General features: G+C 36.6%; 1 long non-coding RNA gene across 1 annotated transcript; it reads left to right on the top strand.

Moving 5' to 3' along the window:
* Nucleotides 1–36,735: 36,735 nt before the first annotated feature.
* Nucleotides 36,736–62,741, top strand: LOC146892189 (uncharacterized). The gene is made up of 4 exons (XR_015734646.1): nt 36,736–36,823; nt 53,165–53,222; nt 55,212–55,277; nt 62,295–62,741. It is a non-coding gene; the product is annotated as an uncharacterized LOC146892189 (long non-coding RNA).
* Nucleotides 62,742–72,089: the final 9,348 nt, after the last annotated feature.

Raw genomic sequence — 72,089 nt, 5'->3', positions numbered from 1 at the left:
ATGCCTTTAAATGCAGGAGGTCTAGTTCAGCTTCTAACGCCCGTGCCTGGTAGGTCACAACCAACTGTCTGTAGTAACTTCAGCTCTAGGACTTTCGGTGCTCTCTTTTGTCTTCAATAGGTGCTTTCACGTTAGATTGAACACCTCTCCCCCTACACACACACACAAACACACACACAATTAAAATTAAAATAAAGGGTAAAATCTAAGAAAAAAAAAAAGAACTGTAGATGAGGAGGAATCAGAAAAAACATGATAAACCAGACAACATGGCCCAGTGCTTTCTCCATTCCTCCCTCAACCAGCTGTCTCTAGGCTGAGCTGGCTCCTTACAGATGTCCTATGCTGGACCAGGAGGCTTCCCTTCCACTAGAGAAGGATAAGGTATCTGTTACACTGGAGTGGGATAAAAAGTACAGTCCCAAATAAGTCTGTGAATACTGGAACCGGTAGTCGTGAGTAAATCAGTCACTATTATTTTTCTTTTCAATGCAAGATTTAATGACCTAATTTCTTTATCCCCTTTTCAGAATTGTCTAACTTAATATGCCGTAAATCTATTTATTGAATTAAGCATGAAGGAGGAAAACAAGGATAGAAAGAGCACAAATAAACCAAAAGGGCCTTTGAAATTATTTTATGTTGACAAAACGTCCCAAAAGTCTTGACATTAAGAGAAAAATATTGGAATTAAACTGCTATATTGAAAAATATCATTCATGTCTTTACAAACCCTCATTGCAATTGGGATTTAAAGACTTAAATATGGTGTCATTCTATCTTAGTGCAATTGTTATACCCCCAGAGAGTCTTTTGATTGTGAATACTTGCACTGATCTCTATGCCCCAAGATAAAAACAAAAAACCAACTCAGTGTGGCTCTGGGATTTCTAGCATGGCTGTCACAGAACTGGTGTTAAGAGCCTTGTCTTTCACCTTATGTATTACAGTTCTATGCTGAGAGCTTTAACACCTCACCTCAGGCAAGTCCCAAGTAGCTGTGAATTGACATCACAAACACACCTCCAAATTTAACAAGGGGAAAAGAAAAATGAATTAAAATTAGGGGAAATGCTCTGAGAACCCTTTTGCATTAAAAGTAAAGGAAAAGTTTAACAAATCATTTTCAAATGTCATTAAGGAAAGAAAGGAAACATGTGTCTTAAATGAAGACCGAGTCTCCAGTACAGAGCCCTATAGTGTCCAGATAAAGTGCTACCATCTTTTACCTTAATGAACTCTTCACTGACAGGTCTTTTATGACAAATTTTGTGCTCTGGTAGCAACTTCAAATCTATATGAGATTTGGCGCTCCATTTCAGGTCGTATCTAGCCTTGTCATGCGTGTTTGGTGAGTTCTCCCAGTCCTCATCTGGGTCACTAAGTGGAGATCCCAGGATAGAGGAAACTGACATTCCATCCATCTTGTTTTGCACGGGCGCATCTCTGTCAGTGGAACTACATAACAATGCTGGTTTTATAGACTCACAAGAAATGTAGTCATGAATTGGCTTTGATGGCCCAAACAGCAGCAGTCCATCTGTGAACATCAATTTAGAAGAGACTCAGAACCCTTAACTAAGAAAAAAATGTCCAGCCAATTCTTCCAACTCTATACATGCAATTCATCACAGCCTTTATATACTTCTTATTTTGAAAAGAAAGATTGATTGCTCTACCTTGTTGGAAACAATGAGGAGAGATATTGTGTAAAATTTTTTTTCAAGAATAGACAATAAAGACAGTCCATTGTGTAGTAAATTAAATTTTATAGACATTCTTTTCAATTATTTGCTTGGAGAAACAGAACTGTGCCAGCATTTTAAATGGAAACACACACACACACACACACACACACACACCTATATACACATGTATCTTTTCGATTTGTGATAGTTTCATGTGCAATAATGTATTCTTTGTAATTGGTTCTGTTCGGAATATTTCCTAACACAAGCTCTCTGCTGACGCAAATTCCCAATCAAGCCAAATCAAAACAAGCCAAATTAAGAAATATCCAGGTTTAATGAGATCTTGGCACTCTCAGGTGGCCCCTAAACAGGAACTGGAAGGCCACAAATGTGACCGACCACCAAGGAAAGAAAAGGGACAGTGTGTTCCTCTTTTGGGAGTTCATTTAAATATTCTGTGGGAGTGGTCCTAACCCCCACTCCAGAGAGGGGTCAGGACCTGGCCTGCTGGGATTTGGAGTCCAGACCAATATAACCCTCAGGCCTGGGGCCTAGGATAGATGTGAGGGGCTGGGGCCTATGTTCCCAACTTAACAGGTTCTATCTTATTTGTTATTAGTACCAAGAATGAAGAAGAAGAAGAAGAAGAAGAAGAAGAAGAAGAAGAAGAAGAAGAAGAAGAAGAAGAAGAAGAAGAAGAAGAAGAAGAAGAGGAAGAAGAAGAAGAAGAAGAAGAAGAAGAAGAAGAAGAAGAAGAAGAAGAAGAAGAAGAAGAAGAAGAAGAAGAAGAAGAAGAAGCACAAATCTATAACCTTTAACTCACAGTTAGTGGCAAAACTGCGGTCCTAGGATTTTACAGTAAATTTTTCACTTTTTAATAAAAGTTAACCTAAGTAATTCCTAGATATTATAGAAGTCAAATTAAAGGTGTATTTGACAAGAGTGAGTAGTGAGCAAAATTAAAAAAAAAAAAAGTAAAAGCATCCCAAGGTCTCTCTGTGTCGCCCTATGTTAATAGTGCATAAGGGAAGCCTTTAGAAAACTGCACAGATCCTTCTGGGGCTGCGAAGTAATCAAGTCCAGTCTGCTCAGCAGTAAATGCTTATTAAAGATGAGCTCAGAATGCTTTGTAAAGTTACTGGTCACAAACAGCAATAAAAAGAACAATAACTGGGAAGGATAGAATGACAAACTACAATTGACTACTGCCAAATGCAGAGAGCAGTCTAAAGCACGTACTCAAATATAGGGCAGTAGGCAGTGTGCCTGGCTTCAAAATGCCAGGTAGGAGTCAGACCCTTTCTCTGAAGGTTGTTGCCAATGTACCTTTCATTATAATTCTTCCTGACCTCTTGTTCACAGAAAAGCTAGTGTCTGTGTAGGAAATTTCATAGAAAGTACCCCTTAAAATGAAAGAACAACTTACATCTGCCCTTTACTGATGTAAACTATATTGGAAACAATTTATGTGGCTCGGTAACATTTAATATACCCAAATAAAACTCCACCCTTCACCTAGCCCTTAAAAGCAACAAAATTGAATTCCTAACATGGCTTCTATTTAGTTTAGATTAAATGTAGGTTAAAGTGTAATCTTTCCAAAATCTAATCATAGATTCCTACAAAAAAAAGGATAGCTAAGGCCAGGACATGAAACAGAAAATTCCAAATTGTTTTAAAGATGTTCATTTCTACATTGTGAGGCTGAGTCCCTGGTGGCTCCTGGTGCCAGCCTTGCATCTTCCAAAAGCTATGGTATCTGAATGAACTCTCTTTGAACTCTACTGTTCAAAGTAATGGTAAAATAATAACATCATGTAAACAAAGTAAAACAAGAAACTGAATTGCTGCTGTTCTTAGCATCATTAAAAATTAAATATTTTTTGATTTAGAGCAAATATTTAGTGCTGACAAATCTATTCATTCCTATAAAGTTCTTGTAAGATGTAGTGTTGTTTTTGCAATAGTGTTAAGGTATTTTAGATAAGACATAGTAGGCTTTTTGTTTTTTACTATGGGTAAGTTTTGATCTGATCTAGTAGACTGTGTTTCCTATGAGATATATTATCCTTGCTAATAATAACATAACCGTGTATAAGCAGTCATGCAATACATAAAGGGCATTTCATATTCTCTCTCTAATTCATAAAATTTAATTTCTACCTAAAGATAATGCCTCCTTATCCACCATATGGTAGTAGATGATATTCTTGTGTTACAAAGTAATATCTATAACCTTATCTATTTCAGTTCCAAGTTTGTGCTGCCTCCCATATTCCAGAATAACACATCTTACCCCTGTGTCACATTCATCACATGATGTCATGTAAGAATCTACACTCTATTATTCATTTTTGGCTTAATCTCCACATGCATCATTTTCATTGGCAGGTTCTGAACTTCCTGAGTACGGGTCAATAAGGCCTAGCCTGTCTAAATACATCACTTCTTCTTTGTGTTACCTTCTCCAATTGTGGGTAACTATGTGACTCCCCACTGATTCCATTCATATTTGTTTTATTTATCTGCATATCTCACAGTTGGCTTCATATGAACTTCCTCCTTGCAATACTTTACATTGCCTTGACAGTGGCAATTAGATTCTTGTGTTTGTTTGAAATAGTATGGCCCCCATAGGCTCCAACATTTGAATGCTCAGTAACCACAGAGTGGAACTGTTAGAGAAAAATTAGAAGGATTAGGAGTCATGGTCTTGCTGGGGTGGGTATGAATTTGTGGGATTAAGTGAGTCTCTGGAGTTCCAATGAGTACTTAAATCTTTGCTTAAGATACCCCTGAACCAAAAAGGAAAGAGTAAGATAAAAGACTGCATTAACAGGATACAAAGAAGTGAATAGACCAGTTGAAGGTTTCTGGCTACATTCTTAGTTAAACATTCTGTTGCTAGAACAAGACAAGTAATGCTCATACCCTAGACCAAAACATTGCTTAGGCAAACCACTCCCTAAGGAGTGATATCACATTGTTATCTCCCTAAGGGTGTAGAAACTTAGTAAGATCCTTAGACTTTTGTTTGAGGTAGAAACATATCTATTTCTCTATGCGTGCAATACAAGGTATGGATATTAGTAACACTATTCATTGTTTTACCACACAGAAGAAAAGACAGCAAATAATAACTTTTCTAGATTTTCACTGTTACAAAATAGAGAAGTAACTACGCAAACATCAAGTAACAAGACCTCAGGATCACCTTCTCAACTGGATGGCGATAATGCCAGACCCTAATTACTTTACTCCTAAATATAGTACTAATCATTTCATTTGGTTCAAAGATTAATATTTCCTTGTTATTATGTAGGTGAAATATTAGTCTGGTGTTCAAATTTACTTTTAGGTCTACCTCCTCTTTTAGTTTCATCACTCCCTGATTGCATCCATTCATATTTATTTCAAGTGTTAAATATTCAACTAATATTCTCATTCCGAGAGCCTATATCTGAATATATTTCTCACTTTCACCACGTATGTACTCCTCTATCATTAAGTATCCTTGCCTCAAAGAAACAGTAAAGAAGAAATAAGCAAACCTAAAATTCTCTGTATTCTTATTCTAAGACACTCTTGTGGCATGTGCACCTGTACTGAAGTACAGTCTCCATGCAGTCAAGTAATGCACTTGAAAGTTGTTTGCTAGGTGGTCCCATCTCTCCACTCCTAACTCCTATCACCGCCTACTTTTATTTTTTGAGACGGGGTCTCATTTTGTTCCTGGAAATTGTCTTGTAGAACAAATTGGGCTCAAACTCACAAAATCCACCTTTCTGTGCCTCCTAAATGCTTGGAGTAAATGCATGCACCACCATACCCAGATCACCTATGTTTTACCTCTTACACTGAGGGTCTTCTAGTTCAATTGATATGAACCAATTCACAAATGATAGCAATATCATTGTTACAAGTGTGGAAAATACATATTGAGCAGGAGATGAGAATCACTTTGTTCTGGATTTTCTATCTATTTGGGAAAGGGATTTTCACTAGCTACAACAAACAGTATGGAACTAAAATAGAATTGCATCTTCATTCTAATGAGCTTCCCTTCAGAAGGAGCAGAAGGGAATTTAGGGATGACACACTCTATTTTAGCATGTTACTCTTCGCATTTTTTTTTACACCGTTCATAGATGTTCCTTATTTCTACACTGGGAAACGTACTGGCCCTATATAAAACTCATGTTTGTAGTAACAACCATCACCATCAATTGAATTTTTTCTTCTTCAAAATGGCAACAGAAAACTCCAAAGACAGAATCCTGACTGTGGGATCCTGTCCAGGTGTCCATTGTCTTTTCTGTCATATTATAAATGAAACATAAGGACAGCACTGACAGTTGTCTGCAGATATGACTGCAAGAGAGTAAATAAAACGTTGAAGCGTACGTCTTCTTCAAGTGCAGTGTCCCTATATTTCACAGAGACGTATTAATTAAAACAGAGTGATTCCATGTACACTGCTATGAGCTCAGAACAGCCATCATCTGTTTAATTCAGTTATTCTGTAATCAGACCAAGAAAAAAATTTACAAAAGCATGACACCACAAGGTGGTCAGAAGCTCATTACAAAATTTTCATGGGTTTATTTCAGTCTAATAGCCCCTTTGCAGTGGGCACTAGAACAAGATGTAGTCAAAGTGTAGGTTTCTAGACTTGACAACTGACAATAATAGAATATTGATTAGAATAGTGATTGAACTGTTTGGAGTCATTTTCTTGTTAATTAATATCTCTAGTGTTTATTTCAATTAATTTATAAAATGAAGATTATATTAAACATTATATATATATACTTCCAAAATGCATATATACATATATGTATGTAGAAATATGTATCCAATATATTATACATATATAATATACATTATTATACAATATATTATACATTATTATACATATATGTATGTAGAAATATGTATCCAATATATTATATTGGATTATAAAATTTGGTATATTAATATATACATGTTAATCATTTTGTCAGAAAAAGAAGTTTTTTAAAATGATGGTTAATTTTGTTAATATTATCCCTGCAATATGTAAAATATAAACAAGAATTATGGAAAAAGACACAGACTTTATGAAGAACATCATTAACAATGAGATATAGATATTTGTATATAGCTAGATGTTTTCAGGAGAATACACACACATATGGCTATATATTCTTAAAGATTTGTGAATGTACAGGACAAAATTAATCTTTTTGTCAACTATTTCACTCACAGAGTTTTAACTATCAATGATTTTGTTAGACATTTTCAGCCCATATTCCAGTGTTTTAGGTTTTAGTTTACTTTGTTCTTAATGTAGGACATTCTACTCATCCTGTTAACTTGATTTTATTCTATTGTATTATGGGTATTGTAGTTTATAGTTGTAGGCATTCAGGCTTCATGCTAGCCCACCCTTGGGTCCTCAATTGCAGTCACTAAGACTACTCTCAGAGTGTAGGTACTTGTTAGTATCCAGGCACTTGCACTGGCCTGCATTCCCTGTGCTCCTGTGCTACATCTGTCATGACAGTCAAGACACGATCATCCGCCCCTTTTCTCCCACCATGTCCGACTCCAGAGGCTGACCTCTATGTTTCCACTCCCATGTGAGTGCTGTTGTAAGGTGTAGCTTTCCTTCCTGCTGCTGACACCAGCTAAAAAACAATAGTGGTACTTAATGTCAATTCCATCCAATCAGATTTGTAATAGACCCTGGTTTTGTATCACCAATGAATTCAATAAACATTTTTTTCTGAATATGTAATTAAAAATAAATATAGTAAATTAAAGACAGACATAGATTCCTGTAGCAATCTACTAGATGTGACAGTTGCTTGAGAATGGTAAATGCTTGAGAATGGTAAGTTGAGAGTTAATTTCATTTTCTTTGATGGCACCCAATTTACATTCTACAAGTCAATAAGCAAGGAGTCAGGAATGCATCTATAATCCCTTTTAAAACTGAAATATATCAAAATTGTAGTATGCCTGGTAATCTTCTCCTTTTTAATTAATTGTCTAGTTGCCTCTCTGTCTATTTCTCTTTTATGTACCTACAATATCATAAATCTTTGGATTCTATTAGAGTCGTTGATTTTCACATCTGACCCAGCATTGGTGCTTAACATTTGCTGTTTTAGTGGTAAACAATGTTGTGTTAACTCCGTGGAAAGGGATTCTAACAACAAAAGACATAAGTGTGTTGTCCCTGAATGATTTTTGGAAACAAGAAAGGTTTTAGCTAACAAGATTCAGTATACTAAGATCATTGGATGGCTGTAAATCGTGCAGATGACAGGGATTGCCTCTCACATTTGAAGTTGGAGAAATAGGAATTACTAAAAATTATGACTGCTCCAGGGTCTATGACAAGGCAATTTAAAATAGGACTCACACATCCTACTTTACAGAAATGTTCCACTCAATTCAGGGACACATCTGTCAAATCATAGTCGCTGCTTAGGGGTATGTCAGATTTTGCCAATGCTAATTAATCTAATAGTTTGGAGTTAATGTTTTTTTTCAAGTGGTTTCTTTGTTACTTTTAACAATGTCTGAAAATATTTCTATTGTTAACTAGTAGCCATGTATCTGCTACGTGAACAATAACATTGTTTGGACTCTGGGAGACACATTGAGCTTATGATATACAGATATATAGATTACTTATCCATATGCTTACTACCAATTGGAAAACATTCATGGGAAAATAAAATAGTTAAATAAACGCAATTAAGATTTACAAGTAATTTTGTAATGTAATTTTAATATATTTGTCCTGATTAAGTCTTCAGCATAGTCACCAAATGGCTGCAGAGTACTGATTGCAAAATTTTCTGCTTTAGTAAGCAGTTATTTATTGTTCTCTACTTTATTAAGTTGCATCCCAGTAGTTAAAACTAAAGTCTGGAGATGAGAGACTTGACTTCAATTTGCGGAAAAGAAAATTCATGAAAAAATTGAACGCAAATGCTGCATCTTAAAAATAGAATGTCACACAATAGAAGGAAACTCAATTCTGAGTAAAGGACAAAGAGACTAATTTTTAGGAAATTTTTCTCCTCTTTTTTGTTGAATTCTTCTTATATATGAGAAAAAAATAAGTAAAGATTTTAATCAGAAAAGATCAAAGTTTGCATCAGGAAGACGGAGACAAAAATCATGCCTTGATTAGATGACTTGTAACATTCTTTGGAAGCAGTAAAATATTCATTGCTCTATTACACGAAGAATTTATTTTAGGTTTAAAACCCGAAGACCTCATTTATATCCTATACATCTAAATGTCAGACCTGGTGTGAAGGCTGAAATAAAACACAACTCAGAGAAAGGAAATGTACACACCACAAGCTTCCAGGTTACCTAGAAAAGGCCACTGCGGTGCATTTTCAATGCTGCCTGTCATTCAATTTGCAAATTCCAGGTCTTCCCCTGAACATTGATGATCCATCACTGCCATGACAACAAAAGCACTACCTTAGTGACACTGGCTGCTGGTGAGAGCTGACAAGTTGCTTATAAATACTGTAGTTGGGAGGTTAGTGTAAATATCGAGCAAAGAAACATAATGAATCATGCTTTGGAAATGCAATTGAACCATGGCAATTTCTTTGTGTTAAGACGAACCCCAAGTTTATGTGTACTCAAATTTACCTTAATAGTTAGAAGCTATAAGAAATCTCTCAATATTCATATGTTAACTTTAACTTTCATATATTAAGTCCATGGTACATTACTTCTCATTTTTTTATTTAGAATTGATTAAACTAACTATAAAGTAGAGAATTATTTTTTAAAGTAAATATGCTTTGAATAAGTTTTTAATAAATATCAATCTCCCACTGACTTTGGTTTCCAGAACATGGAGGCAAGACCTTATTTCTAAAGACACTTCACACTTCAGAAAAACACAGACCTTTGAGGAACTGAACTGAATCTGACCTTGAATCTTTGTCCCTGAAGACTAGCTCTTATGGTATTGGAAGGTATTATATAAACTAATAGCTAAAAGTAATTACCAGTCTGCCCCTCTAAAGCCTGAGGACCAAAATGATGCCCAACTTACAAGATACACCCAAGAGTAAAACTGGTGATTATATTCTGAGGATAACCAAAAGCCGTCTAATGGGACATAAGGCCATACCAATTCTAGGGAATCCATACATAGTCTGTAAACTTACGCATTGGCCCAGGAATCTTGAGGATATTACCATTGGAGGAGAATCTACTAAACCTATGGCTGCAACTTTTCTAAATCAGTATAACTTTCAATTGTGTTCTAAATACATAAATTTAACAAATAAGAGTAGCTCTTACTCCTATGTCTAGGAAACTCATTTATAACAGAAAGGACTGAAATAGATACATGGTCAAAATGTAGAGAAAACTAACCTAACTGTGGGATGCCCAATAACTAATGAACTAAATACAACACGACTACACCTCAGGCTAAGAAAATTTCAGGAATGAGATGACAGAAAGATGGGTCTGATGACACTCCCTCCAAAAACCAGAGACCACCTAACAAAGCCCATAACCAGAAATGAAATGTCTTTTTTTTGAGTTGCTGAATAAGACTGTCTAAGAGACTTTCCAAACATACAGTCAATTACCCTTGTTCTTACTCATCTCTCAAAGATGAAATGTAAGTCCCAACTGCTGAAAACATTATACGCTTAAAAAACACAACCCAATGGCCTATGTACGGTAACTGATCTGAATTCTCCCTCCTTGAAGACTAGTGTTCAAGGGGGCACCATGCAAGACTCCAAAGAAGGAGGCCACCAACAGCTATTATACTTGTGAGTTATAAATGTACAGGTGCAATAGCTGTTTACATTTATTGGTGTTAACCAACTGCTCCCTAATTGTACTTAAGACCACTGAACATGGATACCATGCCTAGTACTGAGAACTTAGCTAACTAATTAAAGGCAATGAAATCATGGTTATTGAAGGAGAATCTACAGCCACTAATTTATTAAATCAGCATAATTCCTAATTTAAATACATTTGTCCATATACTCAAAGATAAGTATAGTCTTCACCCCTTATCAAGAAAACGTCATTTCCAAAAGACAGAGAGCACTACTCAGAACTGTACCCCATCAGTATGCAGAGCTGTGAATCCCTGAACTATAAAACACTCCCACACCCAAGGCTCCGGGAAAATTGCAGAAAGGAGGAAAATTATAATAACACAGACTTAGCAACTTTGCTGTCAGATTGAACTTCCTGATAATTTCAAAAGCTTGACCCTTAAGGTATTATCAACATAACCACCCAGATGTGATTGGAAAAAGGAGGACACCAACTAAGTCATTAAACTGCATGGAGAAAAATCTGTGAGGCCTCAACCCCAAAGAAAGAGTTACAGGCAACTTTGTAAAGCTGGAGCATGAGAGATGGTCCTCCCTAGGGTAGAACCAGCAATTGATTGTCCAAGCCAAATGGTCAGCGCTGAAAACATGCATATTGGTAACATAATACAGACTTAACAGTTTATATTTAGGAATATATATGTATGTATATATATATGTGCGCATATATATAAATATATATGAATGCAATAAAATTGACAGCAAAAAGAGATTATGATTATGAGGAAGATCAGGGAATATTATTTGGGAGGATTTAGAGGGATGAATGGGAAGTAACAAATGTAATTGAAATAAACTTCAAAAATAAACAAAACAAAGCAAAAAAACATTTTTCATTTAAGTCCTACAGTCTTGAGCACAATTAGAAAAAACATGAAATTATATTCGAATTCCCAGAATTTCATAGTTTGGAGTTGAGAGGGACTTATATAATACAAATGAAACCTCCTGTAATAGAAAAATAGAGAGACTTCTAAAATTAAGGCAACTAATAAAATTTATAAAGCTCAGGAAGCTAAAATTTACAAGCATTGTAAGGTCTTTCCCCAGGGTTTAAACAGGTATAAAACAATATCACTGTGGAGAAGAAATACTTTATATTGTTATCCATTTAGGATGCCAATTTTATTTTTATGAAGAAATTTAAAGAATTATCTCTTTTATTGAAACAGTGAAAACATTTATTTTGGAAAAGTCAGAAAAATAAATCCTTTAAATAAATAAGGTATGGTTTTGTCCTCCTATTCCTGGACAATTTGGGAGTGGGTGTCAACTCCACAGGTATCTGGAACATAGTCCAAAGACATAGTAGATATCTTTTCAATAGGTTTTGGAGTGAAACTTTGTTGAGGTGAGGTGATTCACCTATGTTTAAATGACTGCTTATGGATAAGAAGTAGGAGTATCAATAGTAAGTGATAAGACATGGGATCTCTGACTTAATTCACTTTGATTCTTGGACTCCTCCTGCTTCTGATTTCCTCACACTTCCTTGGCTTCCTGGTCAGTGTCCTTTGACAATATGTTTTCTGTTCCTTACTTCTGAAGCTTGGGAATCTCTGGGCATGGTTCTCAGCCCTTTTATCTTTAGATATCTCTTTGAGCCTGATAGTTAAATCCTTTTTCTTAATTGGTTTTTTTTTGAGTTCTACATTTTTCTCTGCTCCCCTCCCTGCCTCTCTCCTCTTCCCTTCCACCTTCCCCCATGGTCCCCATACTCCCAGTTTACTCAGGAGATCTTGTCTTTATCTACTTCCCATGCAGATTACATCTATGTAAGTCTCACTTAGTGTCCTCATTGATGTTTAAGTTCTCTGGGATTGTGATATGTAGTTTGCTTTCCTTACTTTATATTTAAAAATCACTTATGAGTGAGTACATATGATAGTTATCTTTCTGTGTCTGGGTTACCACACTCAAAATAATGTTTTCTAGCCAATCATTTTCCTGCAAAATTCAAGATGTCATTATTTTTTTCTGCTGTGCAGTACTCCATTGTGTAAATGTACCACATTTAAGGAATTATCTTTATCTTCGTTCACTGCCTGCTATTGCAGTTTAAGCCTGATGAGCACAGCACATGTAATGAGTGAAAATTAAAGAAGACAATACAACTCTTGCTAGTTCTTCCCTTATGGATTATATATTCAAAATAGAGCATTCAGTCTTGGTCCAACATGAGATTCATTGATTTCTTACTTTTCTGGAACCAATCTTCCATTCTGTTCATTTATCATGTATTCTTCTCCAAATCATCAATACAAACTGTAGTTTTATACTAGAATTCATGACTTCATACACTCTTGGCTATCTTTGCTTTATGTTTAAAAATCACCTATGAGTGAGTACATGTGATACTTGTCTTTCTGTGTCTGGGTTACCTCACTCAAACAATGTTTTCTAGTTCCATCCATTTTCCTGCAAAATTCAAACTATTGTTATTTTTTTCTGCTGTTTATACTCCATTGTGTAAATGTACCACATTTTCCTTATCCATTCTTCAGTCAAGGGGCATTTAGGTTGTTTCCAGGTTCTGGCTATGACAAACAATGCTGCTATGAACATAGTTGAGCACCTGTCCTTGTGACATGATTGAGCCTCATTTGGATATATACCCAAAAATGGTATTACTGAATCTTTAGGAAGGTTGTTTCATAATTTTCTGAGAAATCACCACACTGACATCCAAAAGGGTTATACCAGCTTGCATTCTCACCAGCAACACAGAAGTGTTTCCTTTTCCCCACAACCTCTCCAGCATAAGTTGCCATCAGTGTTTTTGATCTTGGCCATTCTTACAGCAGTAAGATAGAATCTCAGAGTTGTTTTGATTTGCATTTCTCTGATGACTAAGGATGTTAAACATTTCCTTAAGTGTCTTTCAGCCATTTTAGATTCCTCTGTTCAGAGTTCTCTGTTTCAGTATGTACTCCATTTTTTAATTGGGTTATTTGTTTTTGATTTTGTTTTTTGGTTGTTTTTTTATTTTTGATGAACAATTTCTTGAGTTCTTTGTATATTTTGGAGATCAGGCTTCTGTCTAATGTGGGGTTAGTGAAGATCTTTTCCCATTCTGCAGACTGTAGTTTTGTCTTGTTGACCACGTCCTTTGCTTTACAGAATTCAACGTAATGCCCTTCAAAATCCCAGCAAAATTCTTCAAAGACTTTGAAAGAACAGTACTCAACTTCATATGGAAAAGCAAAACACCCAGGATAGCAAAAACAAGCCTGTACAATAAAAGAACTTCTGGAGGTATCACAATCCCTGACTTCAAACTCTACTACAGAGCTACAGTACTGAATACAGCCTGGTATTGGTATAAGAACAGACAGGAGGACCAATGGAGCCAAATAGAAGAGTCAATATCAATCCACACATCTTCGAACACCTGATCTTTGATAAAGAAGCAAAAAATATCAAATGGAAAAAAGAGTGCATATTGAACAAATAGTGCTGGCATAACTGGATATCAACATGAAGAAGAATGGAAATAGAACCATATCTATCACCATGCATACAACTCAAGTCCAGATCGATCAAAGACCTCTACATAATGCCAGCCACACTGAAACTTATAGAAGAGAAAATGGGAAGTACACATGAACGTATTGGCACAGGGAACCACTTCCTAAATATAACCCCAGCAACACAGACACTGAGAGAAACAATTAAAAATGGGACCTACTGAAACTGAAAATTTCTGACTTTTAATTACTAAACCTGACAGTCACTGAAATGATGTCTAAACTTTCACAGGCAATGAGAGCTTGAGACCAAAATGTGGTGTTCTAAGTTCTAAGTGATGTCCCATGAGAGCAGAAAAAGTGAAGACCTTCTGGGGGTGCATTTGTGGGGAAAATTTCCCATGGTAATGTGTCTACAATGAAGAATGAAATGTTAAAAAATAAAACTCAATGGTTAAGAGATTTTAAAACACACTATCTTAGTGGGTGAACCAACCCCTAGTGGTCCTGACTTTCTTACTCATATTCTCTCTCCTTCTGTTCTTCAACTGGATCTTGGGAGCTCAGTCCAGGGCTCCAATGTGGGTCTCTGTCTCTATCTCCATCTGTCGCTGGACGAAGGTTCTATGGTGATATTCAAGATAGTTATCATTCTGACTAGGGCACAAGGCCAGTTCAAGCATCCTCTCCTTCACTGCCCTGGTTCCTATCTGAGGTCATCCCCATGGACTCCTGGGAACCCCTCCAGAGCCAAGCCTTTTGCCAACCCCAAAATGGCTCCCTCAAGTAAGATATCTCCTTCTCTGCTCCCATATTTGTCCTTCCTTCATCTCAACCATGTCACTCTACCAAGCTCTCCCCTACCCTGCCTCTTTCCCTTCTTTCTCCCCTCTCACCCTTTCTACTTTCCTCTACTCCTTCCCTGCCCCCATGCTCCCAACTTTTGCCTGGCGATCTTGTCTGCTTCCAATTTCCAGGAGAGTCTATATATGTTTTTTGGGGGGTTCACCTTATTACTTAGCTTCTGTAGGATCACAAACTATAGGCTTAATGTCCTTTGTTTATGGCTAGAGTCCACTAATGAGTGAATACATGCCATATTCATATTTTTGGGTCTGGGTTATCTCACTTAGGATAGTGTTTTCTATTTCTATTCATTGCATGCAAAATTCTAGATGTCATTGTTTTTTACTGCTGAGTAATGGGAGCTCACCAACTCCAGCTAGACTGAGAATCAACGAATATGGGATCAAACTGGACCCTCTGAATGTAGCTGACAATTTGGGCAGACTGAGGGGCCAATGATACTGGCACTGGGATTTGTCTCTACTGCATGTTCTGACTTTTAGGGATCCTATTCTCTTTGGATGCATATCTTGCTCAGCCTGGATGTAGTAGAAAGGGTCTTGGACTTCCCTCAGGGCAGGGTGCCTTGCCCCCTCTTCGAACTGGAGCAGGTGAGGTGAGGGTGTGTGGGGGAGAGGGAGGGAAGTGGGAATTTTGATTGGTATTATTTATAAAGCAATAAAAAAGAGGAAAAAAAGATGTTAAGAAACACTCTGGACTACATTCTTGATATAAGTTTTGTCTGTTTAAAGCTAGTCTATGTCAAGTAGTTGTTTAAATGCAATTTATAGCATACTAATTGTAATATTATTTTTCTTTGTAGAATCAGAGCATTACAATTGTATATTTATTATAGTACAAAGTACCTAGTTTATTACTTTGAAAAGATATACAGAAAGAGAAAGGCGTGGACACCAGTGCTGACAAACCATTGACTTTGAGTGTGAAGCAAGCATGTGCTGGAAAGAATTTGACATTTTTTTCTCTGGGCATGTGACTTGGGCTTCAGAGAACCTTCTGGATATTGTTCCAAACTGTCTCAGTTCTTTATATGATTCTGAACATAAGCAAACCCAGAAATGAGCCTGGAGCTGCTTCAAATTCTGGTGGTCACCAAGTTGTTCATCAAGATGAGCGTCTTCTATGGAGCCAGTTCAGGCAAAAGACCAGTAAATGTTGCAATGAGCTTCTAGCTGGTCTACCAAATATCATTTGGTGGGGGGAGAGGGAAGAATAAAGGGATGGAGAAACAGAGAGCAACTCATGCTTCTACCATCTTTTGCTAAAAATACTGTAGAATTTGTTTGTTTTAACCTTTCTTATAGAAAAATAATGAGCCTTGGGAACTCTAGACATAATTGCTTTTGACTTTATTTAAGATTAAATCCTTGTTCTTTTTCTATAAACACGGGAAAGCTTAAACACAGCAATATATGTAAATGTGTTTAAATGATTTTCATCAAGTGATTTGTTAGATAATTTTTTCCTATTTCTACATACTTAGAGCTCATTTATCATAAAATATTGATGAGACTTGGCCACCCACCATTCTTTATATCATCAAAATATGTTACTTATAAGGAAAAAACATGATTACATTGTGGGATGTCAGGACCATTAGTCCCTGCTTGAGGAAATCCAAAAGTTTAAACAACAACAAGTTGACAGGCTCATTACATTGGGTGATCGTTTTTGACTTATAGATGTTGAGTACAAAATCAGATATAAATGCAAACAATGAAACCTTCATAGACCTTTCTTGAATTGTCTACCTCATACAAACTGGAAGAGAAGCTTCACAGTATTTGTTTCCATTAGTTAAAATTTTACATCAAAATCTTAATTTCCAAATATCATTATATTATTTAGATAAATTTTAAATATAGTTCATAAAAACCAAAATAAAAGCATTTCACTACTTTCTTTGACACTGTGCTATTTAAAAAACCTTAAATAGTCACAAAATTACTCTCTTTTATAGGATTTAACTCCAAACTGCAAGACAAAAACAACCTCAGAACCCCAAATTGGAAAGTTAGTCACTACAGTATTTAAGTACTGAAGTAAATATTTAATACTCTGAAAAGATCCATAACACATATAAATATCTGCATACACATATAGATATATATTAGTATATAGCATATATTCTATAACTAAGGTTTAAGGTTTTAATATTCTAGGATTTTCAAGTATTAGTAATAATGGTCATTCAAAAGTGTAAAGCATTGTTTGATAAGTGAGGTCACACGGAATACAGCACTAAAAAATTAAACAATTATTTACCCAAGTGTAGCTGCTATTGAAACTAAGTGCCTGTTTCAAAATGTTATTAAGCTTGGCCCTTGTCCACCTGTGCTGTACACACAACAACTTTGCCTTTCTCGCTGTCTGGGTACAATATGATCATCACTTACTCTTTCGAGAAAACATTCTATTGAGCACATTGTCTGGCATAATATTACATTATGTTTGCATAAGCACTCACATCATAGCAATGCTCTTTGAAATGACTGCCAGGAAGTCGGTTATCTTCTCAGATCAAAGACTTCACTTTTATCAGATCTTGGAATCAATATGTCCTCATCACCTTATTCTTTTTGTTGTGGCTGTCAAGAAACCCAGAGAAAATGTAATGGCCATCTGCACTCTTATGTCTGGGAAATACTTTCCAAATAAATAAAAACTCATTTAGTTAAATTTCTATTATGCATAAGCAAGTGCACTTGGCAGAGTCTTAAATACTCCAACTTTTCTTTTTGATGTATTTGCTTCTGCTCAGTAATCTCTTCTGTTGTCTCTAATATCTTCTGTAACTTTTACTTCTAGTAGCCAGGCTTAGAATATTTATCTGTTGATCTCATCCTGGTACTAAAACAAGGTATTTTTTCTCTCTTAAAGAATAATTTGCATCATCTCTGTGGCAGGCTCTCTTCTTTCTTTCCTTTGTTCCTTTGTTAGTTTATTCCTTCGTTCCTTCATTTCTTCCTTCTTTCATTCCTTTCTTCCTATTTTTGTGTACATCATCTTGTTGTATGCATGGGAGTCGATGTCCCTGCAGGTACATGTGCAAAGTACATCTTCTTATGTTGCTCTTCAGAAGTTGTCCACCTTGATTTAGAGACAGGGCCTCTCATGAGTCTACACTCATCAGTTGGATTAGACCAGCTATCTGCAAGCCTACGACATCTACGTCTCTTTGCCTTCTCATCAGTGGGATGACATATGTGTTGATATCTATTGGAGTTCTAGGGCTAGCCTCTGTGCTCTGGTATCTATGAAGTTCGTGAACTTGAATTCAGATTCATGCTTACACGAACTGAGCTACCCATAACTTGATGATACAGGAAAATGAAAATTATTTTAGCAATAATAAAAAAAATCTGATATCTTTAAATAATATTTTATTATTTACAGGGTTTGTTCTAAATTTCTTCAAGAAAAGTTAACATGATGCTCACAGTATCTATAGTAAGTAAACCATACTGTTAGTGATAATATTATATTTAAAATCCAGAGGCCATTCTCTCTGTCTGTCTCTCTGTCTCTCTCTTTCTCTCATTCCCATAATACCTATATCTTATCAAATCTATACCTATCTAATCTTTCTTAGATAAATTCTTACTCACTAGGTAGCCCTGGTTGACTTGGAACTCACAATATAAATCAGGTGGCCCTTAGCACTTGGAAATTCACTCAGGCCAGTGGTGACTGTCATTCACCGCACAGGGTCAGAGTCATTTTTCTTAAAAATCTCTGCATTTGAGGAGAGGGTGCCTGAACTGGCCTTGGCCCATAACCATACTGATGAATATTTTGCATGTCACCACAGAACCTTCATGTGGTGAAGGATGGATATAGAGACAGAGACACATATTGGAACACTGGACTTAACTCCCTAGGTCCAAATGAGAAGCAGAGGGAGGGAGATTGTGAGCAAGGAAGCAGAACCAGAGGGAAACTTCATCCAACGATGGATGGAGATAGAGACGGAGACCCACATTGGAGCACTGGACTGAGCCCCCAAGGTCCAAATGAAGAGCAGAAGGAAGGAGAACATGAAAAAGGAAGTCAGGACCGCGAAGGGTGCGTTCACCCACTGATACAAGGGGATTGATCGAATGAGAGCTCACCACGGTCATCTGGACTGGGACTGAACAAGCATATGATCAAACCGGATTTTCTGAATGTGGCTGACATGGGGACTGACTGAGAAGCCATTGATAATGGCCCTGGGTCTTGTTTCGTCTGCATGGACTGGCTTTTTGGGATCCTGATCTGTTTGGATGCTCACCTTCCTGGACCTGGAGGGAGGGGGGAGGAACTTGGATTTCCCACAGGACAGGAAACCCTGACTGCTCTTGGGAATGGTGAGGGAGGAGGAGAGGGTGTGGGGGGAGCGGGAGGGTATTGGGAGGAGGGGAGGAAGTGAAAATTCTTTAAATAAATAAATAAGGAAAAAAATCTCTGCATTTTTCAGGCCTTCTGTAAGTACTTATTTTTCTCATATCTAAAGCAAGTTATTGCTATTTCCTAGGGTAGTTAGGAAAGTTTCAAGAGTTACAGATGTGAAACATTTATAACAGCTAACATACATGCATTAAAAAACCACACTTTGTACAAAATTTAGTATTCTATGTTTATATGGAAGTAGTCTTGTAACTTCATCACGGGAGGCACTAAATTAGGAACACCAACAGTGTAAGATTAGACTGGGCTAGGTGGTAAGACATTATCTCAAAATTCTTCATTCTATAGTCATTGTTCAAGTTGCTTAAATATGACCTCTCTAGGGCATATGTTATAAATACCTCATTTAGATGTTTTTGCTATATTTTTCTTCTTTACAAATTTATGTGTCACTTAAGAATATTGAATATATGTATCAATTCTGTTTGTAGATTGACTACATAATGTCCAATCATTTATGGAAGCAAAATGGAAAAAGGAAAGTGACAATTACACCTAAAGATGTGTTCTTTTTTTAAAACTGTGTTTTCTTTTCAATAGGTGAGTTTATTTTTAGTGTTACTTCCCCTAATTGTTTTTCTTGTGGGTAATGCCTTATTGGTAGATGGTTTTAAGCATCTCTTAAATCATCAGTGTTGTAATCTGAATTCCAACCAAACGTAATTTTATTCATCAGAATCCTCTTTCACCAGCTCCTTCCTACCAGCATGTTAAAGAAAATTACCTGCTCCTTTGCATCAACTCCCAAGCATCCTTTGTGAAGTTGTGGAGTGCCCTTTACTAATTCAGATTCGTAAATATTTTCTTATTTGAAAACTTAAAACAAGTTTGCCAAGGATAAGACAAAAGAATACATGCCTATTCATTTCCCAATGTAGATTTTTAATGTCATGTAGACATCCCAATATTAACTAATAATTAAGTAAATTATCCTCAGATTTACACAAACTAGCCAAAAATAGACTGATAGTATTTTTACTATTTACTATTAAGTTTGCAAATACAATTCTTATTTGCTCCTGTTTTAAATATCTCAAGGCTGGTATCTTCACCAGCTCACAATGGGACCAAAGTCATATTAATCACTTCACCGTATGCAAATAAGACGACAAAGACCTCACTCTAATATGTTATAGTCCACAAGGTGAGGGTATGAATTAATTTACAATGACTCTTAGAGTAAAATTAAATTAAGTAGGGACATCATAAATATTAAATCAAGTAAGCAGTGTCAACACAAAGATCATTGCTATATGGCAAATACTACCAAGTTCTTCCACAACGCAAGTCGAGTTTAAATAGATGTAATAAAATCTCATTCCCTCTCATTTAGTTTTATTTAGTGGAAAGCCATAAGGCAGCAACCTACAAAACATTATTACCAGCACTGATTGCAAGTGACCAAATCAAATGCCACTCCCCGAACTCATCTCTCAAGTGTGCCACAAATTTGATGTGCAGCTTTCTGCAGAACGGAGTCTATTTCACTGAATCAGCTGCTCCGCTACAACCCCTTTAAAACATGAATAATATACAAGATGTTTCAGGATTCAAGATGTTTTGACTTAAAACTTTTGACCTTGCATCCCTTGCAAACTGTAGTTTAGATTTCAAATTTATATCATTTCCATGTTATAACATAGAGTATGAGATATCTAGTCATGCTGGGCAATAAAAGGTAGCCACAGCTGCCTGTCAAACAGTGGGTAAAGAATCAGTCTAAAATGCCCTGTTATTATGCTCAGATGTTCATTAGACAAGTATATTAAGTGTATAGCTGACATACAGTATTTGCTATGTTTTGTTTTGTTTTGTTTTGTTTTGTTTTTGAGACAGATTCTCACTATATAGCAGTGATTGGCCTGGGATTTTTTGCATATACCAGATTGGCTGTGAAGTCAATAGAGATCCACCTGCCTCTTTCTCTTGAGTGCCAAGTTAAGATGTGAGTCACCATCGCAGCCTTCAACTAACAATATTTTGTACTAAGAATGAGTTTATTGATAGCTAAACAAAGTAATCAGAGATACCTTCACCTTATTTTCATGTTGTCTTCTTCCATATGAAATTCTAATTGTGGGAGACTTAGGACACTATAAAAACCTTACATTTAAAATGTTTTATGTGCCCTTAGCGATGACTTGGCAGTAAAGAGCACAGCCTTTTCTTACAGATGGATCTGAAATCTGCTGCCAGCAGCTAAGTTAGGTGGCTAAACTTCCTGTAATTCTACCTCCAGGGAGTCTGATGAATCTGACCTCCACAGGCATTTTCAATCACGGCACTTCAACCAGCACGTACTCACACACAGAGAAGTAAATAGACATATCATTTAGAAACAATAGTACAAATCTACAATAAAGAAAATGTTCTGTAAATATTGGCTTAGTAATGCATCCCTCTCAGGTTAACCACATACAACATCATCTAAGTTAACCAGTATTTCTAGGTTAGACAGACAGTTGGTGTTTGACTTAATAGGTAGCAAGAAACTTCCCTAAGGAAGTGCCTTAAAGCATTTCAAGATGGGACTGATTCAGATTTCAAAAACAGAAGCACTGAGGGAAATTTCAGAGTGCTTAGTCATGGATCCAAGAGGGTCTCTGTAAATTCCCACACCATTAGCTGTATATGCAGACTATAAAATGATTTAAGGAATTTCTCAGAGGTTACAGTGCTTGGAACAACGTAAGCACCTTTATTACTGTCGTGGACATTAGCTAGGTGGGACACAGAGTAGGCAGTCACACTTTATGCACTAGTTAAAGTCAGAGGAAAGTGAAAGCGTTACCTAAAATGGGAGACCTCAGTGTTGGGTTATTCTCAGCTGAAAACTATACTAGTCTCCAGTCTTTTGGGGAATACGTGTAGCATATACTATTTGGATGTTTCTACACAAACAAACATACAAATAAAAGTTTCTTTTTTTCCTGTATAAACACCAACTTATGATTTAGAAAAGTAATTTAAATTACAGTAACATTAAGCTTCAGCTATAAAATTGGTGTATGTTTCAAAAAGAAATATGTTAGTATTATTGAAGTTATCACAACTAGTTTATACTGAGAAAATCAGTATAAAATACTAACATATGGTTGGGTTGTGGGAGTGCTTGTGCATCTATCTGTTCCTAGTTTTCTGTAGTAAGCATATACTTTTCCATCATGATGGCACTAACAAATCTCTTTGAGAGTAATCTCAGTATTGCTCTATTCTAATCAAAAATTCTTAAAACAAAACTTTCTGCATCCAATATGTCCTTATTAAATAATATTTAGCCTTTTTAAATGCAGCTATTGAACATGAGTAATGAAAGAGGATATAAAGCTAATTTCTATATCTGTTATGACTTTGTTTTGATGGTTAATACATTCATAAAATATGGGAAAGAATAAAATCCAATGTGAAGGTCTACAGCCTCCATTAATAATTGCTACACTAACTATGTAGATAGGCAATGAGTTCTATAGTCTTTGAGTCTAGCTAATTTTGGTGTGTGTTTATTTTTGCAATCTTTTATAATAAAGTTTAAATAAATCATTTTGAACATAAAAAGTATAATTTGTATTCTAATAATTATACTTTTACATAGGAAATACTTGATTAAGGTGAACAGACATTCGGAATTATTCCACCTTAACTGGCTTTATTCTAAAAAAAATCTTTTTTTTTTTTTTTTAGTAAATTTTATTAAATTATAAAAGTTTCCATTTCCACCCCCCCTCCCAACACCCTCCCACTCCCCCTACTCCCCCTCCTCCTCCCTCTTCGTCCCCCAGGGCAGTCAGGGTTTCCTGCCCTGTGGGAAGTTCCAGTTCCTTCCCCCTCCCTCCAGGTCCAGGAAGGTGAGTGTCCAAACAGACTGGATCCCCAAAATCCATTATATGTAGAGGAAACAGGTCGCAGTGTCATAGTCAATGGCTTTTCAGAAAGACTTCGGGTCAGCCACAGTCAGAGAATCCGGCCAAATTCGGAGAGTCTGGTTAGATCACGTCCTCTTTCAGTCCCAGTCCAACTGGCCTTGGTAAACTCTCATCAGATCCATTCCCTTGTATCAGTGGGTGATAGCATCCCTCGCAGTACTGATTTCGTTTTTCATGTTCTTCCTCCTTCTGCTCCTCATTTGGACCTCGGGGGGCTCAGTCCGGTGCTGCAATATGGGTCACCGACTGTATCGCCGTCCTTCGTCAGATGCAGGATCTATGGTGATAAGCAAAATATACATCAGTATGGACATGGGCCACGGCCGATTCAGGCACCCACTCCTCTGTCCAGAGAGCAATCTGGGGGATCTCTCCTTGGACCTGGGATCCCATATATAATCAAGTCTCCTGTAAACCCTAAAATGGGTCCCTTAGTTGAAATATAATCTTCCCTGATCCCATATTCATCCTTCCTCCCTCCCGCCCCATCCCAGGCCACCAAGCTTTCTCCATTCCTCCCCTACTCCCTTCTCTCTAACCCTCTCCCCTTCCAACAACCCTCCCACCCCCCCACCCCCCATGCACCCAAGGTTACCTGGGACTCTTGACTATTTCCTACCTCCTGGCGGATAGCTAAATAATCTTCATCAGGTTCGTCTTCTTATTTAGCTTCTCTAGGATCACGAATAATAGGCTCAAAGACCTTAAATTATGGTTAGAATCCACTTATGAGTGAATACATACCGTGTTCCTCTTTTTGGGTCTGGCTTACCTCACTCAGTAAAGCGTTTTCTATGTCCATCCATTTGCATGCAAAATTCAAGATGTCATTATTTTTTACCGCTGAGTAAAACTCTAATGTGTATATGTTCCACACCTTTTTTAACCATTCTTCTATTGAGGGGCACCTAGACTGTTTCCAGGTTCTGGCTATTACAAATAGTGCTGCTATGAACATAGTTGAACAAACACTTTTGTAGTATGTTTGGGAATCTCTAGGGTATATTCCCAAGAGAGGAATTGCTGGGTCCTGAGGGAGGTTGACTCCCAGTTTCCTGAGAAACCGCCACACTGATTTCCACAGTGGCTGCACAAGTTTGCATTCCCACCAACAATGGATGAGTGTTCCCCTCATTCCACATCCTCTCCAGCATAGGCTATCATTGGTGTTTTTAACTTTAGCTATTCTGACAGGTGTAAGATGGTATCTCAAAGTGGTTTTGATTTGCATTTCCCTGATCGCTAAGGAGGTTGAGCATGACCTTAAGTGTCTTCTGGCCATTCGAAGTTCATCTGTTGTGAATTCTCTGTTAAGTTCAGTACCCCATTTTTTAATTGGGTTAATTAGAGTTTTAGTGCCTAGTTTCTTGAGTTCTTTGTATATTTTGGAGATCAGACCTTTGTCTGATGAGGGGTTGGTGAAGATCTTCTCCCAGTCAGAAGGCAGCCTTTTTGTCCTACTGACAGTGTCCTTTGCTTTACAGAAGCTTCCCAGTTTCAGTAGATCCCATTTATTCATTGTTTCTCTTATTGTCTGTGCTGCTGGGGTCCTGCTTAGGAAGAGGCCTCCTGTGCCTAAATCTTGTAGACTACTTCCCACTTTCTCTTCTATCAGGTTCAAAGTGGACGGATTAATGTTGATGTCTTTAATCCATTTGGACTTGATTTTTGTGCATGGTGATAGATATGGATCTACTTTCATTTTTTTACAGGTTGACATCCAGTTATGCCAGCACCATTTGTTAAAGATGCTTTCCTTCTTCCATTGTATACCTTTAGCTCCCTTGTCGAAAATTAGGTGTTCATAAGTTTGTGGGTTAATATCTGGGTCTTCTATTCGATTCCATAGGTCGACTTCTCTGTTCTTATGCCAATACCAAGCTGTTTTCAATACTGTAGCTCTATAATAGAGTTTGAAGTCAGGGATGGTAATGCCTCCAGAAGTTCTTTTATTATATAAGATTGTTTTGGCTATCCTGGGTTTTTTGTTTTGCCATATAAACTTGATTATTGTTCTCTCAAGGTCTGTGAAGAAGTTTGATGGGATTTTGATGGGGATTGCATTGAATCTATAGATTGCTTTTGGTAGAATTGCCATTTTTACTATGTTGATTCTCCCAATCCAAGAGCAGGGGAGGTCTTTCCATTTTCTGGTATCCTCCTCAATTTCTTTCTTCAAAGACTTAAAGTTTTTGTCAAATAGGTCTTTCACTTCCTTGGTTAGAGTAACCCCAAGATATTTTATGCTATTTGTGGCTATCATGAAAGGTGATGTTTCTCTGATTTCCCTCTCTGCTTCTTTATCCTTTGTGTATAGGAAGGCCACTGATTTTTTGGAGTTGATCTTGTATCCTGCCACGTTACTAAAGGTGTTTATCAGCTGTAGGAGTTCTTTGGTAGAGTTTTTGGGGTCACTTATGTAAACTATCATATCGTCAGCAAATAACGAAAGTTTAACTTCATCCTTTCCAATACGAATCCCCTTGATCTCCTTATGTTGTCTTATTGCTATTGCTAGAACTTCAAGCACTATATTGAAGAGGTATGGAGAGAGTGGACAGCCTTGTCGCGTTCCTGATTTTAGTGGAAAGGCTTTGAGTTTCTCTCCATTCAGTTTGATGTTAGCTGTCGGCTTGCTGTATATTGCTTTTATTATATTTAGGTATGATCCTTGTATCCCCAGTCTCTCCAACACCTTTATCATAAATGGGTGTTGAATTTTGTCAAATGCTTTTTCAGCATCTAGTGAGATGATCATATGGTTTTTTTCTTTCAGTTTATTTATATGATGGATTACATTGATAGATTTGCGTATGTTGAACCAGCCCTGCATCTCTGGAATGAAGCCGACTTGATCATAATGGATAATTTTTCTAATGTGCTCTTGGATTCGGTTTGCCAGTATTTTATTGAGAATTTTTGCGTCGATGTTCATGAGTGAGATTGGCCTGTAATTCTCTTTCTTGGTTGTGTCTTTGTGTGGTTTTGGTATTAGGGTAACTGTAGCTTCATAAAAGGAGTTAGGCAATGACTCTTCTGTTTCTATATTGTGGAATACGTTAAGGAGTATAGGTATTAGCTCTTCCTGGAAGTTCTGGTAGAATTCTGCATTGAAACCATCTGGTCCTGGACTTTTTTTGGTAGGGAGATTTTTGATAACAGCTTCTAATTCTTCGCGACTAACAGGTCTATTTAGATTGTTCACCTGTTCTTGGTTCAACTTTGGTATATGGTACTTATCTAAAAAAATGTCCATTTCTTTTACATTTTCCAACTTTGTGGCATATAAACTTTCATAGTAAGATCTAATGATTCTCTGAATTTCCTCTGTGTCTGTGGTTATGTCCCCCTTTTCATTTCTGATCTTATTAATTTGCATGTTCTCTCTCTGCCTTTTGATTAACTTGGCTAGGGGTTTGTCAATCTTGTTGATTTTCTCCAAGAACCAGCTTTTTGATTCATTGATTCTTTGGATTGTTTTCTCTGTTTCTATTTTGTTGATTTCAGCCCTCAGTTTGATTATTTCCAGTCTTCTAGACCTCCTGGGTGAATCAGCTTCTTTTTTTTCTAGATCTTTCAATTGTGCTGTTAATTCTCCAATGTGTGCTTTCTCCGCTTTCTTTAATTGGGCACTTAGTGCTATGAACTTTCCTCTTAGCACTGCTTTCATAGTGTCCCATAGGTTTGAGTATGTTGTGTCTTTGTTTTCATTAAATTCAAGGAAGAGTTTAATTTCTTTCTTTATTTCTTCCTTGACCCAGGGGTGATTTAGTAGTTGACTGTTCAGTTTCCATGAGTTTGTTGGCTTCCTGGGGGGAGCATTGTTGTTGAATTCTAATTTTAGTCCATGGTGATCTGACAAGACACAGGTAGTTACTAATATTTTTTTGTATCCGTGGAAGTTTACTTTGTTACCGAGTATGTGGTCAATTTTCGAGAAGGTTCCATGAGCTGCAGAGAAAAAGGTATATTCTTTCCTATTTGGGTGGAGTGTTCTATAGATGTCTGTTAAGTCCATTTGATTCAATACCTCCAATAGGTCTCTCAATTCTCTGTTTGGTTTCTGTCTGATTGACCTGTCCATTGGTGAGAGAGGAGTGTTGAAGTCTCCTACTATTAGTGTGTGTGGTTTGATGACCGCCTTGAGTTCTAGAAGAGTTTCTTTTACATATGTGGGTGCCTTTATATTAGGAGCATAGATATTCAGGATTGAGACTTCCTCCTGATGAATTGTTCCAGTTATGAGTATGAAATGTCCATCTCCATTTCTTCTGATTGATTTTAGTTTGAAGTCGTTTTTGTTAGATATTAGAATGGCCACGCCCGCTTGTTTCTTAGGTCCATTTGCTTGGAAAACCTTTTCCCAACCCTTTACTCTGAGTAGGTGTCTGTCTTTGTGGTTGAGGTGTGTTTCTTGTAAACAGCAGAATGTTGGATCCTGTTTTCGTATCCAATCTCTAAGTCTGTGCCTCTTTATAGGTGAATTGAGTCCATTGATATTAAGTGATATTAATGACCAGTGGTTGTTGACTCCGGTCATTTTTTTTTTTTGTTAGGTAGTAGAGTATATGTGTTTTTCTTCTTTAATTTGTGTTTGTGAATGGTCGCTAGATGTTCGAGTTATTGTAGGCCGTGTTGGGAATGTTGGATTCCTTCGGTAGTGATTTTCCTTCTAATATTCTCTGTAAGGCTGGATTAGTAGCTACGTATTGTTTAAATTTGTTTTTATCCTGGAATATTTTGTTTTCTCCATTGATAGTGAACAGTAGCTTGGCAGGGTATATTAGTCTGGGTTTGCATCCATGGTCTCTTAGTTTCTGGAGTACCTCTATCCAGGATCTTCTGGCTTTCATGGTTTCCATAGAGAAATCCGGTGTAAGCCTGATAGGTTTACCTTTATAAGTTACTTGACCTTTTTCCTTTGCAGCTCTTAAAATTTTTTCTTTAATATTTATGTTTTGTGTTTTGATTATTATATGACGCGGGGATGTTTTTTTCTGATCCAATCTATTCGGTGTTCTGTATGCTTCTTGAACCTTCATAGGAATATCATTCTTTAGGTTGGGAAAGTTTTCTTCTATAATTTTGTTGAATATATTTTCTGGGCCTTTGATCTGCAGTTCTTCTCCTTCTTCAATCCCTATTATTCTTAGATTTGGTTTTTTTATTGTGTCCCAGATTTCCTGAATGTTTTGTGAAGAGAATTTGTTGGATTTGCCGTTTTCTCTGACCAGAGCATTTATTTTCTCTATGGTATCTTCATAATCTGAGATTCGTTCTTCTATCTCTTGTATTCTATTGGTTATGCTTGATTCTGTAGTCTCCGCTCGTTTACCTAGGTTTTCCATATCCAGCCGGTTCTCGTTTTGTGTTTTCTTCATTGCCTCCATTTCAGTTTTCAATTCTTGGACTGTTTCCTTTACTTGTTTGATTGTTTTTTCTTGGTTTCTCAGGGTATCACTCACGGATTTACTTATTTCTTCAAACTTTTTGTTATATTTCTCATCCATTTCTATACTCATTTCTTCAAACTTTTTGTTATACTTCTCGACCAGTTCCTTAAGGGAGTTATTCATATCCTGTTTAAGGGACTCTATTGCTTTCATAATGGCACTTTTTTCCACTTCATCAGGGTTAGAGTGCTCAAATCCTTCTGTTGTAGTGTCGTTGGGATCTGATATTTTCATGTTGTTTTTCAGATTGTTGGAGGAGGTCTTGCCTTGGCATCTGCCCATCTCTTCGATCCAATGCTCTCTATTGGAACTTCTGGTATCGGGTCAGGTTCCCTTGTTGGGCAGGGAGTTCACTGACAGAATGCCTACCTTTCTCCAGGCAGGGTATTGAAGCACAGGCACTCCCTCTTTCCGGGATGCCCCTACAGAGCAGGCCCAGTGTGCAAGGCAGCTGAACTGGGGAAATTTTATGGCCTCAGTGGGAGGGGAGAAATATAGAAATTTGTACCTGGATGGAAGCTGGGATGGCAGGCGGGAGAGCCTAGCAGTGTGGACACAGCACTGCAGGCTGACCTGGGAGTCTATGGGGTCGGGGAAAGTCCTAGCTCCTCCTCGCTGGGCCCCTGTCGTGGGCCCGAATCAACTCACCACTCCGAAGGCCCTCTGGATGGAAGCTGGGATGGCTGGCGGGAAGCTAGCAGGGTGGAGCAGGTAGAGCAGGCTGACCTGGGGGTCTATGGGGTCGGGGAAAGTCCTAGCTCCCCCTCGCCGGGGCCCCTGCCGTGGCCCGAATCAACTCACCACTCGGAAGGCCCTCTGGATGGAAGCTGGGATGGCTGGCGGGAAGTTAGCAGGGTGGAGCCAGCAGGGCAGACTGACCTGGGAGTCTATGGGGTCGGGGAAAGTCCTAGCTTCCCCTCGCTGGGGCCCCTGCCGTGGCCCGAATCAACTCACCACTCGGGAAGGCCCTCTGGATGGAAGCTGGGATGGCTGGCAGGAAGCTAGCATGGTGGAGCCATCAGGGCAGGCTGACCTGGGTGTCTATGGGGTCGGGGAAAGTCCTAGCTCCCCCTCGCCGGGCCCCTGCCGTGGCCCGAATCAACTCACCACTCGAAAGGCCCTCTGGATGGAAGCTGGGATGGCTGGCGGGAAGCTAGCAGGGTGGAGCCAGCAGGGCAGGCTGACCTGGGTGTCTATGGGGTCGGGGAAAGTCCTAGCTCCCCCTCGCCGGGGCCCCTGCCGTGGCCCGAATCAACTCACCACTCGGAAGGCCCTCTGGATGGAAGCTGGGATGGCTGGCGGGAAGCTAGCAGGGTGGAGCCAGCAGGGCAGGCTGACCTGGGAGTCTATGGGGTCGGGGAAAGCCCTAGCTCCCCCTCGCCGGGGCCCCTGCCGTGGCCCGAATCAACTCACCACTCGGAAGGCCCTCTGGATGGAAGCTGGGATGGCTGGCGGGAAGCTAGCAGGGTGGAGCCAGCAGGGCAGGCTGACCTGGGAGTCTATGGGGTCGGGGAAAGTCCTAGCTCCTCCTTGCTGGGCCCCTGCCGCGGGCCCGAATCAACTCACCACTCGGAAGGCCCTCTGGATGGAAGCTGGGATGGCTGGCGGGAAGCTAGCAGGGTGGAGCCAGCAGGGCAGGCTGACCTGGGAGTCTATGGGGTCGGGTAAAGTCCTAGCTTCCCCTCGCCGGGGCCCCTGCCGTGGCCCGAATCCTAAAAAAAAAAAAAAAAAAAAAAAAAAAATCTTTTAATTGACAGATATTTTTGAATTTGTCATGAACAATGTCATACTTTGAAATAGGTATGCATTGTAGTGAAAGGCTAAATTAAGGTAATTAATATATATGGTCTCACATTTAAAAAAATAAGTTTGAAATTAAAATATAATTTTATTATTTTCTCTTTTCCATCTCTCTCTCTCTCTCTCTCTCTCTCTCTTTCTCTCTCTCTCTTTCTCTCTCTCTCGTGTGTGTGTGTGTTCTCTTGTTCATGCTCAAAATACCATTCTGAGAAAGTCCTCTAGCCGTGGTAATTAGATACACGAAGAATAAATAGAATTACAAAAGCAAATCACAAGTGCATATCAATTGGTAATGATGATTAAAGACATTTAGTATCCATTACATAGGAGCAGAAGTTAAGTATGTTCTTGCTGACACTGCACATGACTGTACTTTTAGATGTTAGGTTGTATTTTTCAAGTAAATTAGCAAACCACAGACTAAATTGCAATTTTGCTCAGTACTTTCAGTTATATTTTGAGATTGAACAAAAGAAATTTGCAATCCCCTTCATGGGTTCATCTAGTACAATATTATGTTTATGGTCACCTTCTACTCAACTCTGTAAAAATATTATCTCAAGCAGTGCCTCAACACATACTAATTATATCAACTGTGCAAACTATATAACAAGGCCAATGGTAGCCATTAGTGATTATTTTTTACTTCACTTTATTCCATTATTTTATACAAAATAATATACATTGAGGTATAATTGTTCATTTTGCCCTCAGAATAATATGGCGACAAAAATTTCTCAGTTACATCTGTAAGAAGATATCTAAGGTTTAGTGACCACATAGATAGAGGCATGAGGACCCTAGGGCCAAATTAATTGGGAAAATGAAGCAAATATGAGAAGACATAAATGGTATGCAGAAAACATATAAACCAGCAAATCAAATTCATAATTTTATTTATTAGTATTTGCATAATTACCTGGATAATTTCTGGGTTTATAGAAGAGAAAGGCCTCAAGAAAATAGGTGATTGTGAAATAATTTAAATACAAGTACAAGTTTTATACAAAAGATGTAGAGAGGACATTACCTTTATATACATTATGGAATAATTATGGCCATACATATATTTGTTTTAGAAAAAAGTTTAATAATTTATAATAAAGTACAAATTTTATTGTAGAAATTCAAACATTCCATATATACTCAGAATTAAAACTCGCATAACTTAATATTTGATATTTTAATTAATCTTCTACAATTTAAATATAATATATTTAAACATACCATTTAACTGCTTTCATCTACATTCTACAAATTCATTTTCTTCTATTTATTTGTATAATGAATGGTGTTACTTTTCTAACAAATTTATTGTATTTAATGCATATCATGTACAAACGATAGTGGTAGAATAGGGTAAAAAGATAAACCATAAAAACATCATAAAGATGAATAATTAAAGCATACCAAAAAATCAAGAGAGAATATAATTTAATAACTTTTAATGGAGTTTAGAAATAAGGAACATACTGACTTGTAACACATTTTACATCAGTGGAAAAAAACCTTTGCTATCAAAACCCTTATCACAATGGCTGTATGATCAGTTGAAGAGGGGTCTGATTCAAATCATTTAGTCATGGAGAGGATTGGGAACTTTTATGACTGTATTTCATAATTTATGTCCTCAAGCCTAGAACAGAAGATCCCTAGCTTTTCTCCTTCCCTCTTTTGTCAAAGATGGTACAACCAGATCCTTTTCAGTTGATTACAATGAGCACTAATTAAAGCAATTTGAATTTTCATTTGTAATAGCCATTCATGGTATCAGAAAATGAATGTTAAGTGACACTTGATTTCCCAAAGTTTTCTTCAAAAATTACCATGAAATAATGAAGGAAATAAACACAATGATTTAGAAATATTAATTATGTCCTTATAAAAGTTAAAACTTGAAGGAATAAATACTAAAGGTTTATAGGGAATAAATGTACATTATTTCTATGTCCTTCTACAAACCTGTCTATTTTGTATCCTTCTAATTATATAATGGTCTCAGAACTAGAAAAGACAAAATGGCAGGGAAGAACAAGAAGAAAAATAAATAGATGTTGCTAACAAATTTAGCATCTATGCAGTTTTTTTAAATGAGAGTCACATAAAAATGTAATGCCTTAAAAAGAATATAAAATAAATCATTTATACATAGTCAGTTTAAATCTTTAATATTCCTAGACAAAGGTAAGAGTATCTTGCATGATACTGAAGCAACCCTGAATTTGTTTCACTGTGTTTCTCTCTTAAGTTTCCACATTCCCTAACGAGTATTCATGGATTTTTAATGCCAAAATACCCTTTTCTAGTGTCCAGTTCAGGGTTGTGAGTTCTCTCTCTCTCTCTCTCTCTCTCTCTCTCTCTCTCTCTCTCTCTTGCAATTTTTGTAGTGATTTAGTCCCTTAGTTTCTGTGTGAACATGGTGTAACAACCTGTAACTAATTCCAATTCTTACACATTTTTCTTTCCTACTCATTTCCCTTTTACAGACTTTTCCTTTTCAACTGCTCAAACTATGACCCTCAAGCACAATACTGCAAAATAATTGGTAGTTGGCCTTTTTTTCTTTTTTCAGACCTTAGAGAGAATCTCTAATTTCATTAGTTCTGTGCGCTAATACTATTGTACACTGTAACGATTTGTTGTTCATATTATTTTAATAAAATGCTAATTGTCGACTAGCCAGGAAGAAAGTATTTGTGGGGCTCCTACACTAAGAGAATTCTGGGAAGAGGAAAGGCAGAGAGTCAGTCACCAGACAGACACAAGGGAAGCAAGATGAGAATGCCTTACTGAGAAAAGGTACCAAGCCACATGAATAAATATAGACAAGTATTATGGGTAAATTTAAGTCAGAATAACTAGTTAGTAATAAGCCTGAGCAATAGACCAAACAGTTTATAATTAATATAAGTCTCCGTGTGCTTTTTTTGGGACTGAATGACTGCAGGAGTGAGCAGGACAGAAACGTCTCTCTAAACATTAGTTTATATCTTTTCTCTCATTTGGTCAGATTTTCTGTTGGTTGTCAATGATCATTATTGTTTCAAAAAATCCAGGCTTTGGCTGATTTTACCTACCATTTGTTTAGCCTCTATTTCAATTTTTCATGAGATATTTACTATTTCTTGATGACTGCTGTTTGGGGCTTGGTTTGCTCTTGTGTTTCTGAGACCACATTGCATGTCATTAATTTAAAGTTAAGCTACTTTTTATGCATAAGAAAGAATCTAGAATATCTGTAAATTTGGTCTGAGAATTTTATGTTATAGTAGTAAACTTTAGTTGCAGAAATAAATTCAATGGAGTAAAAATAATTAAACTATCTTCTATTCACACTATTCTGTGTATTTCTTTTAATAAGATGGATAAACATATTTTTTGATTAATGTGATGGATAACATATATATTTTTTATTTTCTGGGGGAAATAACAAATAATGTAAGCATTTTATTAGACAATCTAAATTTTAAAACATAATATGAAAGAACATAAGGAAGCATCAGGAAATGGCAACTTGTTTTTCCTAAATCACAGTTCTAAAGTAATGTAATATAAACTATAGAATATGCCTGCTTTCCTGGTGTTGTTTAGTTATATTAATTGCTACCTAGTTAAATAAATTTGTTGAAAAATTAACCAACTCATTCATAGGACAGTCTGTTAAAGGTTTTCTAATAAAAATCTCCCAATATCACAAATGTTCATCATATGTATTTACTCATATTTTACATATATTAATTTTTACATATTTTTACATTAAGTATATAATTAACATAATTATATAATTATATTTTCTAAATATAGAAACATGAGAAAATTTGACTTTTTATGCTTAAAAAATATTTTACCTTTCCTACAATTTCTACATTATAATCTCAGGTAAAAATTTCATAGAAACTGCTTTGGATTCATGAGTAACCATTGCCCTTAAACATAGCAAATGACATTTAAGAGGAAGCAGTAAAAATTATGTGGATTCTGATGCATTTAGAGTATGTTACACTGAAAGAGATCTGAGACTTTTAAACTGACCATTTTGGGTATTTTGTCCTAAAATGAAATTTTCATTACAGAATGATTCAAAACTTTCAATTATGAAGTAGATTATCATGTCTCATTTCCAGGAAAGGAATGCATATGTAGGATTTCTTAGGAATATTTTGTGCAGCATATTGTCTATTACTTGCTTATGTATTTATCTATTGTGTTATATTTGTATATATTTGGGCTTGTTGATGTTTATTTTATTTATTTTACAGAGCTGGAGACATGGCTCAGCAGTTAAGAGTACTGGCTGCTCTTCCAGAGGACCCGGGTTCAATTCCCAGCACCCACATGGCAGCTCACAACTGCCTGTAGCTTCAGCTCCCTGGAAGCTGACACCTTTACACCAATGCACATAAATAAAGTTAAAAAAATGTTTTATAAAATTAATTTTACAGGGGGAAGGAACAAACGTTATTTTAATTCAGCTAAAAACATTAACAAAAAAAGTGCCTAGTTGGGCTCACATTATGCACTGTGGATATGCTGTTACAAGAAAGGCACTTTAAAATCTCAAGTATTTCTGTCATCTCCATAATAGATATTGAACCATGAGAAAAAAGAAGGCAAAGTTCAGTGGAAAAAAAAACTATAGCTATGGGCACAGGAGACCACTTCCTACTTATAACCCCAGTAGCACAGACAATAAAAACAACATTGAATAAATGAGACCTCCTGAAACTGAGATTCTTCTGTAAAGCAAAGGACACTGTCAGTAAGACAAATAAGCAGCCTACTGAATGGGAGAAGATCTTCACCATCACCACATCAGACAGAGGGCTAATCTCTAAAATATATAAAGAACTCAAGAAACTAGACACTAAAATTCTAATTAACCCAATTTAAAACTGGGGTACTGAACTGAACAGAGAATTCTCAACAGAAGTTCAGATGGCCAAAAGACACTTAAAGTCATGTTCAACCTCCTTAGCGATTAGGGAAATGCAAATCAAAACCACTTTGAGATACCACCTTACACCTGTCAGAATGGCTAAAATCAAAAACACCAATGATAGCCTATGCTGGAGAGGATATGGAGTAAGGGGAACACTCATCCATTGCTGGTGGGAATGCAAACTTGTGCCACCACTTTGGAAATCAGTGTGGCGGTTTCTCAGGAAATTTGGAATCAACCTACCTCAGGACCCAGCAATCCTACTCTTGGGAATATACTCAAGAGATGCCCAATCATACTACAAAAGCATTTGTTCAACTATGTTCATAGCAGCATTATTTGTAATATTCAGAACCTGGAAAAAACCTAGATGCCCCTCAATGGAAGAATGGATAAAGAAAGTGTGGAATATATATGCATTAGAGTACTACTCAGTGGTAAAAAACAATGACATCTTGAATTTTGCATGCAAATGGATGGAAATAGAAAACACTATCATGAGTGAGATAAACCCAGACCCAAAAAGATGAAAATCGTATGTACTTACTCATTAGTGGACTATAGCCATAAACCAAGGACATTAAGCCTATAGTTCACAAACCTTGAGAAGCCAAATAACAAGGCAAACCCAAAGGAAAATATATAGAGATCATCCTGGAAATAGGAAGCAAACAAGATTGCAGGCAAAAGTTGGGAGTATGGTGGGGATAAGGTTGGGGGGGTTGGTAAGAGGGAGAGAGAAAGGAGAAGGGAAGGACTGGGGAGAGCTTTGGGGAGTGGGAGGGTGGAAATGGAGGAAGGGTGGATATTGGAGCAGGGAAGAAGATATCTATCTACATTAAGGGAGACATTTTAGGGTTGGCAAGAGACTTGGCTCTAGAGGGGATCCCAGGTGCCCATGGGAATGTTCTCAGCTAGAGGAGGAGGAGAGCAGAGGAGAGGGTGCCTGAACTGTCCTTGCCCCACTACCACATTAATGGTTATCTCGAATGTCAACATAGAATTCTTGTCTGGTGACGGACTGAGCTCCCAAGTCCAGTTGAAGAGCAGAAGGAGGGAGAAGACAAACAAGGAAGTCAGAACTGCTATAGCTTGGTCCACCCACTGAGGCAGTGTGCCTGATCTAATGGGACCTGGTGCGGGAGAATTGTCTGTATTCTGTTAATCATGTTTTAAATAAAAAGCTGATTGGCCAGGCAGGAGGTGTAGGCGGGAAAACTAGACAGGAAGTGGAAATGATGCAAGGAGAGCAGGAGAATTCTGGGGAGGAGGAAGTTGATTCCTCCCACTCCTGCCCAGATCACTGAAGCTGCAGGATGTGAGCTGCTCCACTGAAAAAGGTACTGAGCCACATGGCTAAAATAGATCAGAAAAATGGGTTAATCAAGATGTGAGAGTTAGCCACTAAGAAGCCTGACCTAAGGGGTCAATCAGCATTATAGCTTACAGAGATTTCAGTGTGATTTTTCTCTGGGGGAAAATTTTGCCCAGCTGGGGGACTGGGCAGGATAGAAACCCCCAAACAAGCAGGCTCCCCTCAAATCTAAACAAGCAGGCCCGGCCTTCTCATGTTACAGGGAGCTCACCAAATTCAGCTGAACCAGGACTGAAAGAGCATGTGATCAAACCGGACTCTCTGAATGTGGCTAACAATGGGGGCTGACTGAGAAGCCATTGATAAAAACACGGGGACTTGTTTATACTGCATGTACTGGCTTTTTGGCACAGCTTCCTAGACCTGGATGTAGGGGAGAGGGCTTTGGACTTTCCACAGGGCTGGTTTCCCTGCCCTCTCTTAAGAAGGGAGGGGGAGGGAGAAGAGAGAGTGGAGGAGCAGGAGGGGAATGGGTGAGCGAAAATGAAAAAAAGAAAAAAAGAAAAAAATCTACAGCTAACCTGTTGCTCTCTAAAACAAGTATAGCCTGAGTCCCGTCATAGTCTATAGGTGCTTACACAAACTTCAAGAAGTGTGTTATATTAGACAATATTTTGAAGCAGAAAAAGATTATAATGAACATTTAAGATGATTTAAATAAAGTATTAAACTCATTGATAATTTATTGGCATTTTGTTCCTTCTTGTGAATAATAAGCATTACCAAGTAAGATGTTTAGAATAACAGAAATATATTCTTTGTTCAAATAGTAGTTATTTTAGTGCTATTTAAATACAAGATGATTTCAAAATAAATAGGTTATTTAAAATAGAAAATAGATCAATAGAACTAATGATAACATGTAATGTGAATATCTAAAATCCTCAAAGAGAAGTGAATAGAAACTTTGCATTCAAGTTTCTGCTTTGCATCACTCTTACCATTTAGCTTTTAAATATGGATTTCAATTAATTCAAATCCATAAGTAAAATTATCCTAAAGACAGAATAGGTGGGTAAATATAAATAATTTATGCAAATAACATTTAAATTATAATAAAGTTAGTTATCCAAAAATCTGTCATTAAGATAAAATTGGAAAAAGAAACCCTGCACATATTTAACTGTCTTTATTGAAAGCATTTTTTAAATGCACGATAGAACTCTACATTTTCTAACTTTTCTTACCATAGCACATTCACGTTGTTGCTGTGGAGACCGACTCAGGGTAATAGTGTTGCAAATGGGATGAGTGATCTGATTGGATCCCATTTCAGAAAAAGTTAGGATTTATGAGGAACTACCACATTTTAATTAAATCTAATTATCAGTAGTGGAAACTAATATTTTAAAAAAAGTATTTAAGGTAATGCTAATATTTGAACAAGTTGAGCATGGCTGTAATCTGTGGGATCCTCTGTAAAAGGTATTGTGAACCTCAACTTACAGTTAATATCTATGACCTAATATGTTCTAAGAAGCAGCTGAAGCAAGTGATTCATTGCGTTAATGTGAATTTATCTGTCTGTATAGTATATAAGATTCTTTCATATGGCGATGTGAATATTGCCTTTTCTTTCTCTGCTATAGCCATATTTTTTGTCATCAATTTCCCTGTATTTCCACAAGCTACATTTCATTGCACTTTGCAAACATGACTAGGTATAGTAAGGAAATTAAGAAAACGCAAGCAAATGGAGTACAGAGAGGCGGGGTCTGTTGGTCATGCACAGTCTGATGAAGTTACACCATCTATGAAATAATTCAGAAGAGAAACAAATTTACTGTGCACAGTATAGGGGAGACAAGTTAGCAAATGTAAGCAAGAGGTCTCTATGGATGAGCAGTCTCAGGCTGTAACTGTCTGGAAGAAGGAAGATGCTGTGGCCAGCTTTTGTACACACTGATCAATTGTTTGTAAACAAATCTACTTTTCACACTGACAATATTTCTACTTGGATGAGAGAGGAAGGTTTTGCCATTCCTTGACTGTTAGTCTATATGGGGATGAAAGTAAAGTTTTGCCAAATTACCCTGGACCTGAGGCATTTGTTTCTCACAAATGCCTTTAACCTTGTCAATAATAATACACATTTACTCAGGATTTTAACCACTCCTTACACATTCACTACAGACATCGTAGGCTCCCCACAGTTTATCACCACTAGACACACAACTTTAAAGAAACGAAATTTTAAGATGTTTCCCAAACTGTCTTCTCAAGGCTCTTACTTATTTTAATATTCATTTTTCATGAAACAACATCTTACCCTCTCTATTTTTGTGTGGCTCCTACCTCTTGACCATAACGTATGTTGATAAGGTGTGAAAATCATATTCATCATAGGCATCATCAACCAAAGATTCAAACAGATCAATCACCCGAATTCTTGTCCTGACGAATCCCGCTCAGTGTAATACATTGAATAAATGATGTGTTCAAACAAGCCTGTGCAGAATTCATTTAGGAACTTCTGCTGGTTGCACAGATATATGGGATTTATCCTCTCATTCTGGTAACTGCTCTAATCCCTTCTAGGAGTCACTTGAGCTTCTGTTGAAAAAAAAATCATTAGCCGTCAGGATCTGTTTGATTTCTGCTATAATATACGAGAATGAGAGGTGGCTGACACAATCTTTATTCTAAAATTATTAAAGATTTCAAATCTTTACTCAAAGTTATACACTTTGAACATTACTTGGTTGAAATCATTTGGAAATAAAGTAGCAAATCATATTTTGCATCACAATTCAGTTCCATCAAAAGGCAAGCACTTTACAAAAGAAATGGCAATGACAGTAGTCAACTTAGGCTGTTTTGTAAGATCATTATATTTGGATTTATTTCATTTTTCAGAGTACTGACAGACTACAATAGATTCAGTTTTATATGAGCTCTTTAGTGTAGATGTTTACCACCAAAAAACATGAATAATTCTTGATAAAAGTAAGAGAAAGCAAAGATCAAATGATGGTTAACTTACAAGTTTTCTTTTTCCTTTTTAAGTAATTAAACATAAAATGATAGTGATATAAACATTTAATGTTGCATAATAAAGCCAGTCGAATGAAATTCATTCAACCTAAACCTCGGTACTTACATGATAGATTCCACAACGTGCTTTTCATAGTTTTCTTTATTATGAAAAATTACGATATTTATAGTGAAAAGCTTACTTTAAAATTATCCAAAAATTTAAAAAAATTGATAAAATTTTTCCAAAAGTACAAAAACAATACATCTTATTTGTCTTTATACATATAAATTACCAACCATTTCTATACTTAATATAACAACATAAACTATGCTTATGCTATCTAATTAAAGCAGGTTCATATTACTTTATATTATTCTGAAGAATACATTGTATTTACTTAGCCTATGATGTGCATATACAAAATCAAATCCTGATGTTGGATTCACCTCTGTATGCTGTGAATAAGTTTTATTGCCATTGGTTAGCAAAGACGATGTTTTTGCCTATAGCATGGCAGAATATATCAAAGTGAACATTTCAAACAGAAATAGAGGAGGAAAGAAGAGTTAGGGATACATCATGTAGCTAACATCATGTAGCTAACATCAAAAGGCATTGGCAAAAGCTTAATAAAAGATTTTAAACAGACTATAATAGCAAGCTAAAATTGCTAGAGTTGATTGTTAGGATTTAATGCTATCATGACCATTATGTTCAGAGTTCTCAGTGCCTGTGTCCCACCTCAATATTCTCAAGGTATCTTATACTCATTAGCTTCAAGCTATCTTCATCTAATACATAGAATATGAGGCTGAATGTGAATGAAACATGCATACAGGTTCACTCTTTTTGTATACTATATAGCTTCTTTTTCTCTTTCAGAAAAATTAGTTGAAGTTGCCTGCAAATCTGATGGGAAAGTTTGATTCAAAATTTGTTATACAAACCTTTATGTTTCTGTACAAGTCCAGTGTCTGATTTTTCTTCTTCGGGTGGTGTATTGTTCATTTTTGTTCTCATGTAGTATTACTTCAATGTGGGTCTTTCCTTGTTTGTCATAACAGCAAAGTAGAATATTAAGCAATAAATTACTTTTTTGAACAATAAAATTTGGCCAGAAAGTGTTTAAATATAATTTTGAATAGTAAAGGCATTAGATACAAACATGGAAAATAAAGAAGAATAGCTTCTGTTTCCTTGTAAAGCATAGCAGGTAGTTGCAATAATATATTTGCTATTCAGTCATATTTACTTATGCTACATCAAGACTGCTTTGTTGCTGAAGAACTAAGATAAATTTTTTCACAGCAATATTGGCACTTACCATTTATATGAAAAAGAAAGCATCAACTGCAGATTTGAAAGGGGTGTTTTATCAATCACAATTTAGTCATTAGCGCTTATGTGCTCAGATGATTTTCACTTTATTTGTATTTCACTTATACATTGTTTATGCTCATAAAATAAAATGTGCAACCTTTATAAAATAATAAAGCTAGTTCAAAGTCACGAGATTTCCACTACATATTGAATCTATGTAATTGTCAATGTCTCGTCCTTTGTATGAGATTTTTGGAACTTCAGTCTTTCACCCTGTCTTAGTTGATGTTTTACTATTATTGTAACAACAATAACAACAAAAACATATTGGGGAAGAAAGAGTTTATTTTGGTAACAACACTCTTTTACTACTGTTGATCATCATAGAAAACCAAGACAGGAAGTCATACAGGACTGGAATCTGGAGTCCGGAACTGATAAATAGGCCTTGGAGTGACGGTACTGCTTATTGGCTTGGTCCTCATGTTTTTCTTAACCTGCTTTCTTAGAGAACCCAGGACTACCAGTCAAGAGATGGCACTACCTGCAATAGTCTAGACCTTCCTGCATTAGTCATAAATTGAGAAAATGCCTTACAGGCTTGCATACATCCTGATCTTATGGAAGTATTTTACATGATTTCAGCTTGAGACAAGTTGGCATAATACTATCTAGCACATACCCCTATCAACACTTCCATTCATAAATAATGTGGAGTAACTTGTGCTTGCCTTATTCATCCTTAGAATTTTTTCATGTTTTTCTCTGTTCCTTAATCTTTCATCGTTCCTTTATCTGCATGTTTACACTTACACCAAGAAAGGAGAGCATTTCCTCAGCAATCACTGATGTTTCCTCAAATAAATTTTTATATAATTTCAAATCTCTAAAATGGGTAAAAGCGAGGCTATTCTTGGTGATGATAAAGATATAACGTATCTTCTATCTTCTATGTCATATACTTAACCACCCATGATGTACTAATTAAGTTTCTTTTTCTTTTCATTCTTTTATATTTTTTTTCTTTTGAGAATGAGAAGAAAAAGAAAAGGGTTTATTTCTCTTACATTTCCATATTACAATCCACCATGGAAAGAATTCACGGCAGGGACCTAAAGAAGGAAGAAGTTCACACAGCGGCTGTAAAAGAGTACTGCATACTGACTTGGTCTTCATGATTTGCTCAGCCTGCTTTTTTCTAGATCCCAGGAATACCAGCTCAGGGATAGTCCACTCATAGTAGACTGGTGCCCTCCCCCATCAATACTAGGCTTGCCTCCCTACACCCTGATCTTATGAAGAAATTTTCTCATTAATTAAGGTTCTTGTAGAACCATTGCAGGTGCCCAGGAATGGAACAAGAATGGAGCATTACAGAATCAGGGGATACAGCTGTCATATTGATAATAAATGTTGTATTTCAAATGCAAAACAACAGAGAAATGAATGTATGAAGGTGTTATTTGGAGGAAGGACTACTGAAGCAGAGAAGCAAGATCAAGAAAGGTGAATGGGGATTAATAAGAGTCAAGAACATGCTTGAGTAAGACTACGAAACTTCTCATTATTTTGTACACTAAACAAAATTTAAGTACATGCAAATCTTTAAACAGGCACATTTGCGAGAGTAAATTCAAGGTCTGAATATGAGTTACGTTTGTAACAGTAGCTTTATCTCTACTGGACATAGTCTCATTTAAGTTTACATAGCGAATAAAGAAAAGGTCTTTTCCATAGTACAGACTTCGGAGGAGCCAACACATGACTGTCTTACTGGAAATTCAAATTTGTATTGATGATTTCTACAGTGGTGTGTGTGTGTGTGTGTGTGTGTGTGTGTGTGTGTGTGAATGTGTGTCTGTGATAGGAAATTTATATTATGTTTAATAAAACTGTCTATTATTTCCATAAGTGAATATAGAATTCTGATATTTACCAGGTTTATTCTGCTTTAAAAATATGTTTGTAACTACCATTACTAACTCTCTGTGGCTATTTTGTATTAATAATGATCCACAAGTCAGAACTTGGGTGTCGTTCTTTAATTCTGTCACTTTCTGACTTTGCCTCCAATTCATCACATGTTCCTCCAGGTCTACCTCCAAACCAAGATTCAAATTCTCTCATTTTCCTGTCATTCATTGTCCTTTTTCTCAGGCTAACGTTATTTATATCTGTCCTAAACTTTCTCATATTATAAACAAGTTCATGCTTTGGATTTCTCTTTCAAAGTTTAATCTTTTTATGGGATGGAGGGTTATTTTTCAATAACCAACAAAAATCTCAATAAGTTTTCTCACTATTTACAAAACTAAAATTATTAGCAATCTATTGTATTTTTGAGAATGGATGCAAGCTCTTCTCACCATAAAACCAAACAACATTGTGAGGTAGCATAATAATTAACTGTAACAAGTCTGCAATGCTGTTCCTGTAAATAGTGAGAATATTATCTGTCATCTTACATATTTTTAGCGGTTCTGTACTGACTCAGAAAGATATGTAGACTTTATACAATGAATTACAAACTTTAGAATACACAATCTTTTGTTTTTGTTCTGAGTTTGGTCCACTTACTTGTGTCTTCACATAAAGGAATTCATCTAGTGGATAATTTTTTGCACGTCTAACAATCCATTACACACTAATTTCCTTCTAAGAATAATTAAACATAATCCCTAAAATCACCATCATTATTATCTAACACCTAAAAATTAAAATATGAATGCTTATATTAAATTGACCCAGAAAGTTTCAGCTCATAAACATATTTTCACAATATCTTATGTCAATCCTGACCTTGTATTTATTAAAGTAATTACTGAGAAAACTGAGTATTTTAAGAAGGTATTATGGATTGGAAATATGAGAACTATAAATTCTTGTGAATATGTTATCTACATTATGTATCTTGAAAATACATTATCTATTCAGTTAGGTTTACAGTATTAAAAGCCAAATTCCATGCCTGGGTTTGAATTTGTATTACTATTGAAAATGATTAAGTTCATACTTAATCTTGAGAGCTCTACAAAGGGATTGATTCTGCATTTGACTCTTATTAGGTTGCAAGATCCCATGTAAATCCACACCTGACATGATGACCTAGTGTTATGTTTGCTGTGCTAGGTACACTGTACTTGAACTTAGGGAGGTTGGAATTTTAATTCTGCATTCTGTATTTCTACATTAGCTGCAATATAAAATGTTTTCTCCAAGAAATGAGAATAAACGACTACTACTTTAATCTCTTTAATTTTATATTCTCTTTGTGCATAAACCTGTTGATCCTAGATAGTTGAACCTAGATGTTTATTATTTTGTTTGTATCATATATATTTCTTAAGTGAATGTTTGAGTTTAATCAAGAAAGGAATTTAAATTATTTTCAGTAAGCATATATGTAGATCCATCAGTCTTCCTTTAAGCACCACTCATTTCCAAAAACAACCTGAGCTACTACATTATAATTGAAATAGGCATAGAAATATTTAGTTGTACTAATATGGACTTGAGCGTAAGGTATAAATTGAAGTCCGTGGTTTTTACTGCTTCATATTCTAATTTCTTTATCTTAAATAAATGTTTTTTTAGTCATTTAGAAAATAAATTTTGCTCCCTAGGTCTATTAGCCATAGCTTTCTTAGATAACCTTTACTTTCCTGCTTCAAAACAACCCTTTTGTTTCTTGATGCAAGTTTATTTTTTTATCAAGTTAGTGATATTTGACAAACATGAGGCACTTTTGTGCCAGCACTGTGAATTAAGGAAGGAACTCTGAGATGGATGAAAGGGGCTGAATGCTCATCCTAGAGACATGAATGCATGAAGGCACTGCCAGAAAAATGAAGCAACCTGTCTTGGAAGAAAATTACACAGTTAAGAATTAACTATTAATGACAAATCGATAGGCAAGAAAATGTCTTGAAAATTCAAGGACTGTTGTTCTTGCCACATTGAAAATGGATCAGCTCTTAGAATTCAGCAGATCAAAGGATAATGATAATTCATAGCTCTGTACTACTTCAACCTGAATTCATAACACTTTGAGATTTTTTCAATATACTATAACTATAGTTCTATAATCGTGTTTTTTTTCTCAAGGATTGCTTTTAGCATGTGATTAGTCTCACGACGATAACATATTTCTAAATGTCTTCTTAGAAGGTCATACTTTCAGAACAGCAAATAGAGTATAATGGGTGATAGTATTTATCAACTACTTCTGCTGCTATTTGTTTGTCACAAAATGGTCTCATTTTATCGTTTATAAAACTGGAGATGATTAGCATACAGGTTTACAGTGCTTCTGTAAAACGAAAGGGGAAAGAGCAAGTGAGTAAAACTAATTTTCTTATAAAATGGTAAATTGCAGAAATGCATTCCCACCCCACACACCAAATGGCATTTCTTTGAACTCATCTTTTCATGAGTTCCATTTTTAAGGCCATTTCAAAAGAGACCTCAGATTTGTGGTAAAATTGCTAGAGTGGTTAATGTCCTATCAGACATGCTTTATTTGATCTCCTACTTAAGAACTTCAGGATAAGTACAATAATTATGCTAATAGCACGTTGCTCCCAGGTTTCACCACAGCCCTTTCTAAAGGCTCATAGTGTTCTATGTGATCCCAGAGAATACACCGTTGAGGTTGTCTCTGTGAAGCACTGCTTGTTTATGAGGTTCTATTATGATTTCACGATTCTTACAAAAAGTGAGACATATTCTGCGTACCAGCTTCTCTGTTAATTAAATGTAAAGTTTCTTAGGCTAAATAATAGATGGCATGTAAAAATGAATATACAAATAGTTGAAAGTTGATCTAACCCTCTTCACATGCCCACCAGTTTTGTATGAATTATACTTTTCCTTCCTAAAATTTTTCCTTATACTTAGAAAAAGTGTTGAAAATGATAGAAGACAAAGAGTTATGATAGTTACTACTATCCAGTTGAGTGTTGTTTGACATTTTTGTCATAGATGTGAGAGGATGTTTTCTCAGAGAGTAAAATGATGATGGGCCAAAAGAAGGATGCCACCAACATTTGTCTTGGTGAACTAATGAACTTTTTGGAATGATCTGTAGAAGTACACTCATATGTTCACATGTTTGGAAAGAGAGAGGAGAGAGTGAGAGTTACAATGGAGTTAGTCTATAACACGACAACAGTGTACCTAACAACTATCAGAAGGCTGACAAATCAAAAGACAAATGTCATAAATAATTTACTTCTTATGGAGTTGTTCTCCAGTGAGTTCAGTGAGCTGCCACAGACCTCTCAAATATTAAGGCCCATTTTTATTGCTCTTGATTTTCTTCCAGATGTCAAAACCTTATTGATGATTGTCTTAAATATCAGTATAGAACCTTCATCCCATAACAGATGGAAACAGAGGCAGAGACCCACATCAGAACACTGGACTGAGCTCCCAAGATCCAGTTGAAGAGTAGTAGGAAGGAGAAAATGAGTAAAGAGATCAAGACCCTGAAGGGTTCATCCACTGAAACAGTTTACCTGAGCTAATGGGAGCCTGCCTACTCCAGCTGAATTGGGAAGGAACAAGCTTTGAACCGATTAGGCCCTCTGAATGTGGCTGACAGTTGTATGGCTGGGGCAGACTGAGGGGCCACTGACAGTAGCATTGGATTTATCTCTACTGCACTACACGTAATGGCTTTTTGGGATCCTGTTCTCTTTGGATGTATGCCTTGCTCAGTCTAAATGTAGTAGGGAGGGTCTTGGACTTCCCACATAGCAAAGTGCCTTACCCTCTCTTAGGATTAGAGGAGGGTGGGGGTGGGAGAATTGTGGAGGGAATGGGAGGAGGGGAGGGAGTGGGAATTTGGATTGGTATTTTTTTCAAAAAAAAATCTAATAAAAAATAAGAAGAGAAAAAGGGTACAAAACATGAAAAAATAAAGTGGTAATGTTCTGCTAAATTGGGTTCTCTCTCCACAAAAAAAAAAAATTGATGAAGACACCACATACTTTAGTCTTGAGTCTTAGAACAAAGCAAAATAAAACTGTTGTGGAACTGGAACCTTTTTTTACAACTGCCTTACTTTTACACTTCCTGAAGCTGCTTGCAAGTCACTAGACGAGAAAAATGATCATCAATCTTCGCTAGATATGGAATTTTGAACTAAATTATTGGCTGGTCTTACAGTACATGCCCACTGGTGCAATAGTAGCATGAACATAATGGGAGAATTCACCATTTTCTGATTGGATTTGCTATCTCGTCCACAGGACGAAAATCCATTATAATCTAAGAACCTGTGAATAGACAGGTAACAGGCCCAAGGAGGGAACCTTCTACAATTACACTATTAAATAGACAAGGAACTGAACCAATTCCTGATTTATCCATAGATCAATGCTTCCCTCATCCCTATGTGAGAAGCTTCTGTTTGTGGCAGATGATGATCAACTCAATGGCTCAAAACTCGCTGAGTATCAGAAAATAAGAGACTTCAGAATGACTATTCCTGACAAGGACATATATATCACACAGCTATCCCAAGACTAAGAATTATTTCAGAAGAGGAGCAGATAGAGTGAAACCATGTATACACAAACAACAAATAGGTTTCATCTATGTATTTGCACACACACACAGACACACACAAATATAGAGCAATACTGAGGAGAATGAAATAATCAATTCGATATTGAAATTGTTAGGGATTTAAGGAAAGAAAATAAAAGAGATATATTATATAAGTTATAGTTTAATTTTAAAATATTAAAAATAAAGTCAAGGGATGTGAGAGCCAGAGGTGGTAATTTATATAAGGAAATATCCTCTTCGCACAACAGGACTACTGTACACAGAAAGTTAAAACAAATTGTTATTTCCTTCACAAAACTAGTGAAAAACTAAGCAAGAACAAACCACAAAACAAAGGAAATTTAGATATGATCCCACCCTTCACCATGGAGTTAGGGTCTACTGTCAACTTTTGTGACAGGGAAAGACAGTTTTCTTTCAGCAGTGCCTCATAAGTTCACTAGTCTCCAGTGGAAAACCAGACATTTTGACAGAACAATTAGGTCTAGATGTATTGAAGAAAAAGAGGATGAGGAGGAGAAGAAGGAGGAGGAGGAAGAAAAAGAAGAAGAAGGAGGAGGAGGAGGAGGAATGGATGAAAGAAAGAAAGAAAGAAAGAAAGAAAGAAAGAAAGAAAAAGAAAGAAGAAGGAAGGACAGAGGGGAAAGAAGGAAGGAAGGAAGAAAGGAAGGAAGGAAGGAAGGAAGGAAGGAAGGAAGGAAGGAAGGAAGGAAGGAAGGAAGGAAGAAAGGAAGAAAGAAAAATACAAAATTGTTGGGACATGGATCTATGAAGGGTGAGGTTGCAAGGGCTGAGAACAGATGCAGAGGGATGGGGAAGTAGATTGGAATGAAATGCTTGATATGAAATCTATAAAGAATCAACGACAGTTAAAGAAAAAACAAAAAACCTCCCTTCACAGAAAGATTTAGAAATGAGATATGCCCTTTCACTTTCTATTTTATGGAATAGATTGGAGTGTGATATTAGTTCTTCTAATACTATTCATCTGGGGCACTTTAAAGCTCTGTTGACAAGTGAACACCATTTAGAATGATTATACCTGCTTTACTTATCTTGCTTCATCACTGTGTGATAGTAACAATAATTCTCATTAATTCAAGGTCAATGTTTTACAGTCACCCCTACTATTCAAATGGTTTATGTTGTTTCAGTGATAAGTTTGTAATCTTATTAAAATAAATTCTTTTGCTGTATTTTTTAATTTGAGTTTCTTAATTTGTTAAACAAATATAACTTGTAAATCATTTTCATTTAAATGGTATGTTTCAACTACTCACATTTAAAATAAATGCTGAATAATATGTGCTTGCTGATGTAAGCAGAGACTGCACATTCGTTTCCCAGCTGGCCAGACCCAAATAATACACAGAATCTATATTAATTACAACCCTGTTTGGCCAATAGTTCAGGCATTTTTCTTGCTAGCTCTTAAATCTTAAATTAATCCATCTCTATTAATTTGTGTATTGCCATGAGACTGTGGCTTACCAAGTAAGACTCTGTTTTGGCATCTTTCTCTTTTGGCAGCTACATGGCATCTCCCTGACTCTGCCTACTCTCTATATATAGCTCTTCCAGAATGCTATATTCTCCCTGCCCTAGTCCAAAGCAGCTTTATTTGTTAGTCAATAAAAGCAATACAAACACAGAACAACATCCCACATCATACTTAGTTCAGTCATGGTATAGTTTCATTTTATTCTTCCGCCTGTTTCCACTCCTCTTTATTTTTTCCTTAGTATTGATTACTTTTATTTTGTTTTTTTGGATTGTGTCTTTACATTTTATATGGTGTTTTAGGTGTGGTGTTTTGTATTTTTATAGAAATTTTAAATGAATTACAATGTACATAAGTAATTTATCACAATCTACTTATTGTTAGAGAAGCATTTATCTTTATGCCCCTTTATCTTCTTAACTTTTAAAAGTCAAGACTATGCCCTAAAAATACACTGAGCAGCACAACAGAGCTTGGTTTATTATTTATTTTTAAATTAGCTGTGAGTTGGAATTTAAACTATCCATGCGTTAAATGAATGCCTGTTATGTTTTATCTCTGTTTTTACTCACTCTGTTGTGCAATACACCTCGGACTTGTAGTTCCTGCTACAAATAAAAAAAAAAAAATAACCCATATACCATCAGTGCGATGGTGGCTTACAAATTTTGTAGCCCTTGAGTGAAAATAGTAGGATTTTATTATTTATTTCATTTAGTTTTTCTTCCTATTGTTGACTTCAAATACAAAACACTCCATTAACAAGTTCAGGATATGTAGAGCATCAAATCAAAATTCAAGGAATGTACAAATTTCTGCTCACCAAGGCCTGATTTTCCTCCATAGGTAGTCCTTTGACTCTGGTTTCACAGTATATTTATCCTTGTCTGTTTAATAATGCCCAGTGTTTCTAAACATATTCAGAAGGAGGGGATAATTTTTTTTAACCAACCTTAGTCTTGACCGGTAATGTGTTTAACACATATCCTTGGTACAAAATCAAGGGATTAATAATTATATTTCTACATATAAATAATTCCATTGATCACAGTTATCCTGATCATCTTCACTTAACCTCCCCTCCATTTCACCATTCACCTTACTTGTAAATTATCGTTAGTCTCTTTTCAGCTTTTATTCTTGTAGTGTATATTTTGCATATGAAAGAATACATGAATATTTACCTCTCTAAATCTGTTTGATTTTGTTTAACATGATATTATCCAATATTTCTCAGTTTAGTGCAAATACTGTAATTTTCTATCCAGGTTTAGCTCAATGACTGCCCATAGACAAGGTCATGCAAGGTGACTTAGATTTATTTGGGTATATATTTATGAATGATGTAGTTAGTAGTTCTATTTATATTTTTTGAGAAACTTCTATACTGATTTCATAGTGGCCATCTTTGTCCCCTTATCTAACAGGATGATTTATTTTTGTTCCAGACTTCACCAGCCTTTGTAGTCATTTTTCCTCTAGATTATAATCACTGTGAATGCCATAGAAAGAACATCTTAACGATGTTTTAATTCATACTTTCCTGATTGGTTGTGCTGAATAGTTCCCCATATTTTTCAACATTATACCTCTATTTAGAATTGTCAGTTCAATTCATTTGTTTTATTCACTATATAATAATAATATCTAGGATGTTTCTTTTTTCATGCTTTCATATAGTCTAGGTCTTAGTATCTTGTTTGATGCAAAGGTGGAAAAGATTATTTCTCATTTTGTAGGATGTCTATTTACTCAGCAGATTATTTTCTTTACTGAGCAGTTGTTTTATTTTCATATGATCTCATTTGCCAAGTACTGCTAGTATTTTTTTTTTCACTATTGGAGTTCTATTCAGAAAAGTCCTTGCCTATGTCTATCTGTCAAAGAGTTTAACTACGCCTTCATCTAACAATGTCAAGGCTCATGTCTTATATAATATCTTTCATTCATTTTCATTTGTTTCTACAGAATGAGTGATATCAGTCTAGCTTTATTCCTCTGCACGCTGAGTGCCCAGTGTACCTGTTTTATGTGCAGTGTCCCCAGAAATGTTTATTGAACTGGCTTGCTTTTCTTCAGTGTAAGCTTAGGATCTTTGCTGATAACCATTGAAATGACCATCTGAGTTTATCTCAACAGTCTCTAGTTTCTTTCATTGGTTTCATGTCTGATTTTTGTGTCTCTCTGTATATTTCTCTATTTTTCAACAGCAGAATAATTTAAATTAGATAATTTTTATTCCACACATATTAAATGAAAGAAATAAAACTTGTTGCACAAAATTATACACACTGAATATAGTAAATATCAAACTTCAGTATATTAAGGACAGTCAGACTATTTACATTAATTATTGCTAACTTTCCAATGATAAATAAATTTTCCCTTCTGATTGAAGTTTCCTTCTTATCCCCATTTAATCCTCCATTTCCAACACACCCCTCTTCATAACTTCCTATTGAATTTCTTCTGCCTTAGGAAATCCTTCCCTCCATACTAGTCCCTTACCTAATACCTAACCTATAGGATTATACAGACTGGGAAATGCCTATCAAAGGCTTAAAAGCTAATATCCACATATAAACAGGCATGTACCATATTTGTCTTTTGGGGCTTGAGTCACTTCACTCATTATGATCGTTTGCAAGATCCAACGATTTACCTCCAATATTCATGATTATATTTTTATAATAATCTGCACGTAAAGAACTACATTTTCATTATCCTTTTTTTTCTGTTGACAGACATCTAAACGGTTTCCATTTTATGGGTATTATTAATAGAGCAGCAATGAACATGGATGAGTATATGTGTAAATTCTCTTAGTTGAATTAAGAATTCATCCATTGGCCACCATAACCAGCTGGCTTGTTCCTAGGATTCTGTCTCTTCCTTTAGCACACTGGAATTACAGATGGACCACTAAACCAACCTAGCATTGTCATTCATGAGATCAGAACTCAGGTCATTTGGCTGTTTGTAAAGTAATCACTGTGAGAGGTGAACTCAAGTTTCTTGTTTAAAGTTACAAAAAAAGGAATGAAAGGTTAGTTCTCACCTAAAGTTCTAACTCTTTCACAATTTCTATTATTCTGTTAATTATTTATAAAAATGTAGCAATTAATTTTGATATGCCTCAATTTAAAATTTCTACTTATGATTTCTAGTTATTAACCTATTTTCTATCCCTATATATCTCTGGGAAGATTTTATATACATATATATGTGTGTGTATTTATACATGTGTGTGTGTGTGTGTGTGTGTATTTCTATATTTGTTACAAACTTCTTTGTTTTTTTAAACAACAAAAATTTGGTTGCATGTGAGTTAATTTTTTTCTTGTCAAGGGTAGCTTGTTTGTATTTCTTACATGGACTTTACATCATTGATGTGCAAAAAATGATTGAGGCCCAGCAAACTTCACTGGGTAAAGGATCTTCATTTGGTCTTCACTAGTAGTATTTTCCTTCTGCTGATACAGTTATTCAAATTCTACTTTCACAAACTTAAATCATGTTTTATTTATCCTTTGATTTACTTTCCTATATTTGCTCTTTTAGCATATGCATTTGTGAAAATATGCTACTGAGATCAAAATTTATTTCCTCATCTGGATAACTATAATAATTTCAGTATCTCTATTTCTTCTCCTTTAAAGTTATTCTACATTCAGTTTCTTGATAGAAAAGTGATGGCTTCAAATGTAAATCAGAGCCTAATACTTTTCAGGTGGACACTTTGTGTGGTGATTTAAATGAGAAATGTCCTGTACGGTCACACATTTGAACACATAGTTCCTGTTGGCAGTATTGTTTGGGGAGAATATGGAACCTTTAGGGGTAGAGTCTTGCTCTAAACACATTTCTTGGGACAAATTTCGAGGGTTTGTAGCCTTGACCTAATCTTGCTCTCCTGATCTTCTCCCATTTTGCAGATGAGACGAGGTCATTCTGCTTTCGCTCCTGGCAGGCTTCCTTGGCATTATGGACTCTGTAAGTCAAAATGAGTTTTCCTTTTTCAGATGATGTGGGATTCCCCTCTGTATTCTGTGACTATCATTGGTTAATAAAGGAACTGCTTTGGGCCTATAGCAGAGCTATAGGGGAACAGAAATAGGCAGGGAGAACTAAACTGAATGTGGGGAGAAAGGAGGCAGAGGCAGAGAGAAGCCATGTAGCCCTGCCAGAGATAGATGCCAGAAATTTAGCCAGTAAGCCATAGCCACATGGTGATACACAGATTAATAGACATGGGTTAAATTAATATGCAAGAGTTAGCCAATAAGAAGCTAGAGCTAATAGACCAAGCAGTGATTTAATTAATACAGTTTCTGTGTGATTATTTCAGGGCTGAGTAGCCAGGAACAAACTAGAGGTGTCTTTACTGCATTTAGGTTTCCTTGTTAGTGACTTACTATTACAGTACAGAAAGCAACCAATACTCCCTTCCATGTTTTATGAGTACACTTAGAAACATATCATTGTTCATATTGTGGTCAGTTTGAGTCTATGATGCAGCTCCTGAGGAAAGTTTCCAGTAATAAAATTGTTCTCATCTTTCATATCAGAACATAGATGTCCTTCAGTGAATGGATGGATAAAGAAAATGTGGTATATTTACACAATAGAATATGACAAAGTAACTTAGAAAAATGTAATCATGAAATTAGCAAGAAAATTTAGATAAATCCTGTCTCAAAAGCCAAAAATTGAAAATAAAAATGAAAGAAATAGAATTTAAAATAAAGCCTGTAAATACAAATGTGAAAATACAAAAACAAAAAATACACTGAGAGTCTGGATACTGTATGCTATTGTGTTGTCTTTATATTTTTTGACTGCTGAGGAAGGAGCAACAGCTGCTAAAAGGCATTAGACTATAAATGCTGCTGGATTAACCCAACATATGTATTTTGAAAATGCCTGGACTTCAAAATTTAAGTCAAAAGATATGCTATTTTGGAGAAAAGGTTTTGGTTTTGTTTCCACAGGAAATGAGAGGCTGTGGATTCATTCCAGAAAAAGAAAAAATCAGGTTTTCTTAAGGAAGACCCCCTGAGAAATCTCTAATAGGAGCGGATGACCCAGATGTCAGAGTTTTACAATCAGAACAGTTTCAAGACTGCAGGCTGAGATGATCAAGCTTCACAGGATACTCCAGTCAGGACTTTATAATAATTCTAAATTTTCTTTAAGTCCGCACAAGATTGTCAGCACCCCCAATCAACAGGAAGTTGTCTGGAAAAGTATGACTGCATTCCCCCCCAAATGGATTATGGATATTTATTTTTGTTTAGAGTGTTGATAACAAGATGTTATTGATAATGGACTGGACAAAAAGCTAAATAAAGGATATTAGATTCAGAGTTCTTGTTTTGAAAAAGAAGGGGGTTAGGTAAATGTTGCGGGGGAATGATTTTACCTTGTAAAGATTTAATTCCTGTAATTGTTTAATAGTATTCAGATTGGCCAGTAGACAGACAGGAAGTAGAGCAAGGCTATCAAGCAGGAAGTAGAGATGGGACAATGAGAAAAGGAGAATTCTGGGAAGAGGAAAAGTCAGTCTGCACTTGTCACCCAGACTGAGAGAAAGCAAGAGGAGAATACCTTGCTGATGAATGATACCAAGCCATGTGGCTAACACAGACAAGAATAATGGTTTAAGATATAGAATGTAAGAATTACTTAATAAAAAGTCTGAACTACTTAGGTCGAAGAGTTTATAATTAATGTAGACATCTGTGTGTTTCTTTCGGGCTGAATGACTGCGGAACTGGCCAACATTATAGGATATGATTGCATTTATGTATATATGTGTGTATGTGTGCAAATACTCACTTAGTTAGGAAAGCTAACATTTCAATGGCAATATTTTTTTTGAAAGTAAATTTTATTAAATTATAAAAGTTTCCATTTCCGCCCCTCTTCCCAACACCCTCCCACTCCCCCAACTCCCTCTCCTCTTCCCTCTTCGTCCCTTAGGGCAGTCAGGGTTTCCTGCCCTGTGGGAAGTTCAAGTTCCTCCCCCCTCCCTCCAGGTCCAGGAAGGTGAGTATCCAAACAGACTGGATCCCAAAAATCCAGTATATGCAGAGGAAACAGGTCCCGGTATCATAGTCAATGGCTTTTCAGAAAAACTTCGGGCCAGCCATATTCAGAGAATCCGGCCAAATTCCGAGAATCTGGTTAGATCACGTCCTCATTCAGTCCCAGTCCATCTGGCCTTGGTAAACTCTCATTAGATCCGTTCCCTTGTATCAGTGGGTGATACCATCCCTCGCAATCCTGATTACGTTTTTCATGTTCTTCCTCCTTCTGCTCCTCATTTGGACCTTGGGGTGCTCAGTCCGGTGCTCCAATGTGGGTCTCCATCTGTATTGCCGTCCTTCGCCAGATGAAGGATCTATGGTGATAAGCAAAATATTCATCAGTATGGTTATGGGCCACGGCCGATTCAGGCACCCTCTCCTCTGTCCAGAGAACAATCTGGGGGATCCCTCCTTGGACCTGGGATCCCATATATAATCAAGTCTCCTGTAAACCCTAAAATGACCCCCTTAGTTGAAATATATTCTTCCCTGATCCCATATTCATCCTTCCTCGCTCCCCCCCCATCCCAGGCCACCGAGCTTTCCCCATTCCTCCCCTACTCCCTTCTCTCTAACCCTCACCCCTTCCAACAACCCTTCCACCCCCCCCCCCATGCACCCGAGGTTACCTGGGGCTCTTGTCTATTTCCTACCTCCTGGCAGATAGCTAAATAATCTTCATCAGGTTCATCTTCTTATTTAGCTTCTCTAGGATCACGAATAATAGGCTCAAAGAACTTTAATTATGGTTAGAATCCACTTATGAGTGAATACATACCGTGTTCCTCTTTTTGGGTCTGGCTTACCTCACTCAGTAAAGCGTTTTCTATTTCCATCCATTTGCATGCAAAATTCAAGATGTCATTGTTTTTTACCGCTGAGTAAAACTCTAATGTGTATATGTTCCACACCTTTTTTAACCATTCTTCTATTGAGGGGCACCTAGGCTGCTTCCAGGTTCTGGCTATTACAAATAGTGCTGCTATGAACATAGTAGAACAAATGCTTTTGTAGTATGTTAGGGAATCTCTAGGGTATATTCCCAAGAGTGGAATTGCTGGGTCCTGAGGGAGGTTGACTCCCAGTTTCCTGAGAAACTGCCACACTGATTTCCACAGTGGCTGCACAAGTTTGCATTCCCACCAACAATGGATGAGTGTTCCCCTCACCCCACATCCTCTCCAGCATAGGCTATCGTTGGTGTTTTTGACTTTAGCTATTCTGACAGGTGTAAGATGGTATCTCAAAGTGGTTTTGATTTGCATTTCCCTGATCACTAAAGAGGTTGAGCACGACCTTAAGTGTATTCTGGCCATTCGAAGTTCATCAGTTGTGAATTCTCTGTTCAGTTCAGTACCCCATTTTTTAATTGGGTTATATAGAGTTTTAGTGTCTAGTTTCTTGAGTTCTTTGTATATTTTGGAGATCAGACCTTTGTCTGATGAGGGGTTGGTGAAGATCTCCCAGTCAGAAGGCAGCCTTTTTGTACTACTGACAGTGTCCTTTGCTTTACAGAAGCTTCTCAGTTTCAGTAGATCCCATTTTTTCATTGTTTCCCTTATTGTCTGTGCTACTGGGGTCCTACTTAGGAAGAGGCCTCCTGTGCCTATATCTTGTACTATTTCCGACTTTCTCTTCTATCAGGTTCAAAGTGGACGGATTAATGTTGATGTCTTTAATCCATTTGGACTTGATTTTTGTGCATGGTGATAGATATGGATCTACTTTCATTTTTTTACAGGTTGACATCCAGTTATGCCAGCACCATTTGTTAAAGATGCTTTCCTTCTTCCATTGTATACCTTTAGCTCCCTTGTCGAAAATTAGGTGTTCATAAGTTTGTGGGTTAATATCTGGGTCTTCTATTCGATTCCATAGGTCGACTTCTCTGTTCTTATGCCAATACCAAGCTGTTTTCAATACTTTAGCTCTATAATAAAGTTTGAAGTCAGGGATGGTAATGCCTCCAGAAGTTCTTTTATTGTATAAGATTGTTTTGGCTATCCTGGGTTTTTTGTTTTGCCATATAAACTTGATTATTGTTCTCTCAAGGTCTGTGAAGAAGTTTGATGGGATTTTGATGGGGATTGCATTGAATCTATAGATTGCTTTTGGTAGAATTGCCATTTTTACTATGTTGATTCTCCCAATCCAAGAGCAGGGGAGGTCTTTCCATTTTCTGGTATCCTCCTCAATTTCTTTCTTCAAAGACTTAAAGTTTTTGTCAAATAGATCTTTCACTTCCTTGGTTAGAGTAACCCCAAGATATTTTATGCTATTTGTGGCTATCATGAAAGGTGATGTTTCTCTGATTTCCCTCTCTGTTTCTTTATCATTTGTGTATAGGAGGGCCACTGATTTTTTTGGAGTTGATCTTGTATCCTGCCACGTTACTAAAGGTGTTTATTAGCTGTAGGAGTTCTTTGGTAGAGTTTTTGGGGTCACTTATGTAAACTATCATATCGTCAGCAAATAACGAAAGTTTAACTTCATCCTTTCCAATACGAATCCCCTTGATCTCCTTATGTTGTCTTATTGCTATTGCTAGAACTTCAAGCACCATATTGAAGATGTATGGAGAGAGTGGACAGCCTTGTCACGTTCCTGATTTTAGTGGAAAGGCTTTGAGTTTCTCTCCATTCAGTTTGATGTTAGCTGTCGGCTTGCTGTATATTGCTTTTATTATATTTAGGTATGATCCTTGTATCCCCAGTCTCTCCCACACCTTTATCATAAATGGGTGTTGAATTTTGTCAAATGCTTTTTCAGCATCTAGTGAGATGATCATATGGTTTTTTCTTTCAGTTTATTTATATGATGGATTACATTGATAGATTTGCGTATGTTGAACCAGCCCTGCATCTCTGGAATGAAGCCGACTTGATCATAATGGATAATTTTTCTAATGTGTTCTTGGATTCAGTTTGCCAGTATTTTATTGAGAACTTTCGCGTTGATGTTCATGAGTGAGATTGGCCTGTAATTCTCTTTCTTGGTTGTGTCTTTGTGTGGTTTTGGTATTAGGGTAACTGTAGCTTCATAAAAGGAGTTAGGCAATGACTCTTCTGTTTCTATATTGTGGAATACATTAAGGAGTATAGGTATTAACTCTTCCTGGAAGTTCTAGTAGAATTCTGCATTGAAACCATCTGGTCCTGGGCATTTTTTGGTAGGGAGCTTTTTGATAACAGCTTCTAATTCTTCACGACTAACAGGTCTATTTAGATTGTTCACCTGTTCTTGGTTCAACTTTGGTATATGGTACTTATCTAAAAAAATGTCCATTTCTTTTACATTTTCCAACTTTGTGGCATATAAACTTTCATAGTAAGATCTAATGATTCTCTGAATTTCCTCTGTGTCTGTGGTTATGTCCCCCTTTTCATTTCTGATCTTATTAATTTGCATGTTCTCTCTCTGCCGTTTGATTAATTTGGATAGGGGTTTGTCAATCTTGTTGATTTTCTCCAAGAACCAGCTTTTTGATTCATTGATTCTTTGGATTGTTTTCTCTGTTTCTATTTTGTTGATTTCAGCCCTCAGTTTGATTATTTCCAGTCTTCTAGACCTCCTGGGTGAATCACCTTCTTTTTTTTCTAGATCTTTCAAGTGTGCTGTTAAGTCTCCAATGTGTGCTTTCTCCGCTTTCTTTAATTGGGCACTTAGTGCTATGAACTTTCCTCTTAGCACTGCTTTCATAGTGTCCCATAGGTTTGAGTATGTTGTGTCTTTGTTTTCATTAAATTCAAGGAAGACTTTAATCTCTTTCTTTATTTCTTCCTTGACCCAGGGGTGATTTAGTAGTTGACTGTTCAGCTTCCATGAGTTTGTTGGCTTCCTGGGGGGAGCATTGTTGTTGAATTCTAATTTTAGTCCATGGTGATCTGACAAGACACAGGTAGTTACTAATATTTTTTTGTATCTGTGGAAGTTTGCTTTGTTACCGAGTATGTGGTCAATTTTCGAGAAGGTTCCATGAGCTGCAGAGAAAAAGGTATATTCTTTCCTATTTGGGTGGAGTGTTCTATAGATGTCTGTTAAGTCCATTTGATTCAATACCTCCAATAAATCTCTCAATTCTCTGTTTGGTTTCTGTCTGATTGACCTGTCCATTGGTGAGAGAGGAGTATTGAATTCTCCTACTATTAGTGTGTGTGGTTTCATGACTGCCTTGAGTTCTAGAAGAGTTTCTTTTATATATGTGGGTGCCTTTATATTAGGAGCATAGATATTCAGGATTGAGACTTCCTCCTGATGAATTGTTCCATTTATGAGTATGAAATGTCCATCTCCATTTCTTCTGATTGATTTTAGTTTGAAGTCGTTTTTGTTAGATATTAGAATGGCCACGCCCGCTTGTTTCTTAGGTCCATTTGCTTGGAAAACCTTTTCCCAACCCTTTACTCTGAGTAGGTGTCTGTCTTTGTGGTTGAGGTGTGTTTCTTGTAAACAGCAGAATGTTGGATCCTGTTTTCGTATCCAATCTCTAAGTCTGTGCCTCTTTATAGGTGAATTGAGTCCATTGATATTAAGTGATATTAATGACCAGTGGTTGTTGACTCCGGTCATTTTTTTTTTTTGGGTAGTAGAGCGTATGTGTTTTTCTTCTTTGATTTGTGCTTGTGAATGGTCGCTAGATGTTCGAGTTATTGTAGGCCGTGTTGGGAATGTTGGATTCCTTCGGTATTGATTTTCCTTCTAATATTCTCTGTAAGGCTGGATTAGTAGCTACGTATTGTTTAAATTTGTTTTTATCCTGGAATATTTTGTTTTCTCCGTTGATAGTGAACAATAGCTTGGCTGGGTATAGTAGTCTGGGTTTGCATCCATGGTCTCTTAGTTTCTGGAGTACCTCTATCCAGGATCTTCTGGCTTTCATGGTTTCCATAGAGAAATCCGGTGTAAGCCTGATAGGTTTACCTTTATAAGTTACTTGACCTTTTTCCTTTGCAGCTCTTAAAATTTTTTTCTTTAATCTGTATGTTTTCTGTTTTTATTATTATATGGCAAGGGGATGTTTTTTTCTGATCCAGTCTATTCGGTGTTCTGTATGCTTCTTGAACCTTCATAGGAATATCGTTCTTTAGGTTGGGAAAGTTTTCTTCTATAATTTTGTTGAATATATTTTCTGGGCCTTTGATCTGCTGTTCTTCTCCTTCTTCAATCCCTATTATTCTTAGATTTGGTTTTTTTATTGTGTCCCAGATTTCCTGAATGTTTTGTGAAGAGAATTTGTTGGATTTGCCGTTTTCTTTGACGAGAGCATTTATTTTCTCTATGGTATATACAGAATCTGAGATTCGTTCTTCTATCTCTTGTATTCTATTGGTTATGCTTGATTCTGTAGTCTCCGCTCGTTTACCTAGGTTTTCCATATCCAGCCGGTTCTCGTTTTGTGTTTTCTTCATTGCCTCCATTTCAGTTTTCAATTCTTGAACTGTTTCCTTTACTTGTTTGATTGTTTTTTCTTGGTTTCTCAGGGTCTCATTCACGGATTTACTTATTTCTTCAAACTTTTTGTTATATTTCTCATCTATTTCTAAACTCATTTCTTCAAACTTTTTGTTATATTTCTCATCCAATTCTTTAAGGGAGTTATTCATATCCTGTTTAAGGGACTCTATTGCTTTCATAATGGCACTTTTTTCCACTTCTTCTGGGTTAAGGTGTTCAAGTCCTTCTGATGTAGGGTCCTTGGGATCTGGTGTTTTCATGTTGTTTTTCAGATTGTTGGATGAGGTTTTGCCTTGGCGTCTGCCCATCTCTTACTTCAAATGTTCTCTATTGAAACTTATGTTAATGGGTCAGGTTCCCTTCTTGGGCAGGGACTTCACTGACAGAATGCCCACCTTTCCTCAGTCAGGCTATTGAAGCAAAGGCACTCCCTCTTTCCGGGATGCGCTTACAATGCAGGCTCAGCTTGCAAGGCAGCTGAGCTGGGGAAATTTTATGGCCCCAGGGGGAAGGGAGAAATATAGGAAATCGTACCTGGATGGGAGCTGGGATGGCAGGCGGGACAGGGTAGCCAGCACTGCAGGGCGACCTGGGTGTCTATGGGTTCGGGAAACGCCAAAGCTCCTCCTCAGCAGGACCCTGTCAAGGCCCGAAGCAAACTCACCCATCTGATGGCCCTCCCACCGATGGTCCTCTGCTAGAAGTCAGGGCCCCTGCTGGATGGCAGCTGGGATGGCGGGCGGGAGGGGGTAGCCAGCACTGCAGGGCGACCTGGGCGTCTATGGGGTTGGGGAGCACCCAAGCTCCTCCTTGCCGGGACCCTGCCACACCGATGGCCCTCTGCTAGAAGTCAGGGCCCCTGCTGGTCAGGAATGTGGCTGAGCTGGCACCTGGTCCACCTGTCCTGAGGGAGGCCTTTAAGACCCAGGAACTGCCTCGAGCCGGGCTGCGCCTAGAGCCCAGGCCCAGCTCGCAAGGCAGCTGAGCTGGGGAAATTTTATGGCCCCAGGGGGAAGGGAGAAATATAGGAATTCCTACCTGGATGGGAGCTAGGATGGCAGGCGGGAGGGGGTAGCCAGCACTGCAGGGCGACCTGGGTGTCTATGGGGTCGGGGAACATCCAAGCTCCCCCTCACCGGGACCCTGCCATGGCCCGAAGCAAACTCACCTCACCGATGGTCCTCTGCTAGAAGTCAGGGCCCCTGCTGGATGGCAGCTGGGATGGCGGGTGGGAGGGGGTAGCCAGCACTGCAGGGCGACATGGGCGTCTATGGGGTCTGGGAGCACCCAAACTCCTCCTCGCCGGGACCCTGCCACACCGATGGCCCTCTGCCCACCGATGGTCCTCTGCTAGAAGTCAGGGCCCCTGCTGGATGGCAGCTGGGATGGAGGGCGGGAGGGGGTAGCCGGCACTGCAGGGCGACCTGGGCGTCTATGGGGTCGGGGAGCGCCCAAGCTCCTCCTCGCCGGTACCCCTCTCAATGGCAATATTTTAACTGATTTATTGTTGTCTTCATTTAAGAGTTTCTACTGCTGTGATGAAACACCTTGAACAAAAACAACTGGGTGAAAAAGGGGTTTATTTGCCTTCAACTTTCACATCACTGTCCATCACTGAAGGAAAACAGGATGGGAACTCGACTAGAACAAGATCCTGAAAGCAGGAGCTGATACAGAGGCCATGAAGGAGTGATGTTACTCTTGACTTGCTCAGTCTGCTGTCATTCAGAAACCAGGACCACCTCCCCAGCAGTGGCAGCAGCCACTGTGGGCTGGGTTCTCCAATGTCCATTCTGTTTAGTAAAACGCCCTACTTTCTTACATATAACCCAATCTTGAGGAGGGTGACATTTTCTCAACTGAATCTCTCCCTTCTCCAGTTAATCTAGATTGTGTCAAACTGACATAAAAACAAAAACTAGGCAGCACAATGGCAAAGCAGCTTTAATTTTTATTATCTGTAATGCCATTTATAATAGAATTTTGTTACATGTAGAGATAATGTATCTTTTCTTTCTATAACTGTTTGACACATATATCTCCAATTTTATATAATCTGACTTATAACTCATTTTCTTACTTCATCAATATTTATCATTGTTTTTCTCTATATATAGATATGTTCTTTAAATTACAAAAGTTTTTATAAATAATCAATATAAATATATATATATATATAAACTCATTTAAAAATACAGTGTGTGTGTATGCTTTATTTTTTTTTAAAGTAGGTCTGTGTTATTATTGTCTCTTACTGATTTTCAAACTATGGCCCCTAAACTAACAGAGAAAGCCATACTTAAGAAGTTAAAGAAAGGCAAATGTATTACCTTTCTCTATAACTAACACCTTTGTTTCATCAAGTTCTCCATGTAATTTGGGTGTATATTAAAATCCTGACACCACTACCAACTGATGACCTTGGTGCTTTAGGGGTCATGCTTGTCCTTTCCCTGGACAAGAAGACTCCCTACTGGCTTTAGCTTGGCAGGGCCATGGAGGTTCAGGATGTGTTGTTGAATCTAAAGCCTCCACTCCCATTAAATATGATTGAATCACTTGTTTATTATATTATCTGTCACTCTCTCTAAAGTGCAAGCTCCACCATGGCAGGGCCTTGTCAGTCTTGTTTAGTGTTTTAATAACACCAGCAGCACAATGTCTGACATGGGGTAAGTTGTGCTCTGTAGATTGTGTATGAAGAGCATATTCTTCTAAGTCTCTGAGAATGGTAATTTGATGAGGGAGAGAAAAAAAATGTCCAAACTTTATCAAATTAACAAAACATTTCTTTTAAATGTAAGATGTTCCATATATCTTTCAGAATGACAAGATGTAAGCTTCATTAAAAGAAAATAATTGTGTTTTGATGAAAGTTGTTTTATCTTCAATTTTCAATTTTATAAACAACTTTTAGTCAATATTTTGTATGAATCACTCAGCTGCTTTTCTGTGAGTTATGTAGTTACAATCCAGCTTTAGAATTATATTGAAATGAATTGAAAAGAGGAACAATTTGACATCTGTCAAAACACCTGTAAAAAACAAATAAAACATGTAAAAACTATATACCTGAAATTAAATAATTACAATTGGTAATTTCTTGTTAAGGCTATAATTTAAAGAACATATAGAACTAGAACTGGCAAGAATTTAGAATCATGTTAACTTATTTTTATGACGTACTTATAGATTGAATTTGTGGTGCAGGAGAATTGTCTGTATTCTGTCAATCATGTTTTAAATAAATGCTGATTGGCCAGGCAGGAGGTGTAGGCGGGAAAAACAGACAGGAAGTGAAAATGATGCAAGGAGAGCAGGAGAATTCTGGGGAGGAGGAAGTTGATTCCTCCACTCCTGCCCAGATCAACAAGGCAGCAGGATGTGAGCTGCCCCACTGAAAAAGGTACTGAGCCGCATGGCTAACATAGATCAGAAAAATGGGTTAATCAAGATGTGAGAGTTAGCCAGTAAGAAGCCTGACCTAACGGGCCAATCAGCTATATAGCTTATAGAGATCTCTTGTGTGATTTTACTTTGGGACTAAACACCTGGGGGAACAGGACAGAAATCCGAACAAGCCAGGCCCCCTCATGTTACAAACTTGAAGGAGTGAAACATGGTTTGAATCAGTTGAATGAAATTTTATTCAGAAGAAGATATTTGAAAGGAAAATGCATACTTTGCTGTGGAAAATATGATGTTTAAAGATAGGATAGTTCAAAGGCACATTTGACTACATAAATACTCACTGATCTACACATGAAGAAAGAATCAACAACTACGTAGAGAAACATAAGTATCTCTTCTTACCCATGATTTTACTTACCTTTACTTTCTTAACATATGACTGATCACAGTCTAAATTACTAAATGGAAAATTCCAGAAACACTCCATCATAAATTTTAAAATGCACACGATTCTAAGTAGTGTGTTAAAAGCTCATATTATCCTTCTGTGTCCCTTCTTGTCTCAATCACATCATTGTACAACATTCATATAAGAAATAACATGTATTGCTTTGGTACTTATTGACCATCTAGTTTGTCATGTCTACTGTTGTTATATCATAAGTTACATGCTTGAGTCGACATTACTGTCTTTAATAATGATCTCCTAATAATTATCTGACTCTGATGATTCAAATATACCAATGAGAAACCATGAAAGTGTTCCTCTAAGAAGTGAAAGTTATTGGTTTAACAAGGTAAGGAAAAGTAATGCTATGATGATGTTGCTAAGAGTTTGTATCTTTGTGAAACTATGAAAAAGAAAAAAAAGCAAATACATGCTAGGAATTTTGTACAGATAATACAACAATGCAGAGAAAGTGTTTGGTTCTATGGAAAAGGAATTAAACCTATACACAGGATACAATATAGAGTTTTATATGATGTTTCGTGAAACCACTGGAAGTCTTAGAATATATCCCTCTAGATTGGGAAGACCCCGGAATTATAAAGTTGCTACCATAATACAGTGCTCTAAATGAGACTACAAGAACCCAGCTTATATATTATTTTGATGTTTCTAATATATTGAAGTTGAGAAAGTTGGTGTTGCAATGAAAGCCAGCAGTTGAATCTTTCTTCTAACCACTTTTTGCCAAGCAAGTTAAGTCTCCAGGTATCAGATGGTCATAAAAATTCCATCTTGTACTGTGCCTATAATTCATTCTCATTGCTGCTATTGATTTTAATAGATGTGTTGGACACAGTTTTATGTATCTTCCAAACCAATCTTAATTTTTGCTTCATTAAATCCTAAAAAGAAATAGGAAAAAATCAGAAAGTAGAGATATACTCTGTAGTTCTTGATTTACCCACAGAAATGAAATATATGAAATAAAGTCTTAATGTCTGAGCAATAATGTGATTATAACATGAGTTCAAAGCATAGAAACTACTACAGCATTGCAATCCACACCCTTCCTTTTCCTACCACCCAGGGAAAAATTATATTTACTCTCTTTACCAGTGAGCTCCATCCAGTCTAAACCAAGGAACATATTTTATTTTATTTTTTTCCTCTTAAAGTTTTCCAAAAAAATAAATAAATAAATAAAATAAAAAGTTTTCCATACACTTATGAAAGTAGCAGATATACTTTTCTTATATTGTAGGCTGTACATTAAATAATTTATATTTAGATATTAAACACTTTACTTATCCCTTTCCTTTTATTCTTTGTATTATCAATTTCTTTAAAAATTTTTCATTTGTTCTTCATTTCTCACAAATTTTCCCCCGCTTTCTTCTCCTTGGCTGCCATCTTGCAGTGCAATGTTATACACATCCGCACATTTTGCTTATAAGGTTCTGAATCTGCTTTGAATAATTGCTGAACCTGGGCTTAAGCACTATGCTATAAACATAAATGTGACTGACCACTAAGAATGCATAAATATTCACATGAGTATGAAGATATTCTAACTCAGCATCTGTGATATTGAGCTACTCATCTCATGACTGTTAAAGAACTTCACTTACTGTATTTATAATCCTTGGAGCTTCAGCCTACAACTCCATTCAAAAACATTCTCTTTGCAACTGTTATCAAGTTTATTGATATTTGACTTTAAGTATGCATGATTGATGTCCTTATTTTTTTTTAAAAAAAAATGCCATGGTTAGGCATATACACCAGAATCTAGGAGCACCATGTGAAAGCTAGACAACAGAATGTCTTTTCTCCATACTGAGAAACACCAACATTTGACTGCAAAGCCCCAACATGCCAGTGAAGAGGCCTCCTTTGTCACCTCAGAGTGAACTAGCAGCGTTGAACTGTATATTAAATGTTTAGCTTCCAGCATCCCAAGAGGAAATATTTTTTTTTTACAAACCTTGATCTATGGCCTTTTGTTACCATGATCCAAGTAAAAATGCAGGATTCACAGAAGCAAATTCAAATATAGACAGACGATTAGTGCAAAGTTCAGAAAAAGGGAGGAATGGTAAATAGGCACAAGATGAAGGATCAGTGATACTTGACTATAAATGCAAATGAAAACCAATATAAACTAGGATTAAGAACCAAATTAAATGGTAAAGAAATAAAATAAATGCAAGACCTATTAAATGCTGGAAGAAAATATTAACACCTACACGGTGAAGTGGTGAGCAACTGAAATGCTCACAGACTGCTAACATGCTACTTTTCTGCATAGAGCTCACAGGTGAGTACAACAAATATAATGCATTGTACCATATCAATATTTGTATTAATATTTGTCCATGCTGCATGCTCTCAGCATCATTAAATTCATTATCTTATCCTTAGACTTTGACATTACCCAACTTCACATTTTCTAACATCCATCACCAATCTATACTCATGCTAAACCCTTCCATCTTTGTCCCTCTCTTCTTTCCTTCTTACTTGTTTCCTTCTGTGATAAATCCTTCTCCCTTGTTCCCTGGCCTGTTTTATTTTCTAATTAAGTTTGAGCCCGAGTTTAAAGATTTTAAAATTGTCACATCTCCTATACTTTTGCTTATTCCAATACCACTTTGTATTAGAGCCCGAAAACACAGAGTCGTATGAATCATTCTACAATGTCCGAACATTTTACAGTTGTTTTCCTTCTGCGGGTCCATAGTCTCATCCCCTTTAATTGAAGATGTATCTGTTTTATTCATTTGGGTTTTATGTTTTGAGTCTTTCACTTTCATGAGTTAACACTAAATATAATATCTAACTACACCTAGAGGAAGTCATTGAAATACGTACAACGAAACCAAATGCCTAGCACTAAACATGATTATAAAACAAAAGGAAACAAGCAATGAACCCCTAAACTGAATTCAGGAACAGAATCTCTGTGAAGGAATCAGCCTAATGTGTATTTAACAGGTGGGTATTATACTAGAAATCACAGAGCCTAGGGGCCACCATGTAACTCTTCAACTGTCCTTAGAATGTAATCACAGCAATCCTCCCTCTCCTTATAAAAAGGTCTAGACGGGCTTGAAATAAGAGATAAAAAATATATAGCAACTAATTATTTTAGTGTGTGCCTTAATGTGTTTTTATGTCTTACTTAGTTTTTAAGATTTTCATATAATGTTTTTCACTATATTTCTCCCTTCCTCCAACTTCTCCAAGATCCTCTCCTATTTCCCTACCAATCCAATCTCATGTTCTCTTTCTTTTAAAAAACAAAACCAAAACAAATCAAAATACAGCACACATGCAAACATATGTGTTGTCCAACTACTGTTAAGTATAGGAATTGATCTGGAATATAATTGATGGTTTGATTCAAACTGTATTCATATTTAAATAAGACTTACTGTCCTAATGCATCGATGTTAAAAAATCAATTGTACTTCCAAAAAACAGACCTTTTTTGAAACATATTTTTTAAACCTTTTCCCCTTAATCAAAGTAAATTAATTAAATTATTTGTTGATATGAAATAAAGGTTGATACAGATAAACACAGTGAGAAGACTGTACTAGAGGTATTTCATGTATGAACAGAACTCACAGGATTGCTGAGTTACCCAGGGAAAATGTTTATATACAGGTGATATTCATAGATTACAATTTAACATTTCATAATACATAAAATTAAGTATTTGTTTTCTCAAATTTGCAATGTAAATTGAAATTCATAACTTGAAATCATCTTAGTATATATCATTAATACTTTTTATTGTCCAAGAGAGACAAAATATTTCTTAGACAAAGACTTAATTGATTCATGAATTTTATTTTTAGCCTTGTTAAAAAAAAGTCAGTATAAGTAAAAGCTTGATACTAGTTCTTGAACTGGATTATGAAATAAAATTCAATTACTGCTTTCAACATAATCATTCATAAAATGAACCACTTGCTCCTAACTATAAATTTAAGATTATTATCTCAAATACCCTTCTAGAATGCACATAATTACATATACTTATACAAATAAAATGTTTATGTGATATGTTTGTTTCTTTCATGTAACAGTTTTATTAATTTAGTATCATTGTACATGTGTATGTGTGTAGAATGCTTGTGTGAGGACACATGGATCATGGTTGAGGTCAGAGGGAAATCTGTGGAGTTTGTGTTCACCTTCCACCAACGTGTGGGTTGTAATAACTGAAGTCAGGTTATAAAGATGGCATCGCTGGATGGAAAGTACTCTGACATACTAAGTCATGGTGTTGACCTCTGTTTCTTTTCCTTCTTTTCTTAGTTCTTTCTTCCCTTCCTCCCCTTATTTCCTTCATTCCTTTTTTCTTTTTTTCCTTCCTCTCTTTCTTCCAAATGAGGGATTTCAATTAAAAGAATATTATGAGTTTGTGAAACTGAATAAGTTATTTCAAATGTAATGATTTTGGCCCACCATCAGATTTACACATGGTTTCATCACAAACGAAAATTGGATGAGTCGTGTTTAGATTCTATAGCTTAAGTCAGCCTATTTTTAATAAATTAATATAATAATATGATAAAATTACTTTAATATGGCTGGAAATTCCACTAATTTTAAATTTCAACATCATGGTTTCACACTTGAGTTTTATGGTTTAAATGTTAAGCCAGAATCAGATTTTCAGAAACTTTTAAACTGAGTTCAGAGTTCAGAGAGAAAAGTCAACAGTTAAGAGCCCAAGATTCCCTTGAAGAAGGCCTGAGCTGAGGACCACAAACTCAAATGGAGGCTTATACCTGTCTCTTGCATCTTGGAAGTTTCTATAGATTCATTTACTATTTAAATATTTTATTTTCATGTAGTTCATGTTGAATGAAAGATATAAAACTCAACAAAAAGCAAAACTAGAACAATTATGTAATTACAAATATGGTCTCATATGAATTTTCTAATGAGTGCACACATTGTTCTCTTCGTAGTATGCCTTAGTTTCCAATAGTCCCTGAGAAAATTCTTTCAATACAATTTTATTTTCCAGTTATTATTCACAAATACTAGATTATCTATATTAAAATTTTAATAGATAGAGACAAAGGGGCCAAGGACGAAAAAACCATAGCCCACCCACAGAATCAACTAAACAGGACTCATAGTGACTCACACAGACTAGAGTGACGATCATGGCATCTGCATGAGTCTCTGGTAGGTTTGTTGTATACTGGGGTTGTTTAGTTTGCAGTGGTTGTGAGACTCCTAATAGTGGGAATAATGGTGTCTCTGCCTCTTTTGTCTGCTCTTAGTACCGTTTTCTACCTACTGGGTTACCTCGTCCTTCCTTGATATGAGGGTTTGTTTCTAGTCTTATTGCATTTGGTTGATATCACTAAGAAGTTTTCCTTTTTCTGAAGGGAAAGGGAAAAGCAGTAGATTTGAGGGGAAAAGGAGGTGGAGGGGAACTAGGAGGGGTGGACGGAGTGGAGGCTGTGGTCAGGAGATTTTATGAGATTTTATTTTTCATGAGAGAAGAATAAATAAAAAGAAAATATTAAATGTTTTCTCTTAAAATATTTATTCATTATGCTCAAAAAAGCCCTAACCTAAATTAAGTTTGCATAGATTTATGTACATATGCGAGATATAAAATCTTACTGATTAGATTTATGATGATGTGGTAATTTTGTTATCTATTATGATAAATATACTTGATGTGTTATTAAATAGGAGATTCAGTAATGAAAATATGTATTTGATTTTCACCCTTTCAATTACATTTTTTCTTCCTCCCTTTTTGATAAAAAGTACATCTTTTAAAGTCTTAGTAAGGTTTTCAATTAAATTCTACAAAGCTTAGGTCATGTATGAAAGTACTCTTAACCCAACTCTCCTGGATCACATTGCTATCTATTAACACTTTTCTATGTTTTGGTATCATTACATTAGACTTTCCTTTTTAAATAATTTTAAATATTATGCAGAAATTCTATAAGTATTGCTTTCAAAAACATTGATATAGTTATACAATGCAATTGTATTCCACAGTTCAAAATAACTATGTGTATTGTGCATGTGGGGAATTTTAATTTAACCAAATGAAAAAGAAACTAAAATTGTTTGAGATGAGGTACAGTGACTCATTGATCATCTGCATATAGTTTCATAGGTGAGTGTTTATCCAAAGTTATACTTCTGAGGCATTCTCAGTTCTGACTCATAGATTCTTGCCTGTTTGTTTACAATTATTTTGTAGAATCAATTATTGCCAATAATATAATAATTAATCTTTAGAGGATATGTGCAAAATTATACAAACAACATTATGGTTTATCTTGAATACTCCTTCAGTTTATTAATAACCTTATGGGATTACCACTAACTTCTTTTCTTTTCCTTTTTTCCTTTCCTTTCTTTTTCTTCTTTTATTTTCTTTTTTCTTTCTCTCATATATTACATCCAGACTGAAATTTCTTCTCCCTCCCCAGCTAATCTCCCCCTCCACCTCCTGTCTCCCCATATCTACCCCCAGCTGTGGAATAATGTTTTTGTACATGGTCTAGATTTGTCACTTATATTGGTTTAATAAAACACTGACTGTTCACTAATCAGGCAGGAAGTATAGGCAGACCAAACAAACTAGGAGAATTCTGGGAAGAGGAAAGACTGAGACACTGTCACCAGCCACATTCAAAGGAAGCAAGATGAGAATGTCTCACTGAAAGAAAGGTACCAAGCCACATAGCTACATATAGACCAGAATTATGGTTTAATTTAAATCATAAGAGTTAGTTAACAATAATCATGATCTATAGGCCAAAACAGTTTGTTATTTGTAGTGGCATTTAACTTGTATTTTAATAAATAAAGCTTGCCTGAAAATCAGATAAAACAGCCCCACTGGTCAACCTTGTTGCCAGGCAGTGGTAACACACACTTTTAATCCCAGTAGCTGTACTATTTGCTATAGAAACCTAGGGATGCATGTCTTTAATTACAGTGGTGCAGTCTTTAATCACAGAATTTGAGAGAATTTTAAAACAGGAGACAGTTCGCAGGCACGGTCTTATTCTGAGATTCCTGAAGGCAGAATCACCATTTCTAGACTGAGGTAGAGATAAGAGTCAGTGGCTGGCTGTTTTGTTTTTCAGATAATCAGGTTAAACCCCAATTTCTTCTCTGTGTTTTTATTAATTTGTGCTTTAGTGCATAGTAAGATACAATAAGACTAAGCACATACATATCAAGACTGGAGAAGGCAACCCAATAGGAAGAAAAGCATCCCAAAGGCAGTCAAAAGAGTCAGAGACAGCCAAGTCAAAAGAGTAGGAGACAGCCCTATATCACTGTTAGAAGTCCCACAAGAAAACCAAGCTTCCTAGCCATAACATATAAGCAGGAAACCTAGGTCAGACCCCTACCAGTACCCTGATCTCTGTGAGGCCCTGTGAGTCCCCT

This window comes from Myodes glareolus, chromosome 12, assembly GCF_982192425.1.
Source record: "Myodes glareolus chromosome 12, mMyoGla1.1, whole genome shotgun sequence".
NCBI lineage: Eukaryota > Metazoa > Chordata > Mammalia > Rodentia > Cricetidae > Myodes > Myodes glareolus.
The sequence above is the reverse complement of the archived record's forward strand: the minus strand, read 5'-3'. Positions and strand labels throughout refer to the sequence as shown.